General features: G+C 41.8%; 2 protein-coding genes across 4 annotated transcripts; both read left to right on the forward strand.

Moving 5' to 3' along the window:
• The first annotated feature begins 4,917 nt into the window (after positions 1-4,917).
• C17H20orf202 (chromosome 17 C20orf202 homolog) lies at positions 4,918-8,028 on the forward strand. The gene is made up of 2 exons (XM_045528483.1): positions 4,918-5,046; positions 7,765-8,028. Exons 1-2 carry the CDS (start codon positions 4,981-4,983, stop codon positions 7,996-7,998), a joined length of 300 nt encoding a protein of 99 aa, XP_045384439.1. The 5' UTR covers positions 4,918-4,980; the 3' UTR covers positions 7,999-8,028.
• A 7,992-nt stretch (positions 8,029-16,020) lies between these two features.
• Positions 16,021-41,354, forward strand: RAD21L1 (RAD21 cohesin complex component like 1). 3 transcript variants are annotated; one of them, XM_045528550.1, is made up of 14 exons: positions 16,021-16,114; positions 17,852-18,027; positions 19,200-19,329; positions 21,189-21,282; positions 22,397-22,503; positions 25,715-25,885; positions 26,532-26,627; positions 27,554-27,667; positions 29,400-29,626; positions 29,862-29,961; positions 30,801-30,925; positions 32,924-33,019; positions 35,283-35,360; positions 39,749-41,354. In XM_045528550.1, exons 2-14 carry the CDS (start codon positions 17,869-17,871, stop codon positions 39,935-39,937), a joined length of 1,686 nt encoding a protein of 561 aa, XP_045384506.1. In that variant the 5' UTR covers positions 16,021-16,114; positions 17,852-17,868; the 3' UTR covers positions 39,938-41,354. The 3 variants fall into 3 exon arrangements, with proteins under 3 accessions (XP_045384506.1, XP_045384504.1, XP_045384505.1); XM_045528548.1 differs by lacking the exons at positions 16,021-16,114; positions 17,852-18,027; positions 26,532-26,627; positions 27,554-27,667 and having other exon boundaries at positions 19,267-19,329; XM_045528549.1 differs by lacking the exons at positions 16,021-16,114; positions 17,852-18,027; positions 26,532-26,627; positions 27,554-27,667 and having other exon boundaries at positions 19,267-19,329; positions 32,927-33,019.
• Positions 41,355-71,196: the final 29,842 nt, after the last annotated feature.

Here is a 71,196-nt window from a genome sequence, read left to right on the forward strand (position 1 = left end):
CTGTTGGGTCTTCTGAAGTTGAGACCTGGAACTGGCACCTCATTGCTTCTGCTGAATTCTATTGCTGTGTGCAGGTCACAGGCCAGCCCAGATTCAAGGGGAAAGTATAGACACTGGGAAGCATGCCCTGGACTGGGATCTGGGTACAAGGGCAGAGCTAAATGACATCTCTGAGTCCTACTTTCTCTATCCGAGAGATAGGAATAACTCTGCCCTCATGTCTCAGGGCAGATCGCCTACCACTCTCATATCTTAGTTTCTCTGTCTACCCAGTGAGGGTCACGGAAGTCCTGTCTCTGCCGTGGAAGGAGCAGATATGGTCATGAACAAGGTAACACTTGGGAAAGAATAAGACATTTAAATACATAGGTAGGGGGATTATGGAAAGGGCTTGGATGGGGAAATTAGGAAACTTGGCTTCTGCTCTAGCTCTGCTGCTATATTGTTAGGATATTGATTTGAATCTTGTAATAAAGAGATTCAAAATAATTGTGCCTTCAGTAAAACAAAATTTATTTCTCTTATAAAAGTCTTCTTGGCAGTTGAGGCTGACATGGTGGTTCACCAATCACAAGAAACCTGGGTTTATTCTATCTTGTTGCTCTGCCATCCCCTACCGTGTGGTCCAAGACAGCTGCTCCAGCTCCAGCCCTTATCCCTATGTTGCAGTCAGCAGAAGGAGGACATGGGGGAAAGGGATGCACCTTCTTTCTGCCTTTTAAGGGCACAACCCAGAGACTGAACACATCACCTTCATTTGTATCCCATTGGCCGCCATTTAATCACACGGCACACTTTCCTGCAGGGTGTCTGGGAAATGTAGTCTTATGCCATGTGTGAAAGGAAGAAGAGATATCAAAGGATAACCTGTAATTTTTGTCATAGCTGCTGATTTGCTTGGGCACCCACATCCCCACCTGAGCCACAGTTTCTTCATTTGCAAACTCATTCATTCATTTGTGTAATACACACACAGAGGGGTGTGTGTGTGTGTGTGTGTGTGTATAAGGCAAGTGTTATAAAGAAAGATTTTTGAACCAGTCGATTGCTAATGGGCCTCTTACCTGCTGGGCTCTAATCCCTGAGAGGGCAGGTGTGAGGTCTTTCTTACTCATCACTCCATCCGCAGCATCACTGCAGGGTCTGGCTGCCCACGGATGATGAATGGATGGCCATTCTGGCTTCCGTATTGGGTGGTGACATTTTCCCCACTCAGGGATTTAAGTTCTTTCCCTTTCCAGGTTCCACCTCCCCTCCCCTCTGCTTGCCAAGCCTTTCTGAACCTATGAAGTAAAATGTGCTCTGAGGCAGAATCCTGAGAGTGGGATTAAAAATAAATGAAAGTGCATCAAAACAAGTTAACCACAAGAAATGGCTTTCCAGGGTAATTAGGTGTCAGTGCTAACGTCAAGGCCAGATGACCGGATTCTAACTTCCAAGTGCTCCTCTCAGTACCGCTACTGTGTAGGGGAGAGGGCAGTTTGAGCCCCTGCCTGGCCCTCCACCATTTCAAGACAAGAGGCAAGACCCTCCCGACACAGGTAAGGGAAAACAGGTTCTAATTCCAGCTTTGGTGCTTACCTGCCAGAGAAATCCTAGGGAAATCCATGCCTCCCTGAGCCTCGGTTTCCTCATCTGTAAAAAAGTTGTTATTAATAGGATCTACCTGAAATCATCTATAAAATGCAGATAATAATGGTATCTACCTCATAGGCAGAAGTTCCAAACTTTCTCAGTTCACAGCACCCTTAGCATCTTAGTAATTTGTTCAGTGTACCAGGCCCAAAGAAATACTTAACAGTTGTTTATTAAGTATTAGCTTCAAACAACTTAATGATAGTTGTTGGCATAGTATCGGACAGATGTCATTGTATTATATTTCCCTCAAGATTTTAAATATTTTTCAGGGCCTCTGTGAGTTTGCTACAGTGCCCAAGGTGCCTCAGCACACAGTTTGGGAATTGTAATCATAAAGTTTTTTTTTTTCTTTTTTTTCTTTTTTGAGACAGAGTCTCCCTCTGTTGCCCGGGCTAAAGTGCCATGGTGTTAGCCTAGCTCACAGCAACCTCAAACTCCTGGGCTCAAGCGATCCTCCTGCCTTAGCCTCCTGAGTAGCTGAGACTATAGGTGCATACCACCACACCTGGCTAAATTTTTTTACTTTTAGTAGAGACGGAGTCTCACTCTTGCTCAGGCTGGTCTTGAACTCCTGAGCTCAAGCGATCCTTCCGCCTCTGCCTCCCAGAGTGCTAGGATTAAAGGCGTGAGCCACCACACCCAGGCAAATCATAAGGTTTTAAAGATGAAATGAGGCTATGTATGTCAAGAGACTCACTTTGCCCAATGGCACATGGCAAAAGCAACAACGTGACTGTTCTAAGCCTAAGCCTTAAGAGGCCTCACGTGGTTCCGCTTGCTCTCTTATCCTTTGTCACTGCCAAGAGAAGAACATGCCCTATCAGCCTCCTGATTCCAGGAGGAGGACAAGAGATTTGCAGAGCAGACTCAGACCTGTAGGTCTACAGCCCCAAGCAGACCATACCAGCCAACCCACAAACTCACGAGTGAAAAAAAAAAAAGTTGTTGTTGGAAAGTATGGAGTTTTGGTGAGATTTGTTAAAAAGCACTCTTGCGACAAATCCAACCTCTCCACCTGTGGCAAATTCAATGTCTCCAAGAGCAGATCTAATTTGGCCACTTGGTCACCACCTTGAACACAGCTCCTAGAATACCAGTTACCCACAAGCCAGTATCTCCCTCCTGTCCAGTCTGTAGATAGCTGCCTCGGACAGGGGCACTCATCTCTGTTCCAGGCAATTGTCCCATGATTTCAGGGCCAGGTGACACACACCCTGGTGACCTGCCAGGAAGGAATAATTTCTGGCCCCTGTATTCGGAAGGGGTGTGAATGTGGCAGGCAGGAGTCTCTCAGATCCTCTTTGGTTCTGAAGAGTGACAACTGAACTAGGAGAAGTTGCACATAAAATTGTGCCTGCACACGCAGTCACATGGCAGTCAGAATGCATCTCAGGCTGGAAACCCCAGAATACAAGAAATGTGACGTTCCTTGCAACACACTTTGGTAACTATTTTGAGCCTCATTATCCCTAAGAGGGAAAGGATGAGGCCCAAGCTCACAAAGAAAGTTTGGTAGAGCTGGGGTTAGAGCCCAAGTGTCCTGGCTGCCTATATAGTGCCCCTTTTCCTGCACAGTTGGTCTTAGCCTTGGAAGGAGCCCCAGGGCCCACCTCCAAGCCAGTGGAGCCCCTTCTCCAGTCTTCCCGATCATCTGGGCTATGCTTTTGCACTCCACTGACTGAATGCCCACTGCTTATAAGAATTCCAAGCAACAGCTTCCTCCTACTGAGTCTCAGCCTGCCTCCCTATGTCCTGTACCCACTGTCCTAGCTCTGTCTTCTGGGCTTACCATAAACGTACACTGTTTTCTCTTTAATTTATAAATATTGTAAGTTTTACTTCTGTAAACTCTATTGAGTTCTTTTTCAAATCTGCCTTTTAAATAGTGTCTTTTTTGGCATGATTTTTATTCCTTCTTGTATGCCTTTAATTCTTTTCAAAATACTTTTTAATAACCTTCATCTGAAGCTCTTGGGGAAAGAGGGGTCTAATCCTGCTGTGGATAGTGTCTGCTGACTCTTACTTATGGTGGATGGTTTCCCCGTGTATTTTGTCTTTTTGGATTATGAGTTCATCTTCGGGGGAGCTTTATCTGTGGATATTTTGTATAGTCAGAGTTGAGGGCAACTCTCCTTAAAATGGATTGAGTTTGTTTCATCAGTCATCTGAGATCTTTATCTGGGATCACTATGCTAATTCTTACTTTGGGGTTCCTAGTTTATGTGGATAGAATAAATTTATATTTTTAAAAACCTATGTGAGAATAGATTCTATTTGTTTTCATCACAGCATTAATTTGATTATTTTTTATTTCCATTCGCTACTAGGATGTCAGCTCCAGGAAAGCAAGGCCTTCGTTTCTCTGATTTTGGGTGATATCCCCAAGTGCCTGGAGCAGAAGTTTGGCAGACACACAATTGGTGAAAGACAGAATTAAGGAATACTCACTTCACAGTGTGATGTGAAGAATAAATGGTGTGTCAATCAGGATTGTGTTTTCCTGCAAGTAGCAGAGTGCCCCATTAAAAATGGGGTCTATTGTCTCACATAATGGACAAATGCTGTTTCAGATTCTGTGACTCAATGATTTCAAATGTCTCTACAGTTTTTTTTTGGCCTTTGTCTTATGGTTGCAAGGTGGCTGCTGTAGCTCCAGGCATCACATCTGCATTCAAGGCAGAGGAAGGGGGAGAAAGTCGGAGTAAAGGGAAAGCATCAGTGGCATTTTTCTTTTTATTAGGAAGATAAAATTTTTCTGGAAGCCTAACAGAAAATGATATCATTTGCTAGAAACGGGTCACCTAGGTATTCTAAAAGTAAGGGAACTTGGAAAATTAGCACTTCCCTTAATCTAAGCTTATCATAGATAAGTGAGTAAGAGAGGAAGAGGGCTGGGGAGACTGGTGGGATCTCTGTCCCAAATGAGATGCACTTTATATGTAAAACTCAGAACAAGCCCTCAGAAACAAACATCTATTTTCATAACAACCATTATTGTTACCAACATTATTGTTGTCACAGTCTCTGTGATCCTGCTGGCATCACATCTTGGCTTCTGGAACCATCAGACGCTGAGATACCCAGACCTTAATGCTCTCCCTCCCTCCCTCCTTCCCTCCCTCCCTGCCTTCTGGTTCTGTTCAGAGAACTAAAGCCCTTTAAAAAAAAAAAAAGCCAAATGACATTTTCCACGGTGAGCTACTTCCTGCTCTCATTAACTCCATTTTCAATGACTTGGCCAGAACCTGCTGCCAGTGTGAAGGAGGTGGGGGACTGTACCAGTCAAAGATCCCTCAGGCCCGTAACCCGGTCAGTGTCAAGGTTGCTCCCAAGGACACTGAGATGAGAACAGCAGAAGAGCCAACCCCAAACCTTGGACAGACCCTGGCGTGGCTGAGAAAGGAGCTGGTAAGGTTTTGTGTTTCCATTTCCCTGATGTCCCCACCATGTATTTTCCAAGGTTCTCTGGTCTCCTCTCCCAGGTGCCCCCCAGGCTGGCTTATGGGCCCTACAGTCTCCCCTCTGGGACCAGCCACACAGAGCACGATTGTGATCTCAGGTGTGGGGATAAGTAGGTCGTGGCCTACATAGGAGGCGCTGGGTGTGGCGCTCGCCAGACTGGTTTTACAATTACACTGAGTCCTGGGTATGTGCCCAGCACTGCTGCTGTGTGGCCGCTAGCGGGTAGCTTTATCTCTTTGAGCCTCAGCGTCCTTATCACAAGATGGGTGTAACAATAGTACCAGCACCGTAGGGGTTATTGCAAGGATTCGGTGAGGAGATGCTTGAATTCACTTAGTGTATGCTTAGCACATTGATGTTGACTGTTATAATCCTGACCCAGGTGGACATGGAGTACACCCACCGTCTTAGCCAAGGATTGAGAAACTAACAATTTATTTGGAGGTACGAGCCCAGAGTGTTGGGAGGGAGGGAAATGGGGAGTTACAGCAAAGACCAACGCTGTTCCAGAAAACGATGCCAGGCGTTGTGCTACCCAGCTGGCCACCACCTCAGAAGGTCTCTCAGCAGCTGGTTTACCAGCTAGAGGACTTTTCTGCAGGGGTTGAAGGAGGAACTGCACCTTGGTGGGGAGAGAACACAGAGGACATCTATCTGCCCAGCTAGCTGCTGTCTCCGCTTTCCCACTGGTAAAGGTCTACCCCATGGGACACTAACTTTCCTGAACAGATGTGTTGTTACTTGGTCCCCTAGTGGCTGTTCAGGGAGCTAGGACTTGTGCCTTTCATTGTGATGTTTTCTCCAAGTCCACAAATAGAGGGGTGCCCAAAGTGCGTGGGGACACCAGCCAAGACAGAGAGGGGGGCAGTTCAGGGAACCTCAGAAGAGGTTTGTTTTCCAATATGCCCACTTCTCATTCTGCGGAGAGACAGGATTGCCCAAAAATGAACTTTCTGGGTTGCCAGGCAACAGGCCAGCTGGGACCCAACCCTGTCTTCACCCCAGAGGGAGGGGCTGACCCAGCAGGGCTTCTCATGGGACCAGGGCATTCCATGGCAGGAGCTGGAGCTTCTCACAGTCCACAGGCATCCAGAGCTGGGCAGCGGGCCTTCCTCGTGCTCCCCTAAATAGCGGGCACCTAAGCTGAACCCAGAGCGCCCATTTCCCCACCGATGAAGTACCTCTCTCTCGGCCATGAAGAGGGAGAGCGGGCCGGGGGTCCTACCTGCAACACAGCCTCCGCGGCCCAAGCACCTCCCTCTCCCTGATGCCAAGAGGTGCGGAGCCTCGAGTCTCCTCCTGCAGAGCCTGACTCATAAACTTCCCAGTCACGCTTGTTTTTAACCCCGGTTGCACAGAATTATGACTCCATAAGAGCCCTTCTGGAACCCACCCAAAAAGCCTCCCTCGGCCACCCTCAGGAGAGGACCAGCACAGGACAGTCATCTCACGCAGCGGCGGGAACAGCTCGGGAAGGCCAGTGGCTACCCTGGGCGGAAGTCTGGTGCTCTTCCTCTTTTCCTGGGATCTCAGGAGCCCCAGAGTCCTGGTGGGGGTCTGCAAGAGGGGAACGAGCTGCAGCCACCTTGTCACAACGAGGCAAACCAGCCTGATGCCTGAGCCGGCGACCATTAGGCAGGACAGAGTTTCACGCTGTGGGGGTTGAGCAAACTGAGCCCAGAGCCCACCTCACCTCAGGGCCTCTTGCTTTGTGAGAAAAGACACTTCGCTACTGTTGGAGCAGCTTGGCCAGGGTTTCGCATCCTCAAAGCCAAAGGCACTGCGTCCACCCCGTCCCTTAACATCGCCTCAGTACGGGGCACGCCTCCGTGTCACAAGCACGTACCCAGAGCTGGTGCCGAAGGGTGGACAAAAAGATGTGTGTGGGGAAAACCCAAAAATTGAGAAAACACAGGCTGAACAATTTCCAGGGAAAGAAAATGTATGGAAAAAAATTCCTAGGGGAAAATGGGAGAAAGGGTGGAGATGGGTGAGTGACGATAGGAGAGTTCTAATGCAGCGGTTCTCGAACTTTTTTATTAAGGACACCAAAAGTTATATCTATCAATATGGACTGAATTAGAAACCAAAGCTGAGAAGTTCTTAGCATTATATTACTAATGCATTTAAAAATATAATAAACTCATTACATGTTAATACAATATTACTTATCCAAAATAACTATATTTTTCAAAGCAAATATTTAGGGAGAAGAGCAGCCCTGTTTTACATTGTTGCAAATTGCTTTCAGTCTGGCTTAATAGAACACAGCTGGATTCTCATATCCGCTTCTGCACTCAATCTGTTGAGATATTACATGCCATTAGCTTCTGGAAAGCTCCACTGTGTGCTCATAAGAAAATGGAAGTTTAAAAAGAAAATAATATCTTAGTATTGTAATGAAAGCAGTTTTGAACCATGCTGACCCCCTGAAAGGGTTTCCCAGTGGCCTAATTCATCCAGTCATCATAAAATCCCTGAAAGGCAAGCAATTTGCTTTCCACTTTGCAGAGGAGGAAGCAGAGGTTTGGCGGATATGGCTCCTGGAAGGTTGTGCAATTCACAAGTGGGCTTGTCTATGATGAGATGGTGGTTGGGGAGGGGCTCTACAGGGGGGACATCAGTGCTTTGCACACCCTCTCACGGACTTCTCATCTCTCCTAGTCTGAGATGCAGATCCAAGACCAGAGGCTCCTGCTCACACTGAGGCATCTTCACAGCATCCTGGAGGAGCTGCGTGCCGACAGGGCCCACTGGGAGGATGCCAGGTCCAGCGGAGGGACCTCCCCCATCAGGGCTCGAGCAGGTTCTGAAGGCAGAGGCTGCCAGCATGTTTCCTCAAGGGGGCTGGTCCAAGTCCTCCAAGGGGAAGACAGCAGGCGAAGCTCCCTCCCTTAACTGGCTGAAGGTGACACTGGCTCAAACCCTGTTACTACTAGTCTAACCTTTGACTGTGATGTTTTCGGGGGAGAGCACCAGGAAGCCAGGGCTCTGGGTTCACCTCTGCCCTCATCTGCTGTGTGTCCCTGGATCCATCAGTCAGCTTCTGTGTGTCTCTGGTTCCTTTTCTGTCCTTCAGGGTTTCTTTGTAAGGCACAAATTGGATGTGAACACACTTTGAAAACACAAATATGTTATGTGGCTCTGGCAAGCGTGATAGCAGCAATCCTAATCTTGGGAATTTCTTAAAAGGTGATTGTTAAAACAAAGAAAGAGCTAAATGTGCAATACTGGTTGCCAGGTGTTGCCACGGTGAAAAATTGAGACCCCATGTAGTGACTTTGTGGCTGTTTTCTTGTCCTCCCAGCAAGCCTTCCCATTCCCCTTCATCTGATAACAACAGGCCCTGTTGCCACCCTGGCCATAAGGGTGGGTATATTACCAGGCCTGGCCAATTATATAACCTATGGTTGCCCCAAAAGCATGATTGGCCCAGTGAGAAGGCATGTGACTCAACAAAGCCAATCACAGTCCTTCCCTGTGATTGCTATCTGGATGCTCTTTCTATTATAGTTATAAAGCTGAGGCTGCTGGCAGCCATGTTTCCTGCCAAGTGAAGAAGACCTGTCTGCAGTAGGAAGGAAACAGGCTAATATTCACAGAGAAGTAGAGAGAGGGCCACACAAGAGATGGACAGAGAAGAAGAGTGCTAGCTTTTTTTAGTCTGTGATTTTAGGGTCTAGTTTTGTGAGTTACCCGTGTTCTTTGCAGCAACTGAAGCCAGTAGATTCTACAACCACCACCCACAGCCACACACACCAATTTGATTTGTTTAAGCTGATTTGAGTAGGGTTTCCCTCATTTGCAACCAAAATGGTCTTGAGGAATACAATCCAGATGTTCAAAGAATCAAAGAAGAGGAAATCATTAAGAAAATGGCATTTCATTCATTCAGGGTTTGTGACAACATCAGTAACAGCAGGCAACAAGGCTCGTGATGCAGCAGAGACTCTCAATGGTATGGGGTACTGCAGACATAACTGAAAAATTACATCTGCCCATAAGAAAACTAAAGCAAAAAAAGTGAAAATAAAAAAGTCATGGTGTTTAGATGGTCCAGTTATTGGTAGGTCTTGTTTGTTTTTGAAAATCTACCTGCATGTTGTTAGAATAGTGGCTCATGCCTGTAATCCTAGCACTTTGAGAGGGTGAGGCAGGAGAATTGCTTGAGGTCAGGAGTTTGAGACCAGCCTGAGCAAGAGTGAGACCCCATCTCTACTAGAAATAGAAAAAGCAGCTGGGCATGGTAGTTTGCACCTGTTGTCCCAGCTACTCAGGAGGCTGAGGCAGGAGGATCGCTTGAGCCCAAGAGTTTGAGGTTGCAGTGAGCTATGATGATGCCACGGCACTGTAGCCCAGGTGACAAAGCAGGACCCTGTCTCAATATATATATATATATTTTGAGAATATATATATATATATATATTGTTTTCATGGCTTTGAAAAAGTAAATCCATTGTGAACAGAGTGCATTATAAGTACAATATTTGCAGTCAGACCAACCTGGGATTTTTATGTAATATTTGATAAGATAAAAAATCCCTGCTCTGTGAGGCTGGGGCTGACTCTCTGCAAATCACATTTCCATGTTACCAGCTGCTCCCTGGTTAGACTTTGTTAGATTTTGACAAAAAGCAGGATGGGGTTAGACGACAAGGCTAGAGAACAGAGAAGGGACTTGCTCCTTCTTCTCTGTTCCCTGTTATATCCTGTGGACTTCCTATTCCCATGATTGTCACCCAGCAATGGTTCCTCACTGCACAGTAGCAATTCCTTCCTGAGGCTCCATCCTTCTCCAGAATCTGGGTCCCAGCCCCATTAAGTCCCTCTCCTGAACTCAAAGACACAAGCACCAAATGCCAGTACCTCCTCCTCTGAAGTCTGGGTCCCTTCCCTACATACCTGGCCCTTTTCTGAGCTCAGAGACACCAGACCCAGCTAAGCACAGCTCCCTTCTCAGATATCTGAATTAAGCTCCACAGGGCTCCTCCTCTAAGTTTTAAAGTTTTAACAGTTTCTGCCTCTTTTCTTTGTTCCCTCAGACCTGGTGTGGTAGATGCTTCCTGCAGTTGCTATCTTAGAGTTCTTTTTATCACTTTTCAGTAACCTAGTTAACAACTTTATACTTCATTAACAATTCTTTATATTAAATTCTCTTTGTTAAAATACCTGGTGTGGTTTCTGTCTCCTCCCTGTCCTGAACTGACAGTCTTTTGCTGTTATAACCAATGCCACTGTAACTATTCTTGTTCACGTTTCCCGGTTGGTGCACATGCACGAGTCCAAGAGTTTCTTTAGAATATATACCTAAGAGTTGCACTGAAGGTATGAGAATGCTTACATTTACAAGAAACATGTTGTCCAAAGTGGGTCTATTTACACTCCCACAAGCAGTGTATGAGAGTTCCTATTGATCCACATCTTCTTCCTAACATTTGGTATTATCAATCTTCTTAATTTTTGCCAATATCATGGGTGCACAGTGGTATTATATTGTGATCTTAACTTGCATGATCCTGATTGCAAACGTGGTTGTTAACCCGGGTGTTAATTCCAGCACCACCATTTATTTACTTTTTTATCTTGGATAAGTTATTCAGCCTCTCTGAGCCTCAGTTACCTCATCTATTAGAAAGGAGATAATAATCCTACTCATAGGATTATTGTGCAGATTAAACCAGACAATGCATTTACATCACTTTGCACAGCACTTGGCCCTGGAAAGGGCAATAAATGGCAGCTTGTTATTATTGCTTGGTGATTATATACTGAGTTGTGAAACTGCACCTGTTACAAATGGACAAGCTTGTTAGCTATCATCATTTAGAGAGATCTTCTCGGCCATGCAAAGTAAAAATAATATTGCAATTCCCAATCTTCATTAAAAAAAATCTGTTTTCTTCCTTCAGCGTTCTCTTGGTCTTCTTTGACATGATGGGCTGTTAAGCAGACAGAATTAAAAAATACTGTTGAACTGTGCAACTATTCACAAATTCCACTTCAAACAGAAGCACAGTGCACAGTTGTCAAAAGCTGATAACAGACTGGAGTACTTGACCCCCATAAACTCTCACCAACCAGCCCCGTGTAGTAGTGCTGCCAGTCAGGGGGGGAATGTTAGAACTAAATCATGAGTATAGCAGCCATCAATGTAGCCTTTATGGTTTACTAATCTTCTAATTGTGCCAGTCAATCTGGGAGGATTATTTCGTTGAAACTTATTTTATTCTTTGGTAGTTTAAATATGTTCTTTTTAAAGGTAAAATAAAAATATAAAAGGTGAAAAAAATGTATTAATAAAAATAAAAGGATTTGTTCTGTAAAATTTGGATTCAGTCAAAAGGCTGCACTTAAGGACCTAGAAAGCCACAGGTTCCCCATGCCTGCTCGAGGACCACACCTCTGGCATCACCACGGTTAGGAAGCCAACCCAGAATCTGGTGTCCCCTTCCCTGCTCTCCACATATCTTGAGCCCCTGTTCATCAGTGGGATTTCTGTCCTGTCTCTGCCTTGTTTTGCCTAAACCCTCCCGAGGCCAAAGTTCAGCTCATGTTTCACTGGGTGGAAGTCAGTTTCATGGGGCCAAATTCAAGGTGTTGGCCATGCTGTACTCCCTTGGGAGCCTCTAAGGGAGCATTCCCTCCTTGACTCTTTCAGTTGCTGGTGGCTTCTGGCATTCCTTGACTTGAGCTGCATCACTCCAACCTCTGCCTATGTCTTCTACTGTGCATGTGCAAAATCTCCCTCTACCTCTTATAAGGATTCACGTGATTGCATTTATGGCTCACCCAGATAATCCAGCATAACCTCCCATATAAATATCTTTGATTTAATCATACCTGCAAAGACCCCCTCCTTTTTCCATATAAGGTGACATTCACAGGTTCCAGGGATTAGGGTGTGGGAGCCATTTATCAGCCTACCACAGTAGGTGATTATCTACAGGAAATTTTCCTCTCATTCTTCCTGGGAGTCATTCTCTGGCCAATGCGCAGGACTAAGAAAAATTTCACATAGCTGCCGAGAGCCTTGGTCCCTATCAGAAGAACTCGTTTGGTGAACACCTACTATGCACAAGCATCATAACATGTTGACTAGTAAGTACGGGTTAATATTTCCATTTGACAGAGGAAAAAACTGAGACCCAAATGGCCAAGGAAGCAAAAGCAGGACAGGTGAGATCAAATGAAACTGGAGGTCCAAAGTTAGGCTATGGTAACCACTCGGTACTACTCTGTACGTGGTCGCCACCTCGTGTCCAGATGGAGTAATTCTTCTGCGAACCTGTCCGCTCTGGCTTGTAGAACTGGCTCCTTCAGCATCTGCGTTCCTGTTGCGGGGCAACTTCTTGGGAGGGCCCTGGAGGATGAGGCTTTCTGGTCCCAGAGAACTGGGTTTGAACGTCAGCTCTGCCACTGACGGGGTGACCTGGGACGAGTCACTTTTCTTCCTCTGATCCTCCATTTAGCTTTAACTCTAATATGAAAATGACACCTGCCAGGGCTGTGGAGAGGACGTTGGGAAAGTGCTTTGTAAACTAGTAATAACTGGGGGTAGTGGAAAGAAGAATTGTTTGCAGTTGAACAGGCTTGGATTCAAAAAATACTTAATATGCACCTGCTGTGTGCCAGGCACTGTTCTGAATGTGGGAATGTAGCAACAAATAAAACAGACAAAATTCATTTTTCATGTAGTTAACAGTCTAGCATTCCCATTTTTGAGTCATTCATTCATTCACAAATACTACTATGTGCCAGGCACTTTCCTAAGCCACGGGCACAGAGGGGATCCAATATGGCTGGAGCCCAGGGAGCAAGAAGAGGATTGAGCAGGGGCAGATCCAGGTTTGAGGGGCCTGAAGCTTATGCAATTTAGGGTACTCTTTAAGAGAAAGAACACAAAGTCACAAATACAGAATTAGGCTAAAAAGAGAATTTTTTTATAATGAGAGAACAAATAATACATTACAAAATTTTAAAGCCTGACAAGTATCACAAACATCATGAAATCTAGAAACATAGCATAATATTTTTATTAATTAACTGCATGATGTGGCTCTATAATAATTTCTTTCTGTATTTTTTGCGGTATATTCTTTGATCATCTAGTCATAAGACAATGATTTAGTTGTATTATTTTCTATAAAGAGACTGTGGAAATAATTCAGTCTTTCCTCTACAGGATTAACTTTTTTGTGTGGATATTTTAAACAATTGTCTTTAAGTTGCAAAGCTTAACGGTATGTATGTTTTTAGGATTATTGTCAAATTTGGGGAAAACTCTATGTTTCTTTCATATATGATCTGTAAGTCTTCTTGTACAGTGACTAATTTTAAATATTCTTTGAGTTGACAGCACATTAGCCAGTTTTTTGTTGATGTCCCTATTGTAGTGGTATAAGTTCTATATTTTCTTCTTCTATGTCAGTATTTCATGTCAAATAATCAAGAAATTTAAATCTTTCCCAATATATTTATATGATCCATTCCTCTTAATTAGATTATCAAATGATCTGAGTCTATTTATTACTTTGACTTGAAATGTGTCTATTCCTCTTAATGAATCACTACTTTTGTTTTGATCTGTAGGCCATTTCATTTGTAAGCACTGGACATCGCTTAGGTAGATATGCTAAGGAAGACATGAGCCAATGCAATGAGATCATAGAACAGGCAACTTCCCACATGGATGATACTGTTTACAGTACTGCCACGTTTGTTCTACAAACACAAGACTCTGACATCTTCTACTTTGAGAAATTCCTATCCAAAAAAAAAAAGAAAAGAAAAAGTGTACAGGGCATTTATAAGTATATATGCTGCATTGACAGAATTCTCAAAGGAAAGAACTTCTGCTTTGATGAGAACCAATCCCTGGCTTATAGTTATTAATAGATATGCTTGATGATTAGATTTTCCATAGACTAGCTTCTGGCTCTGTATGTTTCAAATCTTGTTTCTTATTTATTGTGTACATACTCCTGATGCTGGGCACTAACACAGTTTATGGCCCTACACCTTCATGTCACAGCACAGGGTATGTCAGCACTGTGGGCAGTGGGTGTGTTCCTGGAAGCCATTCCTAACTGAGATAACAATGACTTAACTATAGATCAAAGTGACTGTGGATGACATAAATAAATCCCTCTGAACCTAAATTAAATGTACATCTAACTCAACTCTGCCTTAGCTGCATCCCTCAGGTACTCTATTGCCACCAACATAGTATGACAGAGGGAGAGTTGGGAAGAGACATGGATCTTAAAGGATTACAGTTAAATATCTTATTTCTGCAACGTTTACAAAAACATAGCCCCTGTGAACAAATTGCTATGCCTCTCTTAGCGCCTTGGAGGGGCCCATGCAAGTGAGGACCCTGAAACTGAAGATTCATTATTGTTGAGGTAAATCCACTCATATGAAATGAAGCCAGAATAGTAAGTAAGGGGAAATCAGATGAGGCCTTGTAGTTGTTAGGAGGAAGTTTGAGTTTTATCCTAACAGCAATAGGAAGACTTAAAAAGCTTTAAAAGGGGAGGTTAGGAGGTGATAGGATTTTATCTGTGTTTTTCAAAGATCTCTCTGGTTTGAGGAAAATGGGCTTTAGGGAGGAAAGTGACAGAAGGGAGACTGCCAAAGAGGCTATTGGAGCTTTTCCAGGAGAGACGTGGTGGCTTAGACTAGGGTGGATTGGGTGCAGATCATGAGAAGTGATAAAGTCATATTTGAAGTTGGAGTGATGGGCTTGCTGATGGACTGGCATTAAGGTAGACGGGAGGGTGGCAACAAGGGTGTCTCTCAGACATCTGCATGAGTGGTTGCTGTGCTGCCATTCCTTGAGGTGGGAAAATGGTAGCTAAACTTGAGTTTGAATCCTGTCTCTATGTGATCCTCGAGGGGTTGCTGTTTTTTCTCCGGCCATTTCTTTATCACAAAAGGGGGAAAACTAACAACTACCTCGTGAAATTGTTTGCAAAGTAAATGAGACAACCTATGAAAATGCCCAGCAAGGAGCATGGACTTTATCAATTGGCTGCCACTGCTGTTCCAAGATTTATAAGTATTTACTATGAAGCTCAAGAGAAGAAACCAGCCTGGGATCCTTATGCTCTTGCATGAGTTTTTTCAGGTTCTAGCAATTGGCTTTAGCAATTGAAAGCTGTGATGCTCCGGGGTGGAAAATGTTTGCTGTCCCCAAAGGGCAGGTCAATCAATGTGAATGATCTTTTTAATAATAACAATGATAATGGTTAATATTTAAACATTTATTGAGCACTTATAATGGCTGGGTCTTTACATGTTTCATCTCATTTATTTCTTTTCTTTTCTTTTCTTTTTGAGATAGAGTCTCACTCTGTCCCATGGGCTAGAGTGCAGTGACATCAATCACACCTCACTGCAACCTCAAACTCCTGGGTTCAAACTATCCACCTGCATTGAGTCTCCCCAAGTGCAGGGATTACCTGCGTTGGCCACCGCGCCCAGCTCATTTATCTGTTATAATACCCTGTGGTGCAGGTACTTTTATTAATATTATCTGCACTTTACAGATAAGAAAAACTGAGGTTCAAGGGATTAAATAACTTCCCCAGGGACCCCTAGCTAGTAAGTGGGACAGACTGGACTGCATCATAGGGATGTTCACAGATCGGGCAGAAGGATCACCTTTCACAGTGGCACTATAGGGGCCGTCCCTGTCATACCCCTGCACAGGTGATGTAGGAAGTCTGAGCTCTAGGACAACGCCAGAGACTGCGCCCCGCCCCGCCAGTTCCCTGCCCGTCCCCTGCCGCCGCCTTCTGTCTGCCCCACCCTCGCCATGGTCCCGCCCCTCACGCCCCGCCCCTCACCCCGCCCCTCACCCCGCCCTCTCTACGCCCCGCCCCTGCCCTGCCGCGCGTTGCTGACGCCCGGCGGCGCTGGAGTCGAGCGCTTGGAAGCTGACGCGTGGACCCGGCGAATCCTTCTCACAGCCCCTGCTCGGGCGAACCTCGCCTCAGACCCGGCGCTGCAAGTAGGGCGCAGCCTGAGAGGCCGGGCGGGCCCCGAGGGCTGTAGGCGCGCTGGCTGATGGGGGCCGCGGCAGCCCACATCCCCACGTGCGCCCCCGTGGGGCGCCTCACCACCCCCTCAGCGCGCGGCGCCGGGTCCTGAGGGCCGGGCCTGAGGTAGAAAAGCCGCAGCCGGCAGCCCTCCAGGGGCTGAGGCGCGACCAACGGTCTCCTCGCCCCCACGTGGGAGGAAACGGGTGCTCGCGGTCCCCTCGGGCCTCCGGGGTCCCTCTGTGAGCTTCTGGCCGGAGACTCAGGGGAGTCGCACGTGAGGGAGCCCCCGGCGTCCCTGCCGCGGGCAGCCCCTCCCGGCCCTGGACGGCGCCCGGCGCCTCGCGTTTCCCGCCCGTCACCCGCTCTGGCTCCCCGGGAGGGTCTCGCCTCCCTCCCCGCCCGCGCTGCGTTCTGCCCCTCCCGGAAATGCCCCCCAGCACTTCTCGGGTTTTTTATGGGGGCATTTTGGGGGAGGGAGTAGGTACTACGTGCTCGGGAAAATCAATATCTCAGGAATATTAAATCACAGGATTTTTTTTTTAAGCCCATTACTTTACAAAGTATGTTTTTAAAGTACCTCACAGCACTGGGAGCGATTTAAAAAGATAAATTCCACTTTATGCAAACATACCCAAACACACGCGGACTAGAAAGGAGGAAAGTGGAACCAAGGCAAGGCACGAGCCATAAATATTAAAATCTCCAGCTGCCCCTTGAGGGAACGCGGTTGGGCAGATTGCATAACCTTAGTTGGGGCATAACGATTTTCTCCTTGTGGAAATAGGCGTTGATCAGAGTTCACCGAAGTTTTAAGGTCTGTGGTTGACTTTGTTTTTGGGTTCACTTTGGCTCAATTTTCTCTTTTGTCAGACCTTTAAGTAGAAAAGAAGAAAAGGAGGCATCCATAGTGGCGGTTTAAGGTTACTTATATGTAAGCAATAATTTGGTTCTTTTCTAGAAGTCAACCAAAGAGCTGTGACATCCTTTCTCATGTGGGGCTTAATAATAGAGCCTTACGGTGTTATCAAGAATAGCGTAATTCGTAGAAATGTGCATCAATTCTTTAAGTGAAGATTCTTTTACCATTCTCGTTTCAAAACATTTACATTTGATTCTTGTTTCTTCCTTGCCTATAGTTTCTTGTTTTCTTCATTTTCCCACTTTATGGTCCTTTGGAATCTCATTATTTTAACCTGAGGAATTAATATATTGTTGAAGAGAGAAATGAAATTCAAACCTGGATATAAATCAATTATCCAACACTTCTCAAATTCTTAAGTTTTAGAAAAGAAGTGACCTATATTAGCTTTTGGTAGTTTTGTGTCCACCTTTTCCTATTCTTGTTTCTTTCCTATTTCCATCTTCTATTTTTTCAACCTTCCTCCTTTATTTACTTGTATTGGTAAGAAGAGAATTCAAATCTCTTGTACAATAAAATGTTAATAACTAAAATATAAGAAGAGATCATTAATCAGGATGCATTTAAACCAGGTTTGGTTCACAATGTACTAGAGCTCTGTTATTAGTTTATAATTTTATATTCTAAATAAGGTTCTCTTATTTACAAGAAAATAACTTGAATAATGCATTGAATGAGAATGTAATCTGAGTATTATTTTATAGAATTAAAAAGTGTTTTTGCTTGCTGTAAAATAGCACTAGAAGGTTTTGTAATCAGATTTTAAATGTCGTCTTATTCTCTCTAGTTCATTAGATACAACTAATGAATACAGTCAACATGTTCTATACACATGTGCTTATGAGTAAACGAGGGCCACTGGCCAAAATATGGCTTGCAGCTCACTGGGAGAAGAAACTTACAAAGGCCCATGTATTTGAATGTAATCTAGAGATAACCATTGAAAAAATTCTTTCACCTAAGGTATGTTACTGATTAAAATGATAGTTTGTATCTGCCATGACTTCTGAAGAAGAAATGAATCAAAATTCATTTATTAATATATCATGAAATACATTTCCAAGGAAGTTTTACTTCTCAAATCATCTTTTAATTTCTATAGCATTTATTGTCTGAACATCAATATATTGGTTTCTGTTGACAATTAACTGTTTTGTAAATTTATCATAGGTAGATTGGACCCTGAAGGATAAAGGCCATGTTTTATGCATATTTTGTAATCCTTTCTTATTCCTTAACAAAATACTGTACACATAGTAATTACTTAGTATTTCTTAGAAAATAATGAATGAATTAATCGGAAGATAGAAAAGAAGAAAGAGGATTGATTATAAATCAAAAGTATATAAAACATGTCATAAATAGTAAAGTACTATGTTCATTGTAAAACAGCTATTAGAATTTGCATTAAAATATTTTAATATTTTTATAGGTTAGGTTATTTTTCTGTTAATACTTGAGAGAAGGATGAATTATAGTTGAAAGCCTACTGTGTGTTAGGCACTGGGCTAGGCTTTATGCTTAAACATTTATTTAATCTTCACAACAACCCTAGGAGGTTGGCTTTTTTAGGCTCTGTGAATTGTGGTAGTTAGCATGAACTTTTGAGTTGTCAAATGAATAGTTAATTCCTGTTCCATTATTTAATAGGTGTATTACTTTGGGCATGCTACTTAACATATCTGAGTCTCAATTTTTTTCTTCTGTAAATAGGGGTTGTTATCAAAATTGAATGTACAAAAAGCTCTTAGGATAATACCTGGAACAAAATACGTATGTAATCAATTGTAGCCATTTTTCTTAAACTGAAGTTTAGGAAGGTTAAGTGACTCAGCCTCAGCAACTGAGACAAGGCTTGAACCTAAGTCTGCCCGACTGCCAAGTTTATATTCTTCTCATAATATCAATAATAGCATGCTTCACTTAAATGCCACATTAGATTATCTTCATTGAATAAGAGTAAAAAGGTTAATCATTTTACAAGGTGAAGTAAAAGTTAAGTGATTTACTTTAAATAAGAATACAAAATGTCTACTTTTCAAAGAGAAGAAATTCTTATGATTTCAGTAACTTTCAAAGAACAGGATTTATGAACCTAATTTTTATCATTCTAATACTTTAAAAATTATTGCAAGGTGAAAATTGCACTTCGAACTTCAGGACACCTTCTTTTGGGAGTTGTTCGAATCTATAATAGGAAGGCAAAGTATCTTTTGGCAGATTGCAGTGAAGCATTTCTTAAAATGAAGATGGCTTTTCGCCCAGGTATACATCCAATGTTGATTTGTCTCACTCTTCTTGGTTCCCTTTTGTATTTTTATTTTGTATGTGCTCTTTTAATGTACTCCAGGTGAGTATAGTGAATGTAAACTTCGTTTTGACTAAATTTAAGTTTACATGGTCAAGGATAAATTTTTTTCCTTGCTCTTTTCCTGTGTTTGCAGGAAAAGGTTATACTTTCCAAAACTTAGAATGTTCCTGCGTATATATGTAAGACATACTTAAAGCCACCACACTTGTGTAAGAAATTCTGATATTCTATTTTTTAATGGGTCTAGTTTGTCACATCTGTTTTTGCCTTTATGAGAGAAATTAGAAATAGTGTGATTGACAAATGTGGATATCAGTAATTGTAATTGTTTTCAGAATTCTCAAGACTCTAGCATTCTGTTTATGAATTATTATAAAAAATTCCTAGACATTCCAAAGTGCTAGAGATTTACATATGTCATGAATATAATACCTTCAGATTTTAAATTTTTTCTTTTAGCTGCACATTCCCAACCTATCAAATTTTAATTTACATAGCATCTTCCCTTTTAAGATAGTCATCATTTTCTGCCTTATATTATGGTTATTCAGGTGCAGTCTTGCCTCTATCACTAGTCTTCAAGCTTCTTGAAGGCAATGTTTTTGTCATAATTGTTTTCTGAATTTCTTATAGTACCTGTCTCAATGCCTTGCACATACTATTCCCTCAATCCATATTTGTTGAATTGGGATTGACAGTGTAGAATTTCTAGGTAGATTTATATTCATAGAAAGTATGGTCCATTTTTTCATTTATTATTTCAGTTATATATTCCACAAATATTTATTGATCCCATACTTTGTGCCAAATGCTGCGTTAGGCTCTGGAATACAAGGACAAACAAGGGTGGGCACAGTGGCTCACACCTGTAATCCTAGCACTTTGGGTGGGAGGTTGAGGTGGGAGGCTTGCTTGAGGCCAAGAGTTTGAGACCAGACTGGGCAACATAGTGAGACTCTGTCTCTACAAAAAGCTTAAAAGTTAGCGGGGTGTGATGGCATGTGCCTGTAGTCCCAGCTACTGGGGAGACTGAGGCTGGAGGATCACTTGAGCCCAGGAGTTGAAGGTTGCAGTGAGCTGTGATGACACCACTGCACTCTAGGCTGAGCGACAGAGTGAGACCCTGTCTCGAGAAAAAAAAAAAAAGACAAACAAGACAAATAATGTCCCTTTCAGTCTGGTAAGGAAATCAGATAACAAAAAAGTTTTTATAACTTATTGCAATAATTGTAGATTGTGATTGTGCTGTAAAGCAAAATAAACAGAACACTACCACAGAAAATAATAGGGAAATTCACTTTAGTTAGGATAGTCAGGAAAATCCTTTCTGAGAGGATAGAATTTAAGCTCAGACTTGAAAAATGAGAATTACCCAGCCATGTAAAAAGTCCCTGAGGGAATAGCATTCTGGGTAAAGGAAACTGAAAGAGCAAAGGTCTTGGGGTGGAAAAATGCTTGACTTTTTCAGAGAACAAAAAGGCTAGTATGGTTGGAGTATAATGAGTGAAGAGGAGAGTGTCATTATGATGCCTCATAGGTTTGTTAGGGATATAGAGCCCCGGATTAGAAATTTGGATTTGATTTAAATGTTCTGGGGAAGTCACTAAACCATTTTAAGCATGAGAGTCAGCTTTTTTGAAATATCACTCTGGCTACTTTATAGAGAGAATGAACTGCAGAAGGGCAAGAGTGGGGACAGGGAAACCAGTTAAAGAGACTAAGCAGTAGTCCAGTAAAAGAAAATAGTTAGTTGGGAGTTCCTTATTTTATATGGCATCATTGTTTATTGAACATGGTTTTTGATTGTTTTCAGGACTGGTTGACCTTCCAAAAGAGAATTTTGAAGCAGCTTATAATACTATCACATTGCCAGAAGAATTTCATGATTTTGAAAACCAGCATATGAAGTAAATTATTTTATTTATTTTCCTTCAATTTTATTTTCTTGATATTTATTATTTTCATATTCACGTTTCATTGAGGTATATGGAATATAGTTAATAACTGAACAAGTACACAGGTAGTTGACAAAGACTTAAATTTAGTACGAAATTCCAAAGTACAACAAAAGTGTATCATATTTATTGAATGTAGTTTGCAATATTGACAGTATATTCATCTATTCAGTAAATATTCATTGAGTGCCTTTCATATGCCAGGCACTCTTCTAGGCACTGAAGACATAGCAGTGAATAAAACACGGTTGCTGGCCTCATGGATCTTACATTTTAGTTGGGTAGACAGACAACAAACAAGTAAATATTCAATATGCCAGAAGATGATAAGCATTATGAAGAGAAATAGAAAATGAAATAAATAATAAGAAGGTCAGGAAAGGCTTTTCTGAAAAAGGTAAGAACAGAAACCTGAAGGAGGTGAAGGAACAAATCATTCAGTAATGTGGGGGAAGACTCTTCCAGGTAGAGCAAGGGAAAGGCCCTAAGGCAGAACACATGGGACATTTTCAAGGAACTGCAAGGAGGCAAGTGAGACTGTAGTGGAGTAGATGAAGGGCTGAGTGGTAGGAAAAGAGGAACAGGGGGTACAGGTGATGGTCGGGTGTTGTAGGCTTCAATAGGACTTTTATTCAGGAAGCATAGAAGGGTTTTGAATAGAGAAGTGAAGGGATCTGACTTGATTTCAACATGTTCCCTCTGGCTACTTACTATTATATAAGGAGGAAAGGGAGGAAGCAGAGAGCCTATCAGAAGATTAGTGCAGTAAGAAGTCCAGGTGAGAAAATGTAGTGATCAGTTCTCCGTCTTCATCTTATCCAGGTGGTAGAAGTCAAATACAGATATATTTGAAAGGCAGAGCCAACAGGATTTGCTAATAAATTGGATATGGTTCTAAGAGAAAGAATGACTATATGATTTTTGGCATGAGAATGGAGTTACCACTTAATGAGATTAGGACAACTAGGGAATGGCATGTCTAAAAATTGTTTCATTAATAGATTTTTTTCACTGTATTGCAAAAAAATTGTCTTCTGTTCACATGTTTTCTTGTATTTCTCCATAGTGCTATTGATATTTCACAACACTTTGCTCAGAACCAAAGCAGACCAGAAGAAATAACACTTAGAGAAGATTATGAAAATGATCTACTTTTTCCATCTGGGAGTTTTGGTGAGAATATTTGAGAAATCAAAATTACAAATTATAATCAATTATATTTGCATTTTTGTATTGAAACTGCCCACAGAAATATCTATAGAATGAATCTTTTGATCTATAAATGTAATCCCCAATAAATATTTCCTTCACTTTTTCTAGTCTAGATGTCAATGCTAAGACTTGTCTTAGGTTATACTTCCATTCTGAGCATACAACCATTTACTGATTAACTGCTATATGTCAGGTGCTATCATAGATACAGGTGGCACCAAAATTTAAAGAAGCAGTTCATGCCTTCAAGGAGCTACGGGCTGGAAGAGAGACATGCAAATAAACAGTTGCTATAGTTAGCATATATACAAGATTTTATATGTACGTTGCATAAGATACCTTCAAAATATATTTCTTCTAGTATACGATGGTATCAATGTAAAATAACAGATTTTAAATTAGCCTGGGGGCAAGGAGGAGGAAATACTACCACACTAATGTACATAAATGTACATATTGATTGTGAAACAGAAATTGATTTTTAAAATATTAAAATCTGTTTGGGCAAGGTGAGTGTACTTTAAAATTGAAGCCATGTAGTGTAATTCAACTATATAATATTTGTTCTTTTTTCTGGTACCTACCACTCTCTGTCTTATATCATGATATTTATACACCTCCTGAATTGGTCTACAAACTCCATAAGGATAGAATCTGTGTAATGTTCATCTTTGAATTTCTTATAATGCCCCAAACAGTGAGCGTAGGATAAGGATGGCCTACATCTGTCTTGGGTCAGGGAGGGGGATCAAGAAAGTGATGCCTGAGCTACGTCTCTAACCTCAACTTCACATCCTCTCTGCTTTCATAACTCTTGCTATTGATAGTAGTGTTTCTCAAAAAATCTGTGGTGAAGGACCAATTTTATAATTTTTGTCAATTTCCAATCTGTGTATATTGTATTTTTACAAAAATACAAAAATGAATTACTAGAAAATTGAAAAATTTAAAAATCAAAACCCAAGCCTCAATTTTTTATTAGAGTCAACATATATAAAATTACTCTGTCAAATTGCCATAAAACTTTCTAAACATTTACTTCTAATTTCTGCATTTACTTTCTTCTGGACTAGCACCAGTCTGTTGACCATATTTTGAGTAGCATGGATGGACTCTTACTGGCTGTAACCCCAGACCTAGAAATGTAACACATTGGCAATGAAATAGTCATATTCCCTATTCCCAAGACAGTCTACAAATTTCCCTGTAAATGCTACTATTCATTTCTTTGCACCTGAAACTTTAGGATCCTTTCAACTATACTGTCAACTTCATACTAGTGCTGATTGTTTTTCTTAATTCTGAAATGTCTCTGTCTTTTTTCTATTTCCTTAGCCACCAGTATAATTCACCAATACCAAAGGCGTGAAGTACTGCAATACCCTCCTATAAATCATTTCTGCCTATTCCCACATTTTATACACCTCCACAAGAGCAATAGTCTTTGAATTCCTTTTTTGTTCATACCACATTCCTCTGCTTAAGTGCCTTGGATCGCTATGACTTACTTTATCAAACACCTCTGCCTAGCCTCAAGGCCCTCTACCAATTTATCACCTTCTTTATTTTATCAACTTTATTTTATTCTTAATATGGACTTTTTGTTGTAATCAAGCAAATGTTTTACCATCCAATGAGTACAATTTAGTTGTTCATAGTTCTGTGTTATCTATAATTCAAAAAGATGGGAAGAACATGTACTTGGTAGACTGACACACCTGGGTTTGAATATGGACTTTCTCTGGTTGACTTACTGTCTGATATTGGGCAGATTGCCTAATCTCTCTGAGCCTTACTGCCCTGTCTGTAAAGTTGGGATACAACTAGCAACATCGTAGGGTTATTTCTCTTAGTCCATCCTTCAGTCTTTTCCACCAATATGTGATTTTTCTCTCCTTCAAAAACTACCTCAAACCTAATGTCTTCTAACAAATGTTTAATATTAATCCATCGTATTCTGGATTACAAGATAAGATTGAAGGCAGTGATTTATTTCTTTTATTCCTTTCGTATAACCTCAGATTCTTGAGATGTTCAGTGCTCAGGGTATAGTGTCTGTTCATAAATGTTATTCTCTGATTGACTAAGGCTGGTTTTTCTTTTGAGAGCTATCAAGCTGTACCTGGATGATGTGAACATAATCTTAGTTCCTTTTGAAAAGGTAGCTTAATCTTCTCTGTTGAGCAATTCTTTAACCCAGTGCGATGAAGATTGCTCATCCTTTCTAGAAGATGTAGCTCTATGGAAGAATTCTCAATATGAACGATTCTTTATGATTTTCTTTATTGTCTAACACTTACTTGGGTTGGTAGAGGGAGGGAACAGAAGACCAACCTCTGCCTTTGGAGTTTCAGACTCCTGCACCTGAAGATTCAAACCCAAGGGAGAGGAAGAACCAACTTCTGGTCAAGAGCCGACTCTGGTTCCCTATGACTATCAGTAGAGCGTAGTGACTATCAGAATGCAGGCTTTAGAGTCAGAGAGAGCTAGGTTCAGATCCTGACTGTCATTTTTAGGATGTGACTGTTCAAATTACAAAACATTTCTGTGAATGTGTTTCCTCATCTATACAATGAGGATTATAATAGTATCTTCTGTTATACAATATAATGCATATAATAAGCACTCAGTGACTGAACAAGTTAGCTGACTGAACTTGTCTTTTTTATGGCTGTATCCCTACCCCCTAGCGTGTTCAATAAATATTTATTGAATGAATGTTATAAGCCTATTCTTTATATTTTACCTACCTTTCCTTTCCTAAGGAGGTAGATATGTTCCTTATTTTCCAAACCCCCATTATGGATGAACAGTACAAGCAATTGTCTTTAAAATAATATGAAATATTCTTGGCCAAGCGGAATTTAACTTAAAGTAGAAGAAATCATTCCACTGCCATAGTATTTCTACCTTAGGAAATTCTTCGACTATATCACAACTATAAACCCTACCTAATGTTTTAGAATTTATTTTCCTATTGTGTTTGAAAGAGATTTAGACTAGAAATCCAGTTTCTACTAACTGATTGACTTTAGTTGAATAATTCAAATACATTTTTCAGCTTTCATTCTTTTTATCTATAAAATGAGGGGGGAGATAATATCTGAACTTCCTTCTAACCCTAAAATTCTGTTTTTATCTAACTTAATATTAATGATATATATTTATTTAGGGGAGGAAGCTGAAATTCTTAGAAGACATAGCTTCTTTGATGACAACATATTACTGAATTCCAGTGGTCCTTTACTTGAACACAGTTCTGGAAGCCTTACTGGAGAAAAATCTCTGTTCTATGACAGTGGAGATGGATTTGGTGATGAAGGAGCTGCAGGAGAAATGATTGGTATGCTATCTAGTCATACAGAAATCAAATATTTATTTTAATCAGATTACTACAATGTGTTAGTTGATTTATTACATCAATCTAAAGTTTCAGGTATACTTTTGTGTTATTAGTTCATCACATTTTTTACACAAATTTTCAAAGTCTATGGCATATTTAAACATTTAGACTAGGCCTAAGTAAATAGCCATCTGTTTAAATACATTTTACGTAGAGGTTGTGACCTACTGCTTGTTTTTATTTTTACAAATTCCTAATTTTTAGATGGTAAGGAGTGAAGTTAGTATATACATCACAAATTATACTAGATTATATACTGGAAAACATTGTTTTCTTTAACATAAATTGTGGTACAACTATATCCTAAAGGATCTTTCCAGCATTTTATATTATTATTTTATGTTTATATTATGATGTTATTATAAAATAATCATAGAAATAGAGTATGCAAAACCTGGGCAATCCAAATGCCCATATTTTAAAGATTGTTTATTGATCATTTCAAATCTTTTTTTAATCCTCTAGTTCACATTAAAAATCTGATTATTCCTCTACAATGCCTTGCGTAAAGTAATGTTAATAAATGTTTAGTCAATAAATGATGGAGTTAAGTCTATGACAAAAAGTCTTTATTGCATTTTTTAAGACAATCTATTGCAAAATAATAAGAATATCCTGTTAGAAGACATGCATTCGAACACAGAGATTTCCCTGCCTCCTGAGCCTCCCGGTACTGTAGTGGGTATGTTGAAATTTTCCTTTGTGTAGAAAGTGAACAGATAGTAATATTCAAATTAAGCCTCAGAACTTCTGAATTAAAGTAACAGTATAGTATAGTGAAAGACAATAAAGAACATAGTCCCTCAAACTCTATTAGTCTGACTCTAGACAATATAAAATAGGAATTTGAGTTCTGAGAAAGCTTCAATGAAGAATTTAGTCAGGATTGGGTTTAGTATTAGAGCACTTTTAAATACGCTCCTGAAATACTGGGCTTTTGAATCATTAAAATAATATATGGTCCATGGTAATAAAAAGTTATTAAATAATATGGCTTGATAATCTATATATAATTTGAGAGAAATTACAAATGTAGGAATAATTTCCGTACTTGAAATTTATATGAGAGTACCTCAAATGATTTGAGGTCTTTTAGTCTGAATTTTCTTAAGAATTAAAAATGTGGTTAGACTCATTTGGATTCTTCTCAATTTTTGATGTTATATTTGCTTTCTAAAACAATAGTAGAAATAGAAAATGTGAAAAGAGTTAGGGAATAAAAATTTTGTTATAGTTATTTATGGGTTAACTAAAAAGTGATGTAACAGAATACAAATTTTTTAACAGAATATAGCCAAATTTATGTCAGTCATCTATTGTAGTTGCCACCACTGTTTTTAATTCAGCTATGACTATAGCCCAGCCTTAGATGTCTCATGTACAAAAGGGAGTGATGATACTTGCCTCATCTGAACACTATGGGTCCCAGACCATATAATCTCTGAGCTGCTTCAATTCTTTTAAATATGTAATTCTGGGAATTCAGATGTGGCTGCAGTTAGCAATATAAATCTTCAATTAGTTTATCTTTCACTTTAATTCTCATACAGTCCTCTAGCTTGAAACATAATCTTTTTTAATAATTACTTTTATGACAATGTTGATTAGTAGAACCAGATAATCCAGAGTGTGTATGTCTACCTGAAAATGAAAAAAGGGATGAAACAACATTCTCATTAAACGAAGAGGAAGGATTTACCCTTGAACCAATTGATGCTTCAGGTTAGAGGCATTTGTGTTTTTGTTTTTATTTTTGATACACTGCTAACTTACTTAGTTTGAGATATTTAAATAAACTATGAAATATTATAGAAGGTAGTAAATCTAGTAATAGAACTTATAGTACAATAGGAGAAGAGTGTGAAGAAATTTGAGATCATCCTTTCATTATATTCAGTCCTGTTCAAACCATATATCCAGTTTAGGAAACTGGAAAATTTAAAACTGAGTTCAATTTAAGAAGATATTGAGCCAATACTCTGTGGTGGACACAGGAATGAAGAAGACATGCTTCCTGCTTTTAAGAAGCTTACAATCTGATCAGGAAGATAAATAAACATGCAAATGGAATATAATATAAGGCAGATTAAAAGGATCAGAAGAGAGGCACTGTGCCCTCTAACATTTAGCCTCAGCATGTTTTTAGGAATAAACAAGTATGAATCTAATATATAACTGGGTCCTTTAGGAACATTCTAGTTTTGTGTCGTATAATTGATATGAATTTCAGTTTATAAACTCAGGCATGCAAGGAGTAAAGCATTCAAATTTTTTCTTTACTGAATTCAATCTAAGCCTCTATCCCCCTAGGCTGGCCAGAAATATAGTCTGCTTAGCTCCTCTATCTTCCCTGAGCCATGTAGTACCAAAGTTTGGGGAAGTGGGAGAGAAGGTAGAAGGAAACCCCTGCTCATCAGCCACATCAGTGTGTGGTACCCACTGCCCCAGCCTACATAGCCTCTTGGATCATCACATAGCCAGCCCTTCTGGGATCTTGTCATGTTCCCAGGATTTTACTGAGGCACATTAGCAAGAAGGTTTCTGTACCTTCTAACTCCATCTGATCTTAGATCTTCACCCATTCTGAGATATCTAACCCTCTCCCCTTTTTCAGCTTTACTAAAGAAAAGCTTGACTTCTGCTTTGTGCCTGGTAAAAATCCCTAAAGGAGTGCAATCCCATGGACCTACTTGGAATTTGTATATGAATTTTAGTGGGATAGGGAAAAATACAATGGACAAACACAAATTAATGCTTCAGAAATTTATCCTGTTACATAGGCATTTTAAGGAACCCCTAAATTGGTTGACTTCCATCTCAGTATAGCCTCTTCCCCACATTTCCTCAGTTGCCCACTTAGCAGATCAACAGAGTCCCTCCTAAGCACTTTCAAACAACGCCTTACAAAATGTATCAGCTATTGGCTGCTCAGGCACTCTAGCTGTGCAAAACCCTTGTAAAGCATAATTTTCAGAGGAGGGAGAAGAAGGATTTTCTTCCCAATACAACTCTCTAGGTTGTATTGTGGTAGACATTTCTTTTTTTTTTTTTTTGAGACAGTGTCACTTTGTTGCCCTGGCTAGAGTGAGTGCCGTGGCGTCAGCCTAGCTTACAGCAACCTCAAACTCCTGGGCTTAAGCGATCCTACTGCCTCAGCCTCTGAGTAGCTGGGACTACAGGCATGCGCCACCATGCCCGGCTAATTTTTTCTATATATATTTTAGTTGGCCAGATAATTTCTTTCTATTTTTAGTAGAGATGGGGTCTCGCTCCTGCTCAGGCTGGTCTTGAACTCCTGAGCTCGAGCGATCCACCCGCCTTGGCCTCCCAGAGTGCTAGGATTACAGGTGTGAGCCACCATGCCCGGCCGGTAGACATTTCTTAAATATGCAGTAGATTATCGTTTTACAAAGCTGTATAACCAGTTACATTTGTGCCTATTTTTTATATTTAGACATTGCTGGGAAAAGGAAAGGCAAAAAGAGGAGATTGCTCATAGATCCAGTAAAGGAGATCAGTAGCAAAATCATGCATAAACAGCTTACTTTCTTTACGGACACACTCATGGTTTTGAAACTTGCACCTCCTACCCAAAGATTAATGATGTGGAAAAAGAAGGGAGGAGCAGATACACTTCTGTCAACTGCTTCCCAGGACTTGACTCATGCTGAACTGAAAATGGTAATAGTTTCCATCCTTTTACAAGGGTGCAGTATTTGGTTATAAGTAAATACATGTTTACATATATGTATACAACAGAATTTAAACTTGTGAAAAAATACCCCCTCACTTTTTAATTAACTTGCTATATGTGTGTATATGAATTATAGTTTTTACTTTTTAGCATATGTGCTTGTGTTTTATTGAATGGCTTTATTAGTACAAAAACAAGAAACAAAAATGTGTATTTTTACAGTTGTTTACAAAATGCTTTCTGCCCTCTGCCTTTAAACTTGGAAGAAAATTGCTACAGAAGGAGTCAGTAAGGGAAGAAATGGAAAGTAAAAACATAATAGGTGAGACTTCCTGATTCTGTTGATGTTGAAGGGAATGTTGTGGGGAAAAAAATTTCATTTTACATTTCAAAATGAAGATAGGATCCAATTACATATTCTCAAGTGTAAATGCTATCTCTAGAAGAGTATTGTGAACTTAAAAGAAATTGTTACTTCAGTATTGCATTTTTCTGCTTTTCAAATTAGTTTTTGTCCTAGAGGCTTCATTAAAAAGAGGAAGTTTATATACTATGTGGACCATTCTTATTCTCACTCCTTCCTACTTCCCCTATCCCCAAAGGCAGTATCCACAAACCCTCAAAAAAGAAAATATTCATGTCTAGAAGGATAATGTTTCAACTTAAAACAACATGAAAAAACGTAAGAATAAGAACAGCACCTAATACAATTAACTTGAGACATAAATATTTCTATCCACCCAGAGGGTCTGTGGGGTATTAATAATTATTATTGTGATAATTATAAAGTAATAATAAAACCAATTTATATGGTGAGTGAGCCTCTACTTACTGATCACTCTTCCCAAAGGCATTAAAATCTACTGAAGATATACCATGATGGGCTTGAGCTGTCCATGTTTTCTTGTGAGTGAATGTGTGACAGTATGTGTGGAGGAGACAGTTGGCAGAGGATGGGGATTGGAGGTGATAGAGACAGAGGAGGGGAAAAGGAAGATAAATATGTGAGACTTGGGGAGCCATAAGAAAGTTTGTGCATGCTTTGCTTAAATTCTTGGATCCCAAGTTGTCTGTCAGAAGTTTTCTTTTATAACAACCATATCCCAATTCAAGTTTGAAAGGTATTTTGGTGAAATCTTCTTTATTTTCTTGATAATTCAGAGACCTCCATGATGGAAGAGCCAAATTTCCAGCAAGAGTCGAGTGAACCCCAGACTTGGAAGGATGTGATTGATGTATCTAAGTGTAACTCTCATGAGGATCCCAGTAAAAATATTAACTCTGAGGTATGTTATCCAGAGAGAATCATAAAAATATTATTTTCTACAGTTATAGTGAAGGTATGTTGGAACTCTGGTATATCTTTTTACATTTATAATTCATATTTTCATCTTAAATTTTTCTATAAGTTCTTAGTAAACAGCAGGGTAAAACATGATTTCATCTGCAAAAGTATTTTCTAGAAGTTTAGGATAGCAAATCACAAAATAAGGTAGTTTCATAGCGAAATAGTATTTTGTATGACATGTTTAATGAATGATTGTATTTAAATCTGGTTATTTGCTGAGAATCCTACTAGGCCCACATTTCATATGTCATGGAATCTTTTAGAACAGTAGCCAATATACCTATGTTTTGTTTCTTATCGTAGATTCACCCTTCCTACCTCTAAGAATAATTCTTAGACCTACCAAATACTTTGGCCTTGAATGTGAAAGATCTATAACCAAAACAAAAAAATTTTTATATTTTTACTTGAACAACATAGTTATTTAAAAATGTAGTTGGAAACAATGTGCTTTAAAATATTGCCTCAATTGTCACTTTATTGGTTGTACAAATGTAAATATTATAGCCACATCAGATAAAATAAACCAGTACTTTTCTGGTCTGTTCTGTCATCACTATTTTGATAGCTACTCAGGGAATTCAAAGTCAACACACACTGAAACTAAATGCCTTTGGAAGGAAAGACAATTTCACAATACATTCAGACAGAATGTGTTTTACTAAATATTTGATAATAATATTGGGTGTTGGATACTGGATTGCCAGTACTACTGTCATCCTCATTTGGGTTCAGGCATTTCTTAAAGTTCACCTACTGAAAATTACATTTAGGCAAACTTGTTTATGATTTGGGGTAAGGAAAATATAACTTTAGTTATAATAGACATTAACAAAATAGATTTTCCTACGTGCTTGAAATGGAGAGAGGAAAAGAGATTGATGTACCTGTTCTTTTGAACCTTTACTCCTTATGTTTTAACCTTCAATTCCATTCTTATTCTGCTTCCAAAAATGGTGAACAATTGTGAAATATAGTCAAGTATGGAAGCACAATAAGTATGAAGGAACAAGAAAATACGAATTCTGATTAATCATTTTCAAATCTTTATAAAATAGAACTTTTATACATAATAATGGCCAAACTGAAAGTATCTAAAATGCAAAATATTCATAGAAATTAAAGGAGAAAAAACATAAGGTTCCACAAATATGTATATTAAAGAATAAAATGCAACTCCTTATATTCACTAAAAATTTTAAGAGCTGAAGTGAAAAATCAAGTAAACTGTGTTAGAGGAGGCTCTTAATCAAGATCAGGGATGACAGCTATGGGATGAAGCTTAGAGACAGGTTGGAGATAAAAAAGGGGCTGACAGCTTTTATAGCAATGAGAAGGGGAGGAGATGATGGGGAATTTCTGGCTTTCTCTTTTTCCTTCTTCCTTTATGTCTTAGCTCCCCTTCCAGCAGACACAGTTTCTTCTTCCCTTTTGCCAGTGATAGCTTTAGCTGAGGTAGCAGGAACCCTGTCATGGCCCTGGGGAGGAATATTAATATCCCTTCCGTCCGTCACCCTCACTCCCTCTGGCTGCCCATTGCAGACCTTTTTCAAATTCTGCCACCTGGTATTGGCATGAGAATAGAGATAGGGGACTGGGACTAGAAAAAATGCTTCCAAACAAAGTGATCTCTGTAGCACAGGAGTAGAGACTTTTAATGTGAGGCTTGCAGTGAAGTGGGAAATAGGAATGAAAAAGATAGGAGGGGAAGGGGCATGGAAAGTTCCTCATTTGTGAGAGGCATATGGAAAACAGGAATGTGTAAGTCAAAGATTGCCTATCTGGGCTATCTCAGAAATAATATTTTGAAAATGCGTGTAATATTTTAAATTAGTTTGAGAAATGAGCATTCATGTGATTAAAGCATTTAACAAAATTAGATTGTTCCTGTGATAACCACTAGCAGAATTACCTATCTTTCCCTAATTTGCTTCAGCAGTATATTGTTGAAATGGTGTCTTCAGTTGCAGAGGAATCAACTTTAATGAATACCTTTTTGGCACAAGAAATTGAATATTGTCCAGTTGAATTGGTAAGTATATGTGTAGTCTTGGGGATAGTCTTAAAAACTTTGTTCCTAAATATTTAACACCTTAAGAATTGATGTTTAGAACTGTCATGTTACTTTCTAAATTTATAATTTAAACTTGTGATCTCAACAGGGATGTTTGTGAATAGTTTGATAAAACATTCAAAGTTGCTCCCATATTTTTTGTCTTTCTTTAATTTCTTCTGAAACTTCAAATAATTTTAAAGGAAAGTGTGAGATTTTTATGCTGATCAAAGGTAGTCACAGGTTTTAAAATGTTGAGAATCACTGTTTTAAGTCATTTTTACAACATTTCTAGAGAAACAGAACTATATTAGAGATATGGCCTAGGACATTCGAAATTTTATTTTATTTACAAAAAAAGTCATGGGCATTTTTTTCCTTAACATTAGGTGGCTCACAGCCTACATCTGTGCAAGACTTCTGGCAATCAGAAGAAAGTGATCTGTTTAATGAGCCACATGTTAATAGCAAAGACAGAAGTAAAATCTGACTCACCTGACTCCCTATGTGTTACTGCCTTATTTCTCTGGTCCTTGTCCCAGAGTACTGAAGGCATTTTTAAGATTGTAAAAGGAATTTTGTCAAAAGTTTTTTAGTAAATAATATCAAAACACCTATTAAAGCCTAATGTTAATCTGTTTTTAAATAAATTATCTTTATGAGTTCCAAGACTGTTAGATTTTTTTTCTTACATGGAAAACAGACTGAATTCTCTGAGTAACCTAGGACAGAATAAATAACCTGAACTTTTTACCTGAAACATCCAAACAGCTGACCCAGAAGTGGGTTGATGCATTATTGCCATTCTCTTTGCTTCTATAGACACAGGTTATTTTCATAAGTGGTCAGGCAAACCACAACACAGCACAAGTTCAGCTGTTTTAATAATCCATCAGGCTTTCCACACAATGGATTCAGCTGTAGGATGTCCAGATAGATCAAGTGGATAGGCTTTAACAAAATGCACAGACTATTTCTTCTGAATCTTTCTCTGGTTAGTTTTGTTGTGTGTTATAGGTGAAGCTGGAGTCTCATGGATCTTTAACAGAGAAGTTTTTACATTTCAAAAATGGCATTTGTGTATTTAACAATAAAATAAACATTAGTAAGTGGGTGACCTCACTTATCCAAGGGCAGACTAGAAAGAAATAAACATAAATTATAGCTGGAGGGATTTGGAAAACTCTTCAGGATAAAGTGACCATGTTTTCAAATCAATCTCTTTGGGATTTAAGAAAGGATACAGCATAGACAGGCCCAGGGAGCTGATATAGCAATTCCTGGACTAAGTCAAAGGGTGCCTTTAGCCTCAAATCACTTAAAATGTCATGCAAAATATTCTAAAGCTTTCTAAAATTGCCTTGGAGTCCATGAAATTGACAGTACTTTTAGGAAATGTGTGGGCTCCAGAGCTACATGAAGGCTAGACAAACAGTAGACATGTGATAAAGGTGACACAGATGCTGTTGGGTTGTATGGTCAGAACTAGTCCAGGAAAAAATATAAAGTAGGTCATATTTGTGCCATTTCTCTTTCCCCAACCCTTTGTAGGCCGGCTCTTTTGTCAAATTCGTAATGTTTCTATTCTCACCTCAGAAGGTGTTAGTTGGCAAGGGATTTGACTGAGTTCTTGCAAAGGGATTTCAACTTTACAATTTTTAAATATTTAGTTATTTCTGAAAGTGGCTAAGCCTTAAGTACTGAAAAGAATATATCTAGATAACGTCATAGGCAATGGGTCAATCTTTTTTGGACAAGGTACCTCAAAAATCTGACAGATTTCTAACCCAGTTATATACAAACTACCAAATACCAGTTATGTTTAGAGCTTCTATATCACCAGGTAAGTTCAGATAAAGGCCTTTACAAGGCAGTATTTCTTATAGCTTTATATTTAATCCTGTCAACTGAATTCAGATTGACCAGAACTAAGATAGTCCTGGCCAAAAGTTGTTGTCTTTGCTAACTTTACTTTTCAAAGTAAGGGCATAATGCCCTAGATGTTACCAAATAAAGACTGCAGAATGTACTACCTTGGAGCTGCCTGAGGAATGTAGGTGTAGTCCTACAAAGGTTGATCTATATTTATATGTTAGTTTTATTCTATATTATAAGACTATAAGCTCTTTACTTGGCAGGATCAGAGTTATAGTTGTGTTTCTTGTGGTAGCTAATACTATGCTTGGCAAATACTAAGAAATTTAGTAAAATTTGCTGAAATATTTATTAATCATTGAAACAGGAGTCATCGGGGAATGAACAAAATATTGAGGCAGAGAGATGGGATCGAAGAATACTTCAGATGTTAAATAGTTTACGGGTAAGAGGGTAGACTTTGTCAATCCTATTTTGATTTTCAAAAATATGTAAAATAGTGACTTCCAGCTTCTACATATTAATGAAAATGAAACAATTTTCCTTATACATTTTTGAGGCCAAATTGTACTAGAGTGAGATGATTTTCAGTGGTATATCCAAGGCTAAATATAGGAGTTTGTTTTTGGTGCCTGCATATTCTAATCAACTTCTTACCCACACTCATGCCCCTAGACATCTCTTCTGTGTCCCATTCTTGTTTGTAGCAAGCTATAATTCTCAATATGAAACTAAATGTATAACAGTTCAAGAGTGATAACCTGGATAATTTTTCATTTTAATTTATATTTTTATCAAAATAACAAATGTATATAATTTTTAAAGTTCAATAGTACTATGCTATAAGACTGAAAAGGAAAGACTAAAAGGTCTTTGTCCTACCCCTCTCATCCCTAAGTCCTGCTCACTAGAAGCAACTATATTAAGCTGTTTCTTTTAGTACGTATATCCATATTTCTAATTAACATGTTTTTACTGCTCTTGATACATCAGCTTTAAATGTTATCTATTGACTTCTTTTGACAGAAATGAAAATTTAGCTTAGTTACATTCCCCACCCTAGTATACTTATAGTATTCAGTGTTTACAATGTTATAATTGTAAGGTTATAATGCAAGTTTGATTGTGACAGAAAGTCAAAATATTGGTGGCTTAAAAAAGATAGAAGTTTATTTCTTTCTCAGGTAAAAGTCCAATCTGGTATGGCAGCTATGCTCACAAAGTTGTCAGGCACCCAGGTTCCCTTTGTCCTGTTTTCTACGTTCTCATGATCCAAAATATCAAACTACCCACCATGTCTATATTATAATCAGCAGCAAAGTTTCCGTAAGGGTACTACCCAGAAATTGGGTGTGTTACTTTTTACATTTCGTTGACCGGTACTTAGTCACATTGCCACATCTAGCCAGGAAATATAGTCCTTATTTGGTAAACTTGGGCCCAGCTAATAATTCTAGTACTGTAGACGAAGAGCAGAATGGATGTTAAAGGACCCTAGCAATCACTGCCACAAAGACTATGTAAAAATTAATTTACATTGAAGCTTCATAATGTAGTTACATTTCTTTTCTTGTCAACTTTGTGGTGGTTTTGTTGTTGGGTTTTTTTCTGAGTTAATCATTACCTCATATATTCTATTTGCTTAGTGTCTATCTACCCATCCTTAATTATTTTTCTGAATTCTCTGACAATATAACAGAACCTCTTTTAGTATGGTGAGATAATATCAACTGATCCATCAGTTCCATTTTTTTTTTCTTAAAGTTATCTCTCCTGGAGTTTATCATTCTCTTATTCTAATCCAGACTAGTTGCTCTTTAGGTCTACTCCACAGTTTTTGTCTTGGGACATTCCTTTATTATAAACATGGGAATTTTTTTGTCTCTTTTCTGTACATATTAGTTTCTCTGTTTTGGGGGGCTTTGATTTTCTTTTATCTTAAATTTTTTGATGGTTAGCATCTCATAGTTTCTGTAATAACGAGTGCATAAGAGATAGAGAACCAGCGTAAAAACTTGATTTTTTAAAATTTTACCTTTAACTTGATATGTTGTCTTTGAATATAGGTTGAAAATATATTTCTTTCAGATGTTGAAGGCTTTGTAACATTTCTAGGATGTTTGTGTTGTTATTGAAAACTCAAATGCTGTCTTGATTCATGATCTTTTGTAGGTAACCTTTATTTTCTCTCTAGAAGCTTTTAGATCTTTGTTTTTTTATCCCTGGTGCTCTGAAATTTCATAATGATGTGTTTTGATTTTTGTTTAATTACGCTGAGCACAATTTAATAAAAAAGTTCATGTCCTCGAGTTCTATGAATTTTTTTTTTTCTTTCTTGGACTTTCTCTTTATTGTTTATCTGTTCTTTCTTCTGGAAGGGCCCATGCATGGGTCAAATGTTGGATCTCCTGAATTGCTCCTTTAATTTAAAAAAAAAATCTTTTATCCCCTATATTAATTTGTCTTTGTATTTTTCTACTGTCTGGATGATTTCCTCAACTTTTTCAATCTTTATTGAATTTTTATTTCTGCTTTCACCTTTTTGTTTTCCAGGAATTTTTTTCTTATTAACTATTCTTTTTTCTTATAGCATCCTAAGCTTTTGATTTAATTATTTATTTAGTTAGTTCGTTTAAGTAGCTTTGTTGAGATATGATTAACGTGCAATAAACTGTACATATTTAAAGTATACAGGTAGATAAGTTTTGACATATGTATATACCTGTGAAACCATCACCACAATCAAGAGAGTGAATATATCTAAAACTCTAAAACATTTTCTTGTGCCCCTTGAGAAACCCTCATCTAATGCTTCCCACTGGCCTCCCTCCCCGATTTCCAAGCAACCACTGATCCGCTTTCTCTCACTATCATCCGAATTATTTTTCATGGATACAGTGAAAAACTTAACTTCAGAGATTATACTTTTCTTCTGCTCCCTGCATTCTCTTTCCTTAGTGATTTTCTTGAATGCATCTTTGTTTTTGCTCTTTAATGTTAGAGAGTTTACTCAAATGTCTAGTAGATCCTTAGTTATCTGTTTTTATTTAAGAGTGAGACACCAGAAAACCGATTAGAAGTTATATATGCATGGGTAGACCTTGTAGACTTGTGGTCTTTATAGTGAGGTAATTGGGTGGCACCTTCCTTACCCAGATGTCATTATCTAAAGGTTTTTTTCTTAGAATGGCCAATTTTCCCAGAATAATCTTTAAATCCACTGCCTGGGAAATATAAGCATGATGCCAGTGGTTCAGGAACCAAAAGGAGGTAAGGAGACGCTGGTAACCAGTCTCACTGTTCAGAATGTACAATTTCATATTCTCAAGATCTCAGATTCACTGTTTGTGGTATGATACTTCTCCACCATCCATAGTGGTATCCCAAGCCCAGAGCCTCAGTGGTTGGTATCTTCAGAAGGGCAACTTCTTGCCTCCTGCTATGTGAGTAGTGGTCTCTGATTCTGTGAGGTAGTGGAGTAGACAGAGGAGCTAACTAATCCCAAGTAGACCCTCAAGGAATTCTCCTGTTCTCAGCTTTACCTCCCATCCTCAGTTTATAACATATTGATGTCTTCAATTCCTGAGCTTTTTCAAGGTTCTGTATCTCAAATTGGCTTACTTTTTTCTGGCTTTCCTCCCCACCAGCACTTAGGTTTTAGGTTTCTCTACTTTGCTAAGTCAGTCATGTCTTCCACTTTGTCTGTCTTTGTCTCCTTCCTTTGTCACTTTTTATTCCTTTACCTTCATTTTAGAGGGGTTTCTAAAGAGAACAGAAATAAACACATATGTTCAATCTTGCATATTTTTCTATCTGGGTTTTTTAAAAGAATTATTGAAATTGAAAAAGCTGTCCCTGCTTTCTCCCAGGGGAAAAAGCCACCCAATTTGTATCTTTTCTGTCAAGGGAGGGAGTAAGTGAAGACTGGGTATGCCATCTCTGAAGGATTGCTAACCCTGGGCCATACCTTAGGTTGAGATAACGTACAATAGAGTATTTAACTAATTAATTTGTTGAGTGTGATAAACTGGCAAAAAACTTGTATATGATATTTCTAAAAATACTTTCACAACTATCCAAGGAGTACAATGTTCATAGGGATACTGGCCGTAATTCACTATACTACAGTATTTCTTACTAAAAAAACCATACTTCTACTCCAGGAATCTGATTCCAAGTCCTAGTCTTCATGAAAGGAGTTATCTTCATTCATAATTAAATACGATAATTAAATGCTTTATTATATGTCTAGTGGGTACACAGGTGCCATAATGGTAAACCCAACATCGTTTTAATCTGTGCAAATAAACTGGGCAATGTTTACATTGTCATAATTCCCTGCAGCAGAAAGGTACAAATGTACTTCTACATTTACCACTAGAATTGTTTATAGTCACCACCCCACCCAGTACCTTTAGGGAGAAGAGGCCTGATAGGCTGATCATTTTCATTGCATTTGAAGCCTTCCAAAGTCCTGTGGATTTTTTTTCTCCCTGCAAGTCTAAATTATTAATAATTACACTTTCCACAGGAGCAATTTATATTAACATCTTTTTTAAAAGGCCTAACATTTGTATTTGTATAATATATTATAAAGTTGTATTATACTTTGCAGTTCTTTTGCACACATGTTCTCAATGAACTAAGCTTGTGCTCAGTGACTTAGGGCATTTTTGTAAGTTTACTAAAGAGTCATTTGCATTTTTCCATTTAAGGATTTTATAGTCATTTAATCAAAAATGTTAATATTTTGTTGTTCATTATGTATGCACAGTCTACTTTATTTCCAATGATCTTGTTTTCCTTTTCTCTTCTCTTTTCTAATTTTCCCAGGAATCTAACAAGATGGGAATGCAGTCCTTTAGTCTGATGAAGCTCTGTAAAAATAATGATCGAAAACAAGCAGCTGCCAAATTTTATAGTTTTCTTGTCCTAAAAAAACAGCGGGTTATTGAGCTGAGCCAGAGCACTCCCTATGCAGATATTATAGCTACAATAGGACCAATGTTCCACGATATGTGAAGGAAGTCCAGAATATGCACATTTATGTCATCACTGGAATTTCTATAGATTGTTCAATGCAATGCAGAAGCCATCTGGAAGCAGCTGAAGTCTGATCCATTTCATAGATAGGCCGACCTCCTATTTCCTCTCTGTAAGTTCAGAAAAATCATAGCCAGAATTAGAAGCCTATATGCTTACAGAAATAATTATAGCTAAGTAATTTTTTAGCTTAGCTGATTTGAATATATAACATTTGTCATTTTCCTGACTTAAATGTAGCCTTTAGGGTTCATTTAGGATATATTTAAAAAACACTATATATATGCCTTTGAGAAACATTCAAGGATGTTTTTTTAAAGGCAATTTTACATTGGATTATTTACTTGAATTTTATGGGATTAATTAATGAGTAATACTTTCATATTTCTACACAGTTTATTTGCTTGCAATGTATATCATCCTTGATTTGATCTAATGCTGTGGTTTTTAATGTAGTATCTTAACTGAAGAGTTATGAAATTTATCTTTGTTTTAAATTACCTGAGTGGCTCTTAGTCTATTTATAGGTCATTTAATCATTTTATTTATTATTTAATGATTATTATAACCACCATTAATGTGTCAGCAAAACTAAATCTTATGTTAAAAAAAATTAGCCAACACTTATTCAGCATATTGTCTGCAGCTACAATTTGAGTAAAGATCACTAAGATAAATGTCCTCTCACTTAATGTTTACTGAGCATTTTTGACAATGAAACCATAGTTTTTCTTTTTTCTTAGTTGGATTTTGAGTTAGAAAATTTTCGTATTCTCTGTGAGCTCCATAGTATACTGTAAAATAAAGCCTATGGTACTCTTTAAAATACTATTGTATCTGTAATTATGCTACAAACAACTAAATTCTAAATGTCCTCTCTGAATGTATTAACTATAAGATTTAAATGTCAAAATTGTGTTTTTAAAATTTTATTTTTTAAATTAACATGCAGAAAAATTGACTTCTTAATTTTAGTGCACAGTTCTACGAATTTTAACAGATGTATAGATTCTTGTAGCCACCTCCATGATCAGGATATAAACTGTAACATCACCCTGAAAAACTCCCTTGTGTTATTCCTTTGCAGTCACACCTTTCCCCGTCATAACATTTGGCAACCATTCTTCTCCATGATTACATTTTGTCTTTTTGAGAATGTCATACAAATGGAATCGTATAGCATGTAACTTTTTGGTATAGCATGTAACTTTTTGAGAATGGCTTCTTTCTTGTTTCACTCTGTGTAATATCCTTGAGATTCATCCAAGTTCTTGCATGTGTCAGTGGTTTGTTCCTTTTTATTGCTGAGTGGTATTCTGTTATCTTGATATACCATATTATTTATACTGTTACCCCCTGAAGAATATTTAAGTTGTTTTCAGTTTTGACAATTATACTATAAATAGAGCTACATGCTTTTGTGTACAGTTTTTGTGTGAATATAAGTTTTTATTTCTCTCAGTGAATATCTAGGAGTGGGATTGCCGGGTCATATGGTAAGTATATGTTTCACTTTACAAGAAATCACCCAATTATTTTCCAGAATGTACCATTTTGCATTCCAGTTGATTTTTTGTTTACTTGTTATTTTGAGATGATTATAGATTCATATGCAATTGTAAGAAATAATGCAGAGAGATCCTGTATACCAAGGTCCCCCATACCAACATCTTGCATAACTTTAGTACAATATTACAACCAGGAAATGGGCACTGATACAATCCACCCTGCACCCACTTTATTTAGATTCCACCAGTTTTACATGCACTCATTTGTGTGTGTTTGTATGTGTGTATGTGTATTAATTCTATGCAATTTTATCACGTGTAGCTTTGTGTAACCACCACCATAGTCAGGAAACAGAACAGTTCCATCACAAGGATCACTTGTGCTAACCTTTGTTAGCTACAGCTACCTCCCTCCCTCTCCTCCTCCCTAACCCCTGAAAACCACTAAACTGTTCTCCATCTCTATAATTTTGTCGTTAATACAGTTGACTTTTATGGGTTAATCTTGCATCCTATGACCTTTCCAAACTCTCACATTAGTTCCAGGTGATTTTGTTTTTGTTATTGTTTTTGTAGATTCCTTGGGATCTTCTTTACAGACAATCACGTTGTCTGCAAGTTGGGACAGTTTTATTTCTTCCTTTGCAACCTGTGTTCTTTTATGTCTTTTTCTTACCCTGTTACACTGGCTAGACCTCCCAATATGACATTGAATAGGAGTGGTGAGACTGGACATTCTTGCATTGTTCCCAGTCTTAAGAGGAAAGGATTTACTCTTTCACCATTAAGTATGATATGTGATATACTTGGGTTATTTTGTTTTTGTAAGGTCTTTTTTTTTAGAGGGGAGGTGTAATTTTTATCATGTTGAGCACACTCCTTTCCATTTTTAGTTTGCTGAAAGTTTTTATCATGAATGGGTGCTGAATTTTGTCAAGTGTTTCTTTGCATCAACTGATTGGGTCATGAGGTTTTTCTTTTTTGGATGTAAAATGGTGGTATACACTGATGGATTTTTAAATCTTTAACCAGTCTTGCATTTCCAGGATAAACCCCACTTGGTCATGGTATATTATGCCTTTCATATATTGCCAGATTTGATTTGCTAGTATATTTTAATAGCTTTATTGAGATATAATTCACATACAAAAAAATCCACCCTTTTAAAGTGTTCAATTCAGTGGTTTTTAGTATATTCACAGTATTATATAACCATAACTATTATATAATTTTAGAACATTTTCATCACCCCCAAAAGAAACCATGTTCTTTTTAACAATCACTACTCATTCCCCTCCCTCCCCACAACCCTTGGCAACTGCTAATCTGCTTTCTGTCTCTATGGATTTGTCTATCCTGTACATTTTATATAAATGGAATCATACAATATGTTGCCTTTTGTGTCTGTCTTCTTTCACGTGGTACAATGTTTTCAAGGATTATTCACATTATAGAATGTATCCATACTTCATATTTTTGTATGGCCAAATAATATTCTGTTGTATAGATATGCCACATTTGTTTATCCATTAATCAGTTGATGAACATGTGAGTTGTTTCCACTTCTAACTATTATGAATAATGCTGCTATCAACATTAGTGCGTAAGTTCTTTGTATATATGTTTTCATTTTTCTTGGGTATAAACCTATAAGTGGAATTGCTGTGTCATATGATAACTCTATGTTTAACTTTTTGAGAAGCCAACAAGCTGTTTTCCAAAGTACCTGTACCATTTTACATTTCCATGAGCAATATATCAGAGTTCCAATTTCTCAATATCCTTGACAACACTAATGTCCCTCTTTTTTATTATAGCCATCATAGTGTGCAGTGGTATCTCATAGTTTTTTTTTTGTTGTTGTTGTTGTTGTTTTTTGAGACAGAGTCTCACTTTGTTGCCCGGGCTAGAGTGAGTGCCGTGGTGTCAGCCTAGCTCACAGCAACCTCAAACTCCCAGGCTTAAGCGATCCTACTGCCTCAGCCTCCCAAGTAGCTGGGACTACAGGCATGCGCCACCATGCCTGGCTACTTTTTTCTATATACATTTTTAGTTGTCCAGATAATTTTTTTATTTCCATTTTTTAGTAGAGACGGGGTCTCGCTCAGGCTGGTCTCGAACTCCTGATCTCGAGCAATCCACCCGCCTCAGCCTCCCAGAGGGCTAGGATTACAGGCGTGAGCCACCGCGCCTGGCCGGTATCTCATAGTTTTGAGTTGGATTTTCCTAATGGCTAATGACAGCATCTTTTCCTGTGGATTTGCTAATATTTTGTTGACCAGCACAGTTCAAACCTATGCAGTTCAAAGGTCAACTATAATCCGGAGTCATTTGGTATAGTGTTCTGTAAATGCCAGTTGGACCTACTTGGTTGATAGTATTGTTCAGTTCTTCTGTATTCTTGCTTATTTTCTGTCTAATAGTTCTACTGATTACTGAGAAGGAAGTGTTTGAGTCTCTGGCTATAATTGTGGATCTGTTAATTTCTCTTTTCAGTTGTCAGTTTTTACTTAATGTATTTTTAAGCTTCTATTAGATGCATATACATTTAAAATTATATCTTCTTGGTGAAGTGACTCTTTTATTATTGTGTATTGATTCTCTTTGTTCCCGGTAATTTTTTTTCCCAAAGTCTACTTTTGCTAATTAATGTAGCTATTCCAGCTTTCCTTTGATTAGTGTTTGCATGATGTATCTTTTTCCCTTCTTTACATTTAGCCTACCTATGTCATTAACTTTTCACACTCTACTTAGAATCTATATTTTATTACTTCAATGGAGTGTAGAAACCTTACTAGATAGGTTCCTTTATATTTCTTCCTTTATATTGCATAGTTGTTTTATATATTACATTGACATACATCAAAACCCTATCAGACAATATTATAATTGCTTTCAACTGTCAAACATTTTAAATAATTCAAGAGAATAGTCTATTAAATTTACCCAGATGTTTACCATTTTTTGTCTTCCTTCCTTCCTTCATTTCTGATATTCCAGATTTCCTTCTGATATAATGTCCCTTTTGTCTGAAGAACTTTCTTCAGTAGTTCTTTTAGAGCAAGTCCACCGGCAATGTATTCTCTTAGTTTTCCTTTATCTGAGAATGTCTTCATTTCATTTTTATTCCTGAAGGATTATTTGCTAGGTACAAAATCCTAGGTGATAGTTATAGTTATTTTCTTTAAGCAATTTTAAAAAGTTGTTCTGTTTTCTCCTGCCCTACATGTTTCTGATGAGAAATCCACAGTTATTCAAATATTATCCCCATATGATTAATGCATCATTTTTCTCTGCTTTCAAGATTTTTTTTTGTTTTTAGTTTTCAGCAGTAACTGAAAACTATTATTTTTATCATTATCATTATATTATTTGGTTTATACTTTTTGGGGTTAATGAGAAAGCTGGAGCTTAGAGCTTTATTTATTCTGCTCTGCTTTGCTGCATACTTCCCACAATTGTACCTGCATCTGGGGCCAGGTGGTGGGAGGACAGAAAGAGACACAGCAGGGGCTCACCCTTCCTCAGGACCAGAGCTACTCTGATTGAAGAAATTTCTCCTCCCTCAGAGTTTTAGGTACCTGTGGGTTCCTGCTGTCACAGCCACCACTACAGGATTGCCTGGGGACTGGGTTGTGAGAAAATGGAGAAAAGATTTGAAAGAAAAGAAAAAAATTATCCGCCCCCCCACCCAAGTCATTCTGAGCTTCAAAAGTCTCCTTTCCTGATCCTCAGATCAGAACTAGGAGAATTCTTTAGGTGCTTTCTCTCTGTTGAGTCCCAATTCCAGATTTTGGTCTGCCTTGAGACCAGGCCAGGAGATACCAGAGGAAACAAAAATGGTAAATTCACCATTAGTTCAGTGGTACAGTACGCCAAATTCTGGCCACCTTCCCCAATTTGCCTACTGTTATTTTGTTTTCAGAATCCTCATATAGCTGCTACATGCATTTCGTTCAGGTTTTATTCCTGAATTCAGTGGGAGGAGTGTGCTTATCCAGAATTGGAATAAAAATTGCTTTTGAGACTAAAAAAAAAAAAAACAAAATTATTTCCCAGTTAGTCCAAAAGAAAATTACTGATTTCATTGGAATAATTTTATTTTGGTTTTTTTGCTTATAATCCTCATTTGGTGCAATTTACATTATAAGTAAACACTGGTTCTCTTCTCAGTCACCTGCTTTCTGAAGCTCAGAAGCATTCTTTACTAGCTAACACCATTCCAGATGGGAGTATTTGGGTGGAGATGCCCTCTTCCTTTGGGGAAGTTCCTTGTGGAGATTTCTGGGAAATGTAGTCTTCTAAGTACTGAGCAAAAAAAAAAAAAAAAAAAAAAAAAGAAAGATGGAGACAGACAAAAAAAATTATTTTAATGACAATCTCAGAAATATTTTCCCTCTAAACAAACAGTAATTATATGGCTTCCTTTGGTTTTGCTTTAAGTATAAAGATGTTACATATAATTTATGTGGGCATTAGGGCAGATAAAACATTTCATCAATTAACTTGTTAATATAGCATTAGGTGTTTTAGACAGCAGACCCCAATATTTCACATGGCTTTTTCAACCACAATTTCCTATTCCTGCTACAATTTCTCTTCCATGTCTTTCCACAAATCATGGCCATCTAATAAGAGAATTCAATTTAATTGAATAGAGGGGAAAATATAACCAATGCCCCTCCCCAAAATTTATAAACACTTGTTGCCAAAAGTGATGGATTTTCTGCAAATCAGAGCTATAGAAAAAGATTTCACCGTTGAAAAGGAGCAGTAAATTTAAAATAAGTATTTCTTCATATACATAATAAATATTAACTATTTCTCACCAAGCCAGTACTGCAGAGTCATGATGTAAGTCAGTGAAGTCACTCTATAAATCTTTTGGAAAAGTCAGCTTGGCGTAGAGAGTAGAAGGTACCAAGCTCAGCCTTGGCAAGAGTAGACAGAGACTTAAGGACTTAAGAGCCTTAAGAGACTTAAGGCATAAGGACTTCCAGAATGGCGTCTGGTTGAATGTTCTTAGAGAAGAGTGGGGCCTGGCACAATGCGTGCTTGCTCTCTCATTCACTGAGTCAATATTTATTGAACACCTAATATGTGTTAGGTCCTGTTCTGGGCACTGGGATATAGCAAGGGGAAAAACAAAGTTCCTTCCCTCATGAAGTATGCGTTCTAGTGGGTGATAAATGAGAAACAAATAGTAAATATACATACAATATGTCAGCTGGTAATTAGATACAGGAAAACTAGGGCAAAAGGCAGTAGGGGAGGAGGACTAGTATTTTATGTAGGGTGGTCAAGGAAGACCTCCCTGAGACAGTGACATTTGAGCAGAGAACTGGAGGAAGTGCAGGAGTGAATTGCGGATATCTAGAGTGTACTAGGTAAAGAGGACAGCAAATGCAAAGGCCCAGCAGCACAGTTTGACACAGGAAGGATAGTTTGATGGGAGGGAGGTGAGTGAGGGGAAAAGCTATGCAAGATGAAAGCAGAGAGGTGAGGTGAGATGAGGGCAGACAGCAGAGAGTGATAGAAAACCACTGATCGGTTTGAGCAGAAGAATGACTGATCAGATAGGGCTGGTTCAGAAAGAAGGAGCCCATTCCCACTCCACCCACTTCCTACTTATGGAGCAGATAAGAAACCAGACCCAGGCTGGATGTGGTGGCTCATACCTCCTGCAATCTCAGCACTATGGGAGGCTGAGGTGGGAGGATCACTAGAGACCAGGAGTTTAAGACCAGCCTTTACAAAAAATAGAAAAATTAGTTGTGTGTGTTGGTGCACAACTGTAGTCCTAGCTACTTGGAAGGCTGAGGCAGGAGGATAGCTTGAGCCCAGGAGTTTGAGGTTGCAGTGAGCTGTGATGATGCCACTGCACTCTAGTGCAGGCAACAGAGTGAAACCCTGTCTCAAAGACAAACAACAACAAAAACAGGCCCAGAGAGTGAGTTTTCTCATTTAAAGTTACATAGCTAGAAGTGGAAGGGCTAGGCCCAGAACCCAGTTTTCTGAACTTTTTAGTCCCCTTGCTTTCCCTGCGATATCAGATGGAAAACAGAGGTTAAAGTCCCCAGGTTGTGATTACTTATCTTTCCATCTTTCCAGTGATTCACTATTTTAATACTAAAAAAAATTTTTGTTTTTAGATATTTAAGATTCCTGCTATCATTTTTCTTAGTAGTCCAAGTGCTCTCATTAAATAACCCTGGTACTCAGACTTGGTTTGGATAGTGAAGAATGTTGCTAAAGCAATTCAGATAAAATTACTACATAACGCAAGCCAACTGTGTGACAAGGAGTCATCATCCATGTTACAGATGAGAAAGCTGAGACCCAGAGAGGTGAAGGGACTTGCACAGGGTCACACAGCAGCCTGTCAGTGGGACCAATGCGTTTTTCCACCATGCCCTATCGCCCAGCTCTAATTACTGGCTGGAGTGTAGGTGGGCGAGGCCCCCACTCCCAGCTTGCTAGCAGCGTCTTTGCTCCCAGGCCCTCTGGAGCAAGAGACTATCTCTTTAAGAAGGAAAGTGAAGACGAGCCTCTTACGCAGCTGCCGGCGAGTCGCCGACTGGCTCGTCCCTTCCATCCACCTCACCCTCTTCTCCCCTCCCTCCAGGCAGTCCCAGCTCTGCGAGCACCTAGCTAGCACCCAGCTCCGGAGAGCAATTCGGCGGCCCCAGTAGGGCAGCTGCAGCCATGGAAGCCTCCGCAGGTGATGACAAGGACGCCGGGGACCTCCCGGCCCACCGCCCAGCTGCACCCGCCTCAGCCCAGAGTGCCCAGGGCCGGGGGGGTGGGGAGGACGCGGGCCGCGAGGAGGAGCGGACGGAGAGCCCGGCAGGCAGCCTGCCCTCCCAGCTTTCCGGCTGCGGAGGCCCAGCTGTCAGGGGCCGCGGGCTCAGCTGTAGGAGTGTCCCCCGCCCACGTTCACCCGCCCCTGTCTGTCTCTTTCCCACCGCCGCAGGTTGCTGATCCGGGCCAGGCGGCTGCAGCAGCGACTGCAGAGGCGCTGCGCCAAGCCGGGCCGGAGTGGCGCGAGCCGGCGGGGCTGCGGAGGGCGAGTGGACTCAGGTGAGGAGGCCGCGGCGGAGCCGGGAGGGGGCCCTGCGCCGCACTGAGGCGGGTGGGGGCAGCTTGCAACCGCTCGCTGCGGTAGAATCCCTCACAGGGCACCGGCCAAAGAGGGGTTAATCGTGACTCATTCTTGTCCTCCCTTCATTCCCTTACATCCTTCTAAGCGCTCCCCTCCCACAGTGAAATTTACTAATTAGAGGATGCTGATTGCAACTGGGAAGATGTCCAAGGTGGGCGATTAGAAGGGTTTTAGGGGACCCCCCTTTCTATTTGTTTTCCTCTTCTGGCGTTTGGCAAACATTTAAGCTTCTCTTTTTTTTCCTTCTTGGAGCAGGGGTACCTGGGGGTGGGAGAAGGTTGGAACCCCACAGCCGCCCCAAGGTCAAGTGCCAATGACTGCTCCCTTCCCATCTTTCCCTGTGAAAAGCATCAGGGCCCCCGCAGTAGATCTGGAAAAAATGCCCATTAACCCTAGAGTGGGAGATCGGAGCCTCAGTCTCCCTGGAGCTTCCATGGGATATGAAGCTTTCTCTTTCCGTTCCCCAGCAGAGAGCTGGGCAGTTTGCAACACCTACTAGCCTGGGAAGCCCTATATTCCCTTCCTCAACCCTGCAGACTGAAGGAGAGGCCGGTCACATGCTACCTGTTTCCTTTGCCTTTTCTGCCCATCTGGCGATGTGGGGTGGGCTGGAGGAGCTTCCCAGAAAAAGGTGATCTCTGCAGGCAGAGTGGTGTAAGGAAAGTGCTAGAGCTTGGGGTTCTAGGCCTTTAACTTGCTAGTTGGCCACAAGTAGCCATCTTAAAATTCCCTAGGCGTAGGTGTCTGTCTGCTCATCTGTTAAATGCAGGAGTTGGATTAAATGATCTGTACAATTTTAGTATACCACTCAAGCAGCTCTTACACGTCAGGGGGACTCCTTTACTAATTTAAGTTTAAAATTAGGTTCATGAAATAATTGGGGTTTCCTCAGTTGATCTCTTTCAACTCCGGGCCTTGCAAGTGAAGCATTGACCTTGTGTGCCTTGGAGGTGTCAAACAGTCCTATATTGACATCCCTGCTCTATCAATTACTTTCCTTCCCCAATCTTCAGTTTCCTCATCTGCAAATCTAGGAAGAGGAGTACCTACCTTAGAGGGTTGTTGTGAGGATTATATGAGTTGTATATGGAAGCACCTAAAACAGTGTCTATGCCTGGCACAGAGTAGGTTCTCAGGGACTTGGGACTTGGGAGATAGACTGGGAGAAGAGAGGAGGGGGTGGCTGCTTGTAGTTGTTTTTTTCTCCCCATCTTCCAACAGTCTCTTCCACATCCCTGCAATGATGTCCCTGCCAGGGGATAATGAATGCTGGAGTGTGTTGAGCCACCAGGCTGAGGGCCTAGGCAGCAATCAGGAGGTACAGACATTTCCACTGCAAGGACTGTGACATCATTCTAGCAAATGATGGTCCCAAGGAGGCATTTATAGCCCAGCATTGGGTTTGGAAAATCCTAGCATCCAAGGGTGGAGTCTTCGAGGGAAGAGAACATCAGAATTTTGTGTGCTGGCAGTGGGGCAGGCACCCAGGCTTCCGGATCTCACAGGAATCCCACTGCTGCTCTCTTGCCCTCCTTGGAGTCTCGCTCTAGAATCTCCCTGAGACTAGGCAGTCAAGTTTTTGGTGCCCATACTTACTTACTATTCTTCATCTTCCCCTCCTGCTATCATTTTCAGCCTTGCACTTGATCCTTCTTGCTCCAGTTTATTCCACAGATACCTCTGCTTTTTGATAGTATGATAATGGAGGATCACTGTAGGGTGAGGTGGGGCATTTTGTTGCTGCACCAGTTGGACCAAAAGAAGTTGTCATATTCTCCCCGCCCTAAATTCCCGTTAGACTGTGAGCTCCTTCCGCAGAGGCCCTGTCTTTCCTCTCTGTGTCTCCAGCCTCTGGCCCATGGCTAGGCACAAAGTAAGTGCTCAGTAAGTGTTGAATTGAATCAGTTTGAGGAAATTATGCCCCTCAGCTAACTAGGTTATGGAGAAATTGTGGGTATGTGGTGATTGTATATGTAAGTGGGACATTGGACAGGTTGTTGGTTGTCATCATTATTGCTGTTACTAACACTGTTATTATTGCTATTGCTAGTGGCTAACAGATGTATTGCCTGTTCCTTTAGGCCTCCTAACTAGACCCAAAGGGGCCAGATGTGCCAGGGAGGGTGGTGATGTTGGCAGAAAGGGATCCAGATGGTGCTGACTGGTGTAAGATGACTGTGACGAGAAGAGGATTGGGAAGAGAGCCATCTTCTGTGTTTGAGGGAGGAGAGCAGATAAGAAGAATGAAGGGAGCCAAGATGGACATGCCGTAGAAAGTCAGGAGACCCAAGTCCTGTTCAGCCCCACTTCCTTGTGTGAACTTGGGCCAATTAAGCTTCCCCTCAAAGCCTCTGTCCCATCTATATAATGAAAGGACTGGACTAAATGAACTGTAGGGCCCCTTCGGGTTCTGACATCCTGTCAAGTGGATTTTGTTAAATTAAATTGGGACAACTGTTATTACTCTTAATATCGTTTGTGAAGTACCAGACCATTAACTATCTCAGGTAATCTTCATAACAAATTATACCTATTTGAAAGATGAGGAGACTGAGGCTTAGGGAGATTCAGTGACTTGCCCCTGACTGCACAGCTAAAAGTGGCAGAACTGTTACCTGACACCAGGTCTGTCTGAGTCAAAGAGCATGCTCTTCCAATGGTTTTGCTGCCTCCCCATAGTACCTTGCTGTTGCTGTGAGTTGCGCGTGCACTTGCCGGCGTGAACAGGGATTTGGAGAAGGGAAAGCTGCAAAAGAGTCATGGTGGGAGATCAGGCATTTCCCCCAAGTGATTTCCTCAGGGGCCTTACTGGATGGAAGAGTGTGTGAGTCAGGACAGGAAAGGGAGGGTTTTCCTTTCACCATGAGCTCTGCTTTGCTGATGGGTGGTAGGTGCCCCTTTACCAAGGAGAATGGCTGGGCCTGACTGATATTCATGGCAGACATACTTTCTGAGTGCTTCCCATGTTTTGTGCTCTGTTTTAGTTATTTACTGCTCAGACCCTCCATTATGTAGGAACTATATGTAATTTTACCCATTTTACAAGTGAGGAAGCCAAGACAGAGAGGCAGAGGGTCTTGCCCAGGGCTGTACAGCTAATATGTTGTAGAACCTGAAGCATATTTAGCTGGAAGTGCGCTGGACTGGGAGTCAAAAGGGTTGCTTTTAGTCTGAGCCCTCTCATTGACTTGGTAACCTTGGGTGACCCAGTTTCCCTCTGAGAGTTGGTGTTCCCATCTCTCAGATAGACTGGATCCATCCACTGGCCATAAAAAGCCAAAACGCAACCTTGTTCCAGTATCAGGGGTGGAGGGAATTCCTTGTCTTGCTAAACATTGATCAGCATTTGTTATGATTTGTTAGCTAGGCCCTGGGCATACAGGAAAGAGTAAGAGGTGATCGCTAGTTTCAAGAAGCTCATGTCTAACAGAGAGAGACAGATACCTAAGCATGTAGGTATGAAAAAATGTCTAGGAGCTGTGAGGCTTACTGTTACGGATGTAATGCAGGGACAGAGGGGGATGGTCTTTTCTACGGGTTGGATCAGGAAGACTTTAGAGAGAGGATGTCATGTCCTTATTTTCTACACTGAGTTTGCGATGATGATGATGATGACGATGATGATGATAATAATAATACTAGGGTTCTACCCAGCCTGGTACATTTCCAAACAGTTCTGAAGACCTGTTGACTCCTGTCTTCATCAACCCAGAAGGTGGCCACAGAGTCTGAGGGATCATAAAAGCTCACTCTATGCCATAGTTCCAATTGAACTATGCCTTTTTTCTAGGTGGACCAGAACCTTTCTTGTTCTTAGAGGCTTCTAGAAGCAGGACTCTGAAATTCTTCTTGGAAAGCCCATCTAGTGCCTATACACATTCAGCAGGCTTGTAGAATTATTTTTTATGTCTATTCTCAGCATTCTACCTGTCCGGAAGAGCACTTAACAACTGAGAGATGAAAGTATCTACCTTAAATTGCTCAGCAGGGCTGGGTTTGTCACTCTGGCCTAATGGTGATTACATTTCTGAGTCACATGGGGTCCTTCTACATGTAGGCCACCAGGGGCCTGAGGGGCCGTTTTTCGTTAGAGGGACAGTTGGCACTAAGAGAGGGTTTGATGCAGGCGATATAAAGCTGGAGCTGAGCGCCTTTGGAGAGGTAGAGGCCCATGTTCCCCAGGCTGCTTTGCATCTCTTAATGGGCAGATATTTATGAAGTGTTTGTCACATGCTCAGCACTATCCTCTAAATTGAGGTTCTGAGCCAAGCAAAAAGGAGTATCTGGGAAGCAGCCTGGTGCAGTGGAAAGAGCCAGCACTGAGGAGTCAGGAAGCTCGGGCCCTCACCCCAGCTCTGCCACTGACTCACCGGGTGGCCTGAGGTCAGGTCCTTTGCTTTTCCACACTTGCGAAATGGGAGTCAGAGGTGGTGATCTCTAGGAGCCCTTAGAGCTCTGACTGGCTAACAATTCAGCAACTCTTTCTTCTGTTCTGTAACCACCCAAGGGGGTGCAAGGGTGGATAGGATACAGATAACTGTAACTTGAGAAAGAATAAGATAAATATAACAAGAGGCATGAATAAATACACTGTGGATTTACTGGAGGGAGAGAGCTTGGGAAAGGCTCGGTTCAAAAGCTACCTCTTCAAAGACGGAATGATGCAGATACAGATAGATGGAGTTGTATGTGTTTTGATTTTTGGTGTTTTTGTTTTGTTTTTACCAGGAGGAGTCACAGAAGCGTGCTGTCGTACTGGGACAGGAAGGCAGTGTAGCAGAGCAGGGGTTCCTGGGCTTAGATTTCACAAAGATCATTACATTTGGGAATCTGCCCTATTTATTTTTCTGGATAAGGACATTTGAATGACACTTAGAGTTCTGTTTACTATCACTATCATATAGTAAGAGAAAGAACATTTAATGCATCTATCCCCAAAAGCTGTATTATCAGATATTATCAGAAAAAAGGCACTCTTTTAAATGGAATACATTTTGCTTTATTAAAACCTCGCTGTGTTGTCCATATTGTGCTCATTTTGCCACAGACTAATGTTCTTGTATTTGGCTGTGAAGTCAGGCTGCTGGGATTTGAATCTTGGCCAAGTTACTATTTCTCTCAGAGCCTCTGTTTCCTCATCTGTAAAATGGGAAAACGATGCTATCTCCTAAGATCATTAGGAAGTCTATATGTCAAAATAAAACATGTAAAGCAAGGAATGTGACATGCAGTTGTCTACAAAGGTAAGATGGATCGGTTGGGCTGTTTGTAGCATATTGGAAAGTGCTTGCTTGAAAGAGGCAGCTGCTGTCCTGCTCCCGCCATGCTTGCCTACAAGAATATGGGCCCGATGTTTTCATATCTTGTAATGTATAAGACAGAAATCTGGATATTTGTGACATTCCCTAATTTTTAAAATGTGGACAACTAGGCAACATTTTAAAATGCATATATTAAAACGTGTCTGTGGCAGGCCATCAGTTTGGGACCTCTGGTGTAGGGTTTGAGATGCTGGGCACATAAGATTCAGAAATTGTTGGCTGGTCTACAAATGGGGGCAGAGAAGGGAAACAAGGCTAGAAAGGCAGGCCCAGGTCGGAGAATGCCTTGTTTGCAAGGCTGGGGAGTTTAGCCTTGCTTTGGCAGCTTGTAATCTTTTGCTTCTGGGCCCCCAGCTCAAAGGCCCTAATCGTGCCCCTTCCTTTTTGGCAGTGCTGTTAGGATTGAGGCTGTAGGGACTGAGGCCTCCAGATACCTCTGTACCCGCTTAAAGCTGGCCCTAGCCACGCCTCCTACCACAGGGTCTCTGGAAGCTTGCCTGGCAGCACCAGAGGAGCTAACTTGGCTCGTGGCCCATGAAGCCTGGCACAGAAGCCACCCTTGAGAGACAGGCATGAAGAAAAGCTCAGGCAGCTCCTCAGTGGGTGGAGCAGTTCCTGTTCTTCGGAAGCCGTGCTGGTCTTGCCGCTGAGGTTCTGCTGCCTTCTCCTTGGGTTGCTAAGAGGTCTGGACAGCAATCATCTCTCCATACACAGCTCTCCCACAGGGCCCCAGAGAGGAAAAGCTGGGATCTGGTTACGGAGGAAGCCTAGAGCGTTCTTAGAGAAGGACCTCAGAGGAGCTCCTACTTAGCAGGAGGAGCCCCACTGACATGATTTCAGGCCTTTTTGGGATTCAGATTAAAGCTGACGACAGTTTACATTTTTGTGTCTCCAGTTAATCAAATATAAAGCACCTAATGTGATAAGGTTTTATTCTGGCCACAGTGAAGGAATGCAAAGAAGTATTTACATCCATTCATTGAACCAGTATTACTGAGCATCCACTCTGTATGCAGACACCAAGATGTGGTCCCTATCCTCAGGGAGCCAGATAACCTGTCTGAAGGAAAGACATATGAGTGGTGCAGAGGGCCTGGCACATAGAAATGTTAAGAACAGCTGCCATTTGACTGTACGCCTCCTGAATATTAGGCGCTAGCCATCATGGCACCCATTTTAGAGGGTGGATGTGAGAGTTGGATGGAATCTTCCTCTAGAGCGCTCAGCCTGTGCCTGCCACACAGTGATGTAGCTGTGTTATTGGTAGCCTGGCAGATCCAGAAGAAAGGCAAAATACAGATGGGTCAGAGAAAAAAAGAAGCAGCAACACAATTCAGTCCCACTTAGCATATGTTATCTTCATTTTATAGATGAGGACACAGACTCAGAGAAGGGAGTTAGTTTGTTCAAGGTTACACAGTTGCAGTGTAGCAGAGTCTACACTTAGATGGTGGTCTGTTTGGCATCTCAGCTGTGTTCTTTCCTCTAAGCCACACTGCCTCTAAAGAAGTGATTCATGAACAAAAACATAAAACTATCATTTGTTGAACACATATGACAGGTGAGTCACAGTGCTACTTGGTGAGGTAGGGAGTTTTTATAGTTGAGGAAACTGGGACTGCTAGAAAGAAGAAACTGGCCCAAAGTTATGTAGCCACAGAGTGGTGGGGTCAGAACTCCAACCCAAGGGTACTGGATGTGGCTTCCCACGCTGTAGTGACAGAGTAGTAGTCTTCGGCAGTGAAGATCATCGTCTGTAGGTAATCAAAGTATTGTCACAGGAGAGAGTGTGAGCTTCCACATGCCCTGAGGGGCACATTCCAGACCAGTATTTGCAAGTGCCAGGAAGGGAGGCAAATTTTGGCTCAGTTCAAGGGAGAATATTCTAGAATAAAAAAAGTCTAGTAACAAAACAATGTGTTTTGAGAGCTAGTGCCTCATCTCTGGGCTGCTCACCTAGGCTTGGATGTTCTAGGAAGAATTCTGACAGTTGCAGTCCAAAGGATCTAGAATTCTAGTATAGGGCTGGTCACAGGTGATGTAAGCAGTGGGCACCACTGGCACTGCAGGAGAAAGAGTAGCTGTAGATTGGAAATATCTGGGAAAGCTTTCTGGAGGAGGAGGAGGAAGAGAAAGAGGAAATAGTGCAGGACCTAAAGAGCTGGCAGAGTAAGGGCTGGGGGAAGGCAGAAGAGGATTGTATAAGATGAGTCCTAGGTAGTGAACCCACCAGTCTGGCTGGCCCATAGGTCTGAGTACCCTCAGCAAAAGGCAGCTGCCTGGAAACAGGCTGGGCATGATGGGTCACACCTATAATTCCAGCACTTTGGGAGGCAAGTCAGGAGGGTCACTTGAGGCCAGGAGTTCGAGACCAGCCTGAGCAACATAGAGTGACTCCATCTCTACAATAAATAAAAAAAATTAGCTGGGCATGGTGGCATACAGCTGTAGTCCCAGCTACTTGGGAGGCTGAGGCAGGAGGATTACTTGTGCCTAGGAGTTCAAGGCTGCAGTGAGCTGCTATGATCATGTCACTGCACTCTAGCTGGGGCAACAGAGTGAGACCCTGTCTCCAGAAAAAAAAAAAAAAAGGTGGAAACGGAGGCACAGTAAATCCTGGGTCTTTCCTGAAGCCTCGTTAGGTGACTAGTCTTGCTCCACTTCCCAGTCTCACTTCCCACACACCCCTCCTCTGCCTTGTACCATTCATTCCCTTTCAGAAGTGGCAGATTTTGGACATTGAGCTCAAGTAGGAGAAAGTTGTGCTAAACATCGCCTCTGCAGTGAGACAAAGGTCGTGGGCAGCCTCAGGCATCAGACAGCAGTCACTTCCCTCACATTTGGAGCACAGAGCCGGAGGGGGTGGAGCCACAGCTCCATCCACTTAAGTGGTGGCCCTGCGCATCCTCAGAGCCACTTGCTGCTCAGAGTGAGCACTGGCTTCAGAGTTAGGCCTGGCTCATTTCTAGTCCTGTCACTTGTTAGCCTGGGATTTTGGAAAAATTGCATTCCGCCTTGAGCCATTTTTCCAGCTACCAGAGAGAAACTGCTTGTCCCTGCCTGAGAGGAGATGGGATGATCTGCTGAGAGCTTCTGTGGGAAAGGGCCAGGTATACAGCAGGCGTCCCCACAAACGCTGCCTCCTCCTGTCTCCTTCCTCTCTATGGGCCTCGACTGCGTCTCTGCCCCACAAAGTCCGCTTATCCCAGTGAGTGATAACAGCTACACTCCATGCCAGGAACAGGGATATGTGACCTTATAGCATCCTCCTGACAGCCCGGTTGAGGAGAGCGTTATAGAAATGGAAGCTGAGCTACAGGGAATTTAAGCAAGTTGTCCAAGGTCCCACAGCTCTGACATGGTGGCTAAGCCACCAAATATGATACCAGAGCACAGATTCTCCCCGCCTCTCATTTTGTCCCTTTGCTTTCTCGTTCTCTTCCTTTCCCTGTTTCCGTTCTATGAATGTCTATTCCTCTCTCCTCAACTCTTAGCTGGGCTCTTACGAGCCAGGTCGCTAGTCCTGGTCCTGATTGGAGTGAGCTGGCCAGAGAGCTTGAGAAGGATATTGTGATGCTCTATTACTTCAGAAGAGTCCCTGAGTGAGCCCTGGACATGTTCTACCCCAGGTCAGCAGTATTCCTTCCATGCCATTCCTTTTCATCTCAGTTACTTATACCCTTCTTGTTCCCTCTGCCTGAAATTTTCTTCCTACTACTATTGCTGTCTCCCCGTCCTCAGATCTGTCCCAAGGCCCAGCTCAAACACCACCTTTCAGGGATCACTCTTCCAACGCCCACAGTTCCTTCCCAATGCCCCGACTCTTAGTCACCATGCCACACTCTGTGTTCTCACACCCTCCTTTTCCCTGACCTGCAGAGACCACCCTCCCTGGGTGGTACCCAGGGCGCAGATTGGAGCTGTAGGACAACTTGAGCCAGCTCCATTCTGTGGCTTCCTTCTGGAGAGCCCGTACCCGCCTCCCCAGGGTGCAGGGTGCTCACTCCAGGGGCTGCGTGTGTGCGAGAGGATGGGCCTCAGAGTTTGTTAGCACAGGCAGGAGATCAGTGTTGCAAGGAGTCCCAGAGGTCAGCCATCCGGATGAAAAAGACTAGGATCCAACCCTGGACAGCATCAGACCCACCCCTTGCCCTGCTCTCTGAGCAGTCAGGAACAGAGAACACAAACTGGATTTGGGCATGGTTAGACTGCCATCTTGGTCTCTACCGTGGACTTACTCTGGACCTTTCTTACCTCATTAGCAAAATGGGCATCATAATTGCAATCTTGGTCTCACAGAAGTAAAGCTGACATGAGAATTAAATTAGATTACAAGTCCCACATGTGTAAAGCCCTTAGCCCAGGCTTTAGCATATAGTGGTGCCTGACAAATGCAGTACCTTCCATCCATAATTAGAAAGAAAGAACTTTATAATTCCCCTGGTTTCCCAAATTATCTGATGCATCTTCAGTTGGTAGTAAGCTCCCTCCTCACTGGAGGTGTTTGAACTGGGTCTGGGTGACTGCAGAACAGGAATGTTATTCAGAGAAATGGAACTTCATTCAGAAGGGGTGTTGGGCTTTGAAGCCTTCAGATTCTTTCCTGTCCTGAATTTCTGGATTCTGTGAAGACTTGCCTCAGGTCTCATTAGTCAATTATTAGAAATCAGTTGGGGTTCAGCTTGGATCTCTGTTTAGCACAGATAAAAAAATTCTGCTGGAGTTGTGAGCTAATTGAAGGCTTTCTCCCAAGAAGTGGCAAGGCTAGAAACAAAATCAGGTCCAAGAAGAAGGCTCTAATGGACCCTGTGAAGGGACACTGGCTGGGGTATTAGGGGCATGTGGCTAAATGTTTAGGTTGAATTTGGGAAAGGCTACACCATGGCTGCTAGAATGAATTTCCTAGGGCAAGGACTGTGTTTCATTTACCTCTGAGTCCCCGGTGCCCAGGACAATCTGGCACACAGGAAATACCCTGGAAGATGCTGAGTAAATGACAAGTAGCTCTGGTGTCCCTATCAAATGGAATCCTGGGTTGAGACTCTTGGGACTGCCCTAGAGGCCATGTGGCACTTTCATACTGTGTGTGTGTGTGTGTGTGTGTGTGTGTGTGTGTGTGTGTGTGTGTGTGTGTTGTGTGTGCCTGGCTTCCTAAGACTCCTCTTGTTTGCTGTTGCTCCATCCCCTTCCTTTCCTCCACCTCTGTCCCTCCTCCTTCTTTTAGCTTTATTGGAATATATTAATAGTTGATATACAACAAGCTGCACATATTTAAAGTATGCACTTTAAGTTTTGACATATGTATATGCCCGTGAAACCATCACCACATCCATCATCCCCAAAGGTTTCCTCTTACACCTTTGTAACTCTTCCCTCTTGAGCCTCCTCCCCTCTTGTCCTCAGGTAACAACTGATCTGCTTTCTATCACTAAAGATTACTTTGCATTTTCTAGAAGTTTATATAAATGGAATCATATAGTACGCACTTTTGTTTAGTCTGGCTTCTTTCACTCAGCATAATTATTTTGAGATCAATGTTGTACATATCAGTAATTGATTCCTTTTTATTGCTGAGTAGTATTCCATTGTGTGGACAAAGGATAAACTATGATTTGTTTACACATTCATCTGTTGATAGACATTTGGTTTTTTCCAGGTTTTTTTTGATGTTATACATAAAGCCGTTATGAACATTTGTGTATAAATCTTTCATGGCCATGGCCATGTCTTCGTTAAGAAAGGTTTGTTGGGCTCCACACTAGCTAGGTTGGAGGATGCGCTGGTTGGAGCAGTACTCACAGCTTTTCTACCTTGCTCTGAGCTGTGTGGAGCCCAGATAAGGGCCTCGTTACCTCTCCTGCCAGAGCCCTTCCACAGCCCACCAGCAGCACACACACGCGTGTGGATGTGTGTGTGTGCACATGTGCATGTGTAGGCTCAGAACCCCCCAAAAGGTGGAAGGGCATGGCCTCCAGGTGGAGATGTATATAAACAGCCTTCATCCTGTTGGTGCGGAGCATGCTCTGAAAGAAGCATTGCAATGAAGCCACCAGGAGAGAGCCATGAACTCTGCCTCCTGTGAAGCTACGTACAGGCGCCCAGGGCTGAATTGAACTTGGAGGATAAGTAGGCTGAAGAGGCTTAGAAGGGTTTTCCAGGCAGAGGACACTGCATAGACAAAAGTCCAGTGAATCCTCAGTATGAGCACAGCAAAGATGGTTGGGAAAGAGGTGCGATGGGATAGAAGGTGGACAAGGAGGCAGAGGTCAGGTTGTCACAACTCTGTGAGGTGGGAGATGTTATCTCCATTTTATAGATAGGGAGACTGAGGTACCAAGAGGTCAAGAGAGGTGTGCCCTTGGGGCTGTGAGTCAGTGGCAGAGCTGAGTGTCCTGGCTCCAGGCATCGTGCTCTCTATGCTGTGCCAGGCTTTGTCCCAAGAAGGACAGAGGGTAGAGCTCTCTCAGGGCCCCTCTTCCTGCTGCCTGGATTGACCCTGTGGAGTTCTCACCACTGCCAGCTCATCCATTTAGCTGCCTTACTTCTTTCAGCAGCGTTTGCTAAGCCTTGCTTCTGCATCCATCCCTGTTCCCAGCACCTGGGAAGACTCCAGGCCGCTGAAGGCATGATGCTCACTTTTCTTCTAGCCCTTGCAGGTCCTTGAGGCCAAGGTGCTGCTGCTCACAACTCATGGGCCAGAACTGCCACTGCAACTCTGGATCCAGAGTTGGGGTGGGGGGTGTATATGTTTTAGGCTGGCTACATCACCACCCCTGAATAGGGTTCCATTATTAAGGGACAAGGAGGCATTGAACACTGGGCAGGCAGTGAGGCCCACCCACCCAGAGACCTGGTCATCATCACCATTCCTCCCCCTCCCTCATTCCCCATGGTCCATCTCTTCTGGACCCTGAAGAGTCTACCTCCTAAATTTCTCTTGAAGCCACGTTTACTTCTGTCACCTCCTCTCCTCTACTTTCATTTTAGCTTTTACAACCCTCATTAGAACCTCATCATCTTTGACCTGCTCTCCTGGTGCCTCTCCTCATCTCTTCCCAGTCCATTCTTGGCAGAGCTGGTACAAGGCCATCTCCTATAATATAAACCTGACCTTGAGCCTTAAACCTGCTTTGACCTTGAACCTTAAACCTGACATTGACCTTAAACCTGCTCAGAACTTTTTTTCTGTAGGCTCAGAAGGTACCCCCTCCCTCACTTCCTGGCTTGGCCTTTCTCTCCACTCCCCCTATGCCCTTACACTGTGTGATCTAGCAGTACCCAGCCCCTTGTAGCTCTCTCACTCCTCCATGACTCTGGAAATGCTAACCCCTGCCCCCTGTGCAGCAGAGTCTGGAATGCTCCTCCACAGGCAGCTCCTGGGTACCTGGAGAACACTCATGCACCCGCCCTTCTGAACTCGGCTCAAGGAACCTCCTGAGTTCTGCAGAGAGACTCACTCTCTTCTGCCCAGCCCTTCACTGACACGTGCTTTGATTACTGGGGTTATTGGCAGAGGAGGAAACACTCCACAATAGACATCTGGTAAATATTGACTGACACAGTCACACTGGAGCTGCCACACAGATAGGAAATGCTGTAATTAGGAGGGAAGGAGCTTTCAGAGGCTTGCTTTCAATCTTGGAGCTCAGCCACTTTTGAGCTAGGCCTCAGTTTTCCCCCTTGCTACATGGGCCAAACAGACACAGAAAGATCATCTTGGATGATTCGTGTGTCTGTGCTTAAACTCTTTGCCTTTTAAGGCCTTGGCCAAGTGCCATTGGTTTTGTTGAGGAGAATACCCAGCTGATGGGTCAGCAGCCTAACCCTTCAGGAAAGCAGTTGGCAGCACACTCATACTTTTTGACCATATAAATCCACTACCAGGAATCCAGCCTGAAGAAATAATTCTAAATACAGAAAAATAATTATGTACAAAGATAACTGTTGTAGAATTATTTTCAATAGTTAGAAAGTCTAATTGTTCAACAGAGAGGGGTAGTTAAGTGAACCATGATGAACCCATGAAATGGAATATTATATAGCCCATAAAATATTTTTTGTAAAGAATATGCCATATTCTTAAACCATGTTAGATTTTTAAAAGATACAAAGTTGTATATATACCATGGTTATAACTATGTAAATATAACAACCCCAAGCCGCCTGAGAATATTATATCTGTGTTTAGAAAAAAACTGAGAAGGGGCAGCAATCAAATTAATCAACGGTTTATCTTCGAGTGGCAAAACTGGAGGGCTTTTTTAAAAGGGTATGTGCGACTTTTGTAACTATATAACTACTTTTATAACTATATTTAAAAGTTCATAATGACCCAGTTGGAGCAAAGGGAGCCTGTTTTTGTTCTGTAACCTTTTTGGGATAAGTTATTCAGTTGTCTCAGAGAGAGACAACTTGGTTTATAAACTTGGTTTATAAAATAAGGGGAAACAACTACTGAGCAGTGTGTGCCAGACTCTTTGCATGCATTGTCGGTTAAATCTTCACAACTGCAACTTCACTTTACAAATGAAATTAGGGCTATGCTCAGCCCCCTGCTAAGAATTTAGGTTTACGGTTTGATTCTGCCCCAGGACAAAGCCCCTGCTCTTTACACCATATCAGGGGCCCCTGTGATGCCTGCTCTGGGGAAACGGCACAGGCGAGAGGGACACTTGAGAGCACTGTGTCAACAGAGCTGGTGTAGGCTGAGCCTTTCATCTGAGTTTATCTTACAGGGTGGGGGAGATCAGTGTTTGCCAGCAGATGGGGAGAAGAGAGCTTTTTCCTGACTGCAGTCAGAGCTGATGCTCTCTACGTGACCCCTCTGGCCCCAGCAGGCTTTTCCTGAAAAAGATTTCCCCTTCAGCCCAAATCTTTCGTTCTTCTCACCTGAAAGAACATTGCAGGGCTGTGTGCTCAGCCTCCTTGTACATGCCAGCATTGTGGATTCAGAGCTACAATCCTAGAGTTTGAGTCTCCACTACTGATTTATCTGGGGCTTTAATAAAGTGCCTCCCACCCCCCCACGCTGATCTTAGATCCTCTCTCTGTAACATGGGATTGGACTAGAGATTCCAAACTCCAATGCCAGGCAGCTAACAAACAAAATAGACCAGATGTAAAAGCAAGAGCTCTAGTAAGAACTCTGGTAAAAAGGAACCACTTCTCAGCCTCAGACAATCATTGCCATGCAGGAATACAAGCAGGCACAGGACTGTAAGTTTTTAATTTGTTCAAGATAAGCCAGAAATCTGGATTTAAAAAAAAAATTTTGAAACGTTTCAATTCATAAATGTTGACTCAAAATACACATGCAGGTCTATAAGCATGATATGACCTATAGATTGCCAGTTTAGGATCTCTGTAATTCCTACCTCCAAGCACCTTCTGACTCTGACCTTCTGGTACCTGGACTCCTGGTCTACTGATGCTGCTAGAGCCCAGTGCTGGACAGATTAAGACCCTGGCCTTGGCCGGGTGAGGTGGCTCACACCTATAATCCTAACACTCTGGGGGGCCAAGGCGGGTGGATCATTTGAGCTTGGGAGTTCAAGACCAGCCTGAGCAAGACGAGACCCCATCTCTACTAAAAATAAAAAGAAATTAGCTGGACAACTAAAAATATATAGAAAAAATTAGCCGGGCATGGTGACACATGCCTGTAGTCCCAGCTACTTGGGAGGCTGAGACAGAAGGATCGCTTGAGCCCAGGAGTTTGAGGTTGCTGTGAACTAGGCTGACACCATGGCACTCTAACCCAGGCAACAGAGTGAGACTCTGTCTCAAAAAAAAAAAAAAAAGACCCTGGCCTGCAAATCAAGATCAGTCTGCTGAGAAGGAGGAGGAGGCCCTAAGCTTGGCTTTTCCGGGCCCCCATGCTCGCTCTTGCCAGGCATAGCTTTCAAAGGCCCTGTCCTGCTACTGCTAGAAAGTCTATCCCAGCTGTGCCGTGGACCATGTACCAAGGGCTTATGTGCTCAGCACTGTGTTGGGCAGTGCCACCTCCCTTCATTGTCATCACAGTGATTAATCTGTTGTACATACAAGAACATTGGTCCTGAGAGTGACTGGCCTGAGGGCACACAACTCCTGGCTGAGCTGGGACTTGAATCCAGGAGTGTCTGACTCCACCCCCAGAGCTCTTGCATGTGGTCATTACACCCCTTGGAGGGGACCTGCTGGTGCTATTTATTCAGAGATGAATGAAACCCTTCCAGCTTGTAACCTAGCAGGAGAGACAAGCCCACTAAATAGGACACTGTGCATAGAAAGAATTATGACAATATAAACAAAGGACCACAGAGCTTTTCTTTCCCCCTTGTTGACGTGCTAAGAAGGCTACATTTACTTGGGTTAGTGACATCAACCCCAGAGAGTGCAGACCCACTTACTCATTCAGCACATATTTATCGAAGACCTGCGGTAAACTGCACATTGGTCTAGGAGGTACTGGGGACTAGACTAAATAAAGGACAAAATGGGCACATAGTCTTAACTTCCTGGAGCTATCTATACTCTAAAGATAACAAACTAAGTAAATACATAAATTATGTTAGACGTTGCTAAGGACTATGGAGAAAAATAAAGCATGGGAAGCAGGAGGAATGCTGTGGGAGGAAGGGTTGTATTTTAAATAAAGTAGTCAGAGAAGGTGCGCTGAGACGGTAACATTGGAGCAAAGATCTGAAGGTGGGGAGAGAATACACGGGGCAGAGATCTGGGAGAAGAACATTCCAGGGAGTGGAAACAACATATGCAAATGCCCTGAGGAGGAAGTGTGTGAGAAGGCAGTTGCAGGGTGGCTAGAGCAGAGTGAATGAGGGGGAGTAGTAGGTGAGGTCAAAGAGATAAAGGGGCTGGGGGAAGGATGTACAGGACTTTACATCAGCCAAAGTTAGGGCTTTGGCTTCTATTCCAAGAGAGAAGCCACTGGAGAGATTTGGAGTAGAGGAATACGGGATCAGATGCATGTTCTAAAAGGATCCTTCTGGCTACTGTGTAGAAATTGTAAGGGATAATGAGACTGTTCCATCATCCAGGAGAGAGATGGTGGTGGCTTAGACTGGGAGTTGGGAGGGAACACTGGAAATGCCGAGAGGTGTCAGATTCTGGGTGACCTGTACAAGGAAAGAAAGCTGACAGGCTCGTCTGATGGATGTGGGAGAACTGGCCTAACCAACTAGAATGATGGGATTGCCATTAACTGAAATGAGGAAAGCTGCAGAAAAAAACGACTTTTGAGGGAAAATCAGAAATTATTATTATTATTATTTTTTTTTAAGAGACAAGGTCTCACTCTGTTGCTCAGGCTGGAGTGCAGTGGTGCAATCACAGCTCACTGCAGCCTTGAACTCTTAGTCTCAAGTAATCCTCCTGCTTCAGCCTCCCAAGTAGCTGAGACTACAGGTGTACACCCATCATGCCCAGCTAATTTTTTTATTTTTTTAGAGACAGGGTCTCCCTATGTTGCCCAGGCTGGTCTCTAACTCCAGGCCTCTAATAATCCTTCCACATCAGCTTCCCAAAGCGCTAGGATTACAGGTGTGAGCCACCGTGCTTGGCCCAGAAATTCTTATTTTGAATGCGTTAATTTTGAGATGCTCTGTTGGACCAAAGTGGCAATGTCATGAAATTCTGTTGTTTGGTAGACATTTATTGGTTTGGGATTTTTCTTTCCTTTTCTTTTTCTGCCATTATACCTAAGAAGGTATAAAATGATTCTGTAGTCAGGAACTTCTCAGATGCAAACTATTATAATATTTCAGATTAAGATTTTGGACTGAGCTAAAGATGTATTAACAGTATATATGAACAACATTAAGAATAAGATTGTTTTGGTGAATAAATAATTACTACTGGTTATGGAATACTTTCCCTATGCCAGGTCCTTGCTAGGTATTTCATATGTTTTACTGCTACTTGTGATCATACTGGTGCACAACTGTGCTTAGCCCCATTTTACAGATAAGGAGACTGAGGCTTAGCCATGGAAAGTGGCATTCCCACTGTCATAAAGATAGTGTGTGGTGGCGTTTGGAATTAAAACCCAGGGATATTTGATCCCGAAGCCATGGTTTCTTTCTGTTAGGTTAGTTGGCCTCTCAGTAAAACGGACAAACTCATTCTGAGACAGAGATTTTAAAATAGGACAGAGATGTTTTCAGAATCTCTCTTTTAAAGCACTTTTAAGTGCTCACTTTGACTAAATTAAAAGATGGGGCAGTCTCCAGAGAAGGAAGGCTTCTTAGGGAGAGGGGTAATCAGTCACCACCTTCTTCCAGCAAGTGTGAGCCACGCTGGGCCTCGTCGAAGGCCTTGGAGCCTATCAGAGGTGGAAGAATTCAGCACGACATGGGAAATGCCACCAGAAATCAGCTGGACAATGATCAGCTGCTGAGGATGGCAGGGCAGCTGGCAGCTGGAGAGAGAGACGGGAGCTGGGAGGACAGATGAAGGATGCTGATGTGAGATGGGCACGGCTCCTGGGATAAAACCGGCGCGGCTGGGTGAGCTGGGCCCCGCGTCTCCATGCTGAGCCCACAGGAGCTGCAGGAAGATAGATGAGATTTGGCTTCCAACAGGAGCAGCCTGCCTGGAGCTGTTGGTAGGATTAGAATGAGCCGGCCCACTGTTCAGGCTAAAGTCCCCTGCTTCTGTAGCTCCCACTGTGGCCTTTGGCAAGTCTTGCTTTTCTGCTTAGAAAATGTGGCAGTTGGACTAAATTGTCGTGAAATGCCAGGAGAGAGAGAGAGGGAGCATGAGTGAGCACAAGAGAGCATGAGACATGATTTTATGTTGTTATTTTCCTGTTTGGGATTTCCAGGAAGATGGAAACTCTCTGATCTCAGATCGGGTAGGACTATCTCCATGGAAAGGGGCTGTGGTCCCAGGCAGATCAGATGACATTTCCACATCCCTTTAGTCCTTTGGTCCTTGCAGTTCAGGGGTCCTTCAATCTCACATGAGCAAGGCCCAACAACACAGGGCACCTTGGGTGAGCTCTGAGGGCACCGTGTTTCCTCTACCCTAGGACCCTCCTTGCAGACTCCCAGTGGGCAGTATTCCGCCCTGCAGCCAACACCATGCAAAGTGTTTCTTTGTTCTTTTGTTTTCTTTCTTTCTTTCTTTCTTTTTTTTTTTTTTTTGACATGGTTTTACTCTGTTGCCTGGGCTAGGGTGCAGTGACATCATCATAGCTCACTGCAAGCTCACACTCATGGGCTCAAGTGATCCTCCTGCCTCAGCCTCCCAAGTAGCTGAGACTACAGACATGTACCATCATGCCTGGCTAATTTTTAAATTTTTGTAAAGACAGGGTCTCACTATTTTGCCCAGACTCAAAAATGGTTCTTTTAACATTCATTTTAGGGAGATCTCTCCCAAAGAATTAATTTTCTTCCTACTCTCCCCTAACCATGAGAACAACAAAACCAAGCATACTTTCTTTTTTTGCAGCAGTGGCCAGGAAGCCCAGAATTGAAGCTGAACCTCATTATTGCCATCGTGTTTGTATTTGTGGTCAGCTTATGATACACGCTTCTTCCCTGGGCCTCTGTTTCAAGCATATTTTACTGCATGTCATTTGTGAGCTGCCTAAAAGTTGGCAGGACTTTTCCCGTCTTACCCCTAGGCTTTCCTTCAAAAGACTTCTTTACTTAAAAAGCTGCTCTTTGTTCTTATTTTATTGAACTTTTGCCTGGATTTAAATGGGGGTGAGGGGTGAGGGCTGCAGTGCAGAAGCCGTATCACTAGAGTCAGATGTCCGGCCCCAAGCCCAGACTCTGTCCTCCACTTGCTGGGCAACCTCAGGCAAATAACATGTTCTTTCTGGGTTTTGGTTTCTTTTTCTATAGAATGATGGGCTGTAACAAGGTCTACCCCAAGATCCTTTCCATTCTAGGATTTTGAGAGTGTGTTAGTCCTGTCGGTATTTGGGGTAAATGCCAGGGGGAAGATCCTAAGGATCCTAAGAACCAAGGCAGAGATCTGAAACAAGGGAGAATCCATAGGGATGGAAGTCCCACCAGCTTCCGCTTCACAAGACACTTTAGAGCTGGAACCTTGAGAAAAGGGGGCTGGGAGAGGAGCTGGGCTGCGGCTTGACAGCTCTATCAGTCAGGAAGCCCGGGGAAGCATATGCTGCAGCCAAGGTTGCTGAAGGGCCTCCATCTGCCAGGAGCCACTTGCCAGGCAGCCACTAAGCTGGGGCTGGCACCATGGCCCCTCTGTTCCCCACACCTCTGTCTGGGTGTCTGTGGAGGGGCAGCCCTGGAGCAGCTGGGGGGGTGGAGGGATGGGAACCAGTGTTCCCCTTGCTGCTCGCTACCTTCTAGGAGGCCTGCCAGACATTGCCCTGGAGAGCCTTCCTGGGGCAGTTGGCCGAACAGAGGGTGCCAATAATTTTCAGAGTCGCTGGCACCTGGGCCTGCTCTGACTTTCCCTGAGGTGATAAAGCAAGAATTATCTCTGAAGAAGGGAAAAAGAGAGATCCCCTTCAAGAGGTAGTGGTAGTAATAGCAAGAAATGTTCAGTCCTCTACTTTTCCAAGAACTGCCCCCATCCCTCCATTCATTACTTTTGTTGGATCCTGAAGAAAAAGGTAGGGCCAGGAGGGTGGTTCTACTGAATACATGAGGTAGCTGAGACTTAAAGAGGTCAAAGGCCCAAGGTCACCAAGAGGGACCACGTGACATAGCTCAGAGGAGCTGAGGGTCTCTCAGCAGTGCGCTTGCATGGCACCTGGGCTGCTGGGTGGGATGCAGCAGTTGTTGGAAGAGGCAAGAGTGGGGGTCCTCATGGTGAGGGCTTCTCCTTTGGCCACAAGGCTACTTCTTTGAGGAACACTAGGGAGAAGGCATGCATAGCATTTCTTTTTAAACAAACTTCTGTAGTATGCTTACCTCTTGTTTCTGTGATGTCCTGCTTTTATAGAAGCATGAGAAGCCCAAGATGTAGGGATATGTCTGCATCCCCACTGTAGTATTTTAGAGTCTCTTGGGAAAGTAGGTTTTTTCTTTTATGCGGCAGAATGATACGTGTCCTGGTCTGTTGTATTATGAGACCTTCATGACGCAATCGAAATGCAGGCAACCACGACCTGGAAGTCCAAAGTACAACCATGGGTAACTCTTGTAACCTCTGTGGCTTCAGGTTTCCCATGTGTCAGATGGGATAGTCTCTGACCTCTCTCTGAAGGAAACTGGTGAGGATTCTGTGCGGTTGTGGGTATGCAAGAACTTCAGGGACAGCCTCACTCGGCTGTCTCCTCCAGGCTGACCCAAAGTCAGGAGTGTCAGGGAAGCGCCCTGGGCCCAGCTGCCTGAGGTCAGGTGGAGGGAGCAGTACCGGTTCTACTTCCCTTCTGCTGCAACTTGCTGAGCCGTTCTGGGCAGTACTGCCTCCCTTCACAAGGCCGGGAAGGAAGGTCCTGGGCTTTGCTGATGAAGGAGAAGCAGAGGAGCATAGTGGCCGATGAGACCATGAAGTCAATGGAGGTTTACTGAACTCAGCTGTGAATAGCCCTGGTTGCGCTAATCCTCTGAGATCTAGAGTGTGGCGGCTGGAACCCTCCCAGTCCCGTCTTCCATTCCCACTTCTCTCTGCATTAGCATTCTAGGAGCACCCGGCACTCTGCTGTTTGATGGGTGGAATGTTCTGCATTCTAGTGTTGCCTTGGCAGAGAGAGGATCCCTCCCAAGTTCTGTTCTGTTGGTTGCAGTGCTCTGCTTTCCACAGCTGTCAGTGGCTTGAGTCATCACACACAGATCATTCTGTTCCCTTGGATTTTAGGTAGCATTCTTCTTTTATTGATGTCTAATTCTTTGAAAAAAGATAATTTATAGTTCATACAGGGACTTCTGCTTAGCTAGAATATTAGATTAACCTAAGCACCTGCTTTCTCCCCCATAACTTGCTGTTGAGTAAAATGTTGTCATGTCTCTTTGAAGAAAGCAGCTTCCTAATTTTACAGATGTGGAAATTGAGACCTAAGAGCCCTAGTAATTGAAGGGGCAGAAAACACCAATTAGAAGTCCATCGTTCCATTTACAGCCCTAGAATCAGAGAATGTGAGATCCAGAGGCACCTTAGAGACCATCTAATCCAACTCCTTGGTCTATCAAATGTGCCTGTTGAAACCATTGTGTTACTAACAGTTGTGTGTTGATTGTGTTTGTTTTTATGAAATTTCCCCAGGGGGAACACTCGGGTGTTCCCTGAGTTTCAATCCAAGGCATGGCATGCTAAGCGGTCAAGACAGTAAGTGGTGGGAGAAGTCCCCAGGGGGAGAAGCTGTGGGCAGAGCCCACAGAGCGTGCTATGTGCATGAGGACATGCAGGAAAGGTGCCACATGCAGGGCAGACAGCCTGCAAAGAGACATGGGGCTGGGAGTGACTAGGAGGAGCCTGCCGGGGTCGTCAGAGAGCCAGTTGGAAAGGGTGTAGGTGGGAGAGCTTGACCACCAGGATCAAGATTTTGCTCTAATTTTAACTTAACTTGGGCCCCTGAGGAAATGTGAGCAAGATCTAGGCCCGCTTCTTCTTTGCTCCTGCTAGAGCCCTGACCCAGGCCCACCTAATTTCTCCCCTGGGAGTTTTTGGTAACCTCCTAACTGGTCTCCCTCCCTCTAGTCTTGTCTTTTTCCAGCCCTACTCCACACAGGCTCCCTACCCAGGGGCTTTCTAAAATGCACATCTGGATGGAGGATAGGGTGAGGAACAAAAAAATACAATAAAATGTAAATCTGGGCCAGGCCCAGTGGCTCACACCTATTATCCCAGCACCTTGGGAGGATGAGGTGGGAGGCTCTCTTGAGGCCAGGAGCTCCAGACCAGCCTGGGCAACATAGTGAGATCCCATCTCTATAAAAAATTAAAAAAGAGTTAGCCGGGCGTGGTGGTGCGTGCCTGTAGTCCCAGCTACTTCGGGGGCTGAGGCAGGAGGATCTCTTGAGCCCAGGAATTTGAGGATGCTGTGAGCTATGATCACACCACTGCACTCTAGCCTAGGTGATTAGAGTGAAAACCTGTCTCAAAAAAAACAATGCAAATCTGATTGCGCCCCTCCCCTTTAAAGCACTTCCATGACACCCTGTTGCTTGCAGTACAAAATCCTGGCTTAAGTGGCTCTGTGTGGCCTGGCCCCACCTCCTGCAGCCTTATCCACACTGTGCCTCTGCTGTCACCAGGGCCCCCTAGTTTCCTGAGGAGCCATGCTGTTGAATTACTCACTGCTTTGTCCAGGCTTCT

Source organism: Lemur catta, chromosome 17 (genome assembly GCF_020740605.2).
Source record: "Lemur catta isolate mLemCat1 chromosome 17, mLemCat1.pri, whole genome shotgun sequence".
Lineage (NCBI taxonomy): Eukaryota > Metazoa > Chordata > Mammalia > Primates > Lemuridae > Lemur > Lemur catta.

Excerpts from the sequence above, each read along its gene's own strand:
- C17H20orf202 (XM_045528483.1), top strand. The coding sequence starts at position 4,981 with ATGAGAACAGCAGAAGAGCCAACCCCAAACCTTGGACAGACCCTGGCG. Across the intron at positions 5,047-7,764 it reads CGTGGCTGAGAAAGGAGCTG|TCTGAGATGCAGATCCAAGA; the intron begins GTAAGGTTTTGT and ends CATCTCTCCTAG.
- RAD21L1 (XM_045528550.1), top strand. The coding sequence starts at position 17,869 with ATGAATACAGTCAACATGTTCTATACACATGTGCTTATGAGTAAACGA. Across the intron at positions 22,504-25,714 it reads TTTTCCATCTGGGAGTTTTG|GGGAGGAAGCTGAAATTCTT; the intron begins GTGAGAATATTT and ends ATATTTATTTAG. Across the intron at positions 33,020-35,282 it reads AATATTGTCCAGTTGAATTG|GAGTCATCGGGGAATGAACA; the intron begins GTAAGTATATGT and ends TCATTGAAACAG.